Genomic DNA, 72,089 nt, shown 5'->3' on the forward strand with positions numbered 1-72,089 from the left:
GTTCGATTTGGGCGGCCGCCTTGGTTTCGGTGGATTCTAGTTCGGCGTGGGTTCGCCGGTTGTCAGTAACAGAGAGAGACGCGTGGGTCTGCAGGTGATTTCGCTGGTCAGTGGCAGGTAGTGCACTTGATTTGGGCTTTTTTTCAGTGGGTTTTTCTTGGTTTCAGAGGCGACGTCGAGTGTGGATCTCTCGATATCAATGGGTATCAAAATTACAGATTGGTGATTATTGTTGATTATCTATAATTGTTAATTTCTCATTGCTTGTAATAAAATTGATTCAAGTTGGTTCTCAAAGTGGATGTAGATCAAATTGGTCGAACCACTATATATCTTGGTTTTCATTCTTTATTGTTTTCGATTTATTCTACTATTGTTTGCGTTATGTTTGGCCATCTAAGTTAGGTTCAAAACTCTCACGAGTGGTATCAGAGATCCATTCAATCCAAGAGAGTGTGTGGTAGTGTGTTGACATATTCTTTGTTCAGGATAATTTTATTGGGATTAATTGTGATAGATTCGGTGTCTACACGGTTCGAAATTGTTAAATTTGATGGGAAAGGTGATTTTGAGTTATGGAGGAAAAAGATTAGAGCTATTTTGGTACAACAAAAGGTAGCCAAAATCTTAGATGAAAATGACCTTCCGCCAACAATTACAGAAGTTGAAAAAAGGGATATGCATGAGATGGCCTATTCGACGATAATTTTGTATCTGTCAGATGGAGTGCTTAGGCTAGTAGATGAGGCCACTACTACAACGGAGTTATGGAAGAAATTAGAAAGTCTTTATTTGACTAAGTCCTTGCCAAATAAATTATATCTAAAAGAGAAATTTTTTGGATATAAGATGGACTCTAGTAAAGGCTTAGAAGAGAACTTGGATGAATTCTAGAATATTATAGTTGATCTCAATAACATTGGTGAGAAGATGTCAGATGAAAACTAAACGGTTATTCTTCTGAATTCATTGCCTGAATTGTATGGAGAAGTTAAGGAAGCTATTAAATATGGACGGGATTCATTGTCCATGGATATAGTGTTGGATGCCTTGAGAACGAGAAACCTCGAGATTAAAAAGGAACGCAAGGATGGAAAGTTACTCATGGCCAGAGGCAGAAGTGAGAAAAAAGGACGGAAAAGGAAAAGAGATGAGATCCAGGTCAAAATCAAAGGGGAAAGTCAGAAAGTGTTTCCTTGCTCTTATTCAAAGGGCAATTCTTTCTAAAGTGTCCTTATTTATAACATAGGAAACACTTTTGCTTTTCCCCTTTGATTTCGACCGGGATCTCGACTCTTTTCCTTTTCCGTTCTTTTTCTCATTTCTGCCTCTGGCCATGAGTAACTCTCCATCCTTGCGTTCCTTTTTAATCTCGAGATTTCTCGTTCTCAAGGCATCCAACACTATATCCATGGACAATGAATCCCATCCATATTTAGTAGTTGCCTTAACTTCTCAATACGATTCTGGCAAAGAATTCAAAAGAATAACTGATTGATTTTCATCCAACATCTTCTCACCAATGTTATTGAGATCAACTATAATCTTCTGGAATTCATCTAGGTTCTCTTCTAAGCCTTTACTTGAGTCCATCTTATATCCAAAGAATTTTTCCTTTAGATATAATTTATTTGGCAAGGACTTAGTCAAATAAAGACTTTCCAATTTCTTCCACAACTCCACTATAGTAGTGGCCTCATCTACTAACCTAAGCACTCCATCTGACAGATATAGAATTATTGTTGAATAGGCCATCTCATCCATATCCCTTTTTTCAGCTTCTGTAATTATTGGTGGAAGGTTATCTTCGTCTAAGATTTTGGCTACCTTTTGTTGTACCATAATAGCTCTAATCCTTTTTCTCCATAACCCGAAATCACCTTTTCCATCAAATTTAACAACTTCGAACCGTGTAGAATCGAAGCCATCTATCAAATTAATTGCAACAAAAAATTCCTGAACAAAGAATATGCTAACACACACTATCACACAACCTCTTTAGATCAGCCCGTCTCTGATACCACTTGTGAGAGTTTCTGAACCTAACTTAGATGGCCAAACAGACGCAAACAATTAGCAGAAATAAATCGAAAGCAGTAAAGAACGCCAAGATATATAGTGGTTCAACCAGTTTGGTCTACATCCACTTTGAAAACCAGCTTGAATTAATTTATTAATGAGCAATAAAGAAATTTACAAATTACAGATAATCAACGAAATCACCAATCTGTAATTTCAATATCAACTGATACCGAGAGAGACCCGCACACAACGTCGCCTCTGAAAACTGAGAACAACCCGCTGCTAAACAGCCCAAAATAGTGTGCTACCCGCCTCATACCGACGAACCACCAAAACTAGATCTGCAAGCAAACCCACGAGCTAAAACGGAACTGACTGGCGCACCCATGCACTAAAACGGAGCTGACCAGCGCACCCACGCGCTAAACCGGATCTGACCGGCTGCTGCTCCCACCGTTCAGTCGAGCGGCTCTTCGACCGGTCGCACTTCCACGAAGCCGACACCCAAAAATCTTTTCGGACACCCATGCCACCGCCGCAGACGCTCGCCCACGTCAGTACTCGTCACCCACGGACAGCGGCAGACGACTTTCGACTCTCCCTTTTAGACGGCTACAGATCTGTCTTCAAGTCCAAGTCGGCCACCTCTCGCAATTTTCTCTTCAGCTAATAAGACAAAATGAAAAATGCCCTAATTTTGGAGAAGATAGGGATAATTACAAGTTTGCCACTATTCAATAATTACAAAATGCCATTGGGCCTTTAAATTTTCAAAAAACCCAATAAAAAACCACTTAAAAAACTTGTTATTTTCTACTCTTTGTTCATCCTTAAAAATAAACATTTTCTAACCCAGCTTGTAATTCAAAACAAATTATAACATGTGTTGTGTAGATAATGAATGGTGGTTAACTTTTAAAGGCTTATATATGCTCATAAAAATAAGAATAGAATTATTAGAGACTTATGGATGCGTTTCTCAACTACAAATTATAGAAAACAAAATACCAAAAACAAGAAATTAAAGGAAAAATATAAAGAAATTTATGAATAAAAAGGGAGAGAAGTTTCTAAAAAGTCCTTTAATCTCTTCAAAAATCCATGAAAAATCCAAAATCTATAACTAAACATGCAAACAGTGAAAATCAAATACCGAATTAGAGCGTTCTAACAATTCTTAATTGATCAAAACAATGAATGAATCCTTAAATGCTCAAATGAACAAAGGAATTGAACATGTAGAGATGACCATAACTCAAACTCTATCAATCAGTTTCCATTTACTATACACGAACTTCAATGTAATCAATATTCATAGATCCAAAACAGAGGCTCTAGAAAATAACAAATAAAAAGGAAAATGAAGTAAAAACAGTAGATTCACAATTCTCAATAGCAAACTTCCTAACACAATAGGATGACAACCTCTTCGACCCAAGGATTTTAAGCTCAGAATCACTTCCAATAACATAAATTTCAAGTTCAACATCACTTTCAATTTGTTAAGCAATTTAGGATAAAATAAAAAAACTTAAGAAAAATAGAGCACTTACCCAAAATCAAAATTAAGGCAAATAAACAGAATCAAAGGTGCTTAATGAAGATGTCCAAAAAGGTCAATGAAGGAAAAAAAAGAAAAGAAAAAAATCAAAATTATCAAAAAAAAAAAAAAAAAGAAAAGAAAAGAAAAGAAAAACAGAGCACTTACCCAAAAAAGCATGAAATCTAACAAGAGAGGCTACTGTGGCGCTCAACTGACGACCACACAACGACCCTACCTTGAAGATCGATGGGCGATGGCAATGTTCGCGCCGGCGAGAGGCGTTGAGATAGAGATAAGCAGAGAGAAATTACCCAAAACCCTAGCTGCATTCGAAGATAATTTCTAGATCTATGATGGATCTGGAATTTTTATAGGGTATCTTCGGACGCTCAAAACACTAGCGTCGTTAGTTATGCCTAACTCCCAATACTAGAAATTACTCATCGAGGGTTCATATAATCTCTCGACGCTGTAATATGTCAGCGTCGGGAGATATGTATCTTCAAACTCAATGTTTAGAGATAGGCTTCACTGTTGGGAGAGTCCTAAAACTCGCAATTCGTAATCATGGTAACATATTCTATTTATCAATAAAAATATTGTTGAAGGATTTATTCAATAAAAGTGTTATTGAAATTGAAATTGCATTATGTTATAAAATCCAATAAACGAATCCATGGCTATAGTATAAATACTGTAACTTTATGTAGAGACATAAAGGAGGAACAAGTTATAGTATATAGCTAAAAAGGTCTATAAGTGAAGGAACTCTTTGGGGAGAGAACCTTGAGTGGAAGCGGATCGACCAAATTCTATTTTCCATTGAATATAAATTTCACAGTAAACAAGAAACAAGATATGCATTTAATTATAAATTACAGTATACTAAAGAAAGGGTTTTAAAAACCTCACATTTGAAGACTTTTCTTCACGATTTCCCTCAAACAATTCACAAATTCCTTGAAGAATTTCTTCTTCAAGAATAACCTTGAACAAGAACGAAAACTACCACGAATGTTTCCTCGGTATTCACAGGGTGAGAACCCAAGAGTGGTAGGCTCTGGCTATGTTGGTTTTGAGGGAAAACTTAATGTAGAGGAGGAAAGAATGAGAACTCTCTAAAAAAACTCAAACACATATAACTCTTCTATCGTCTACACTATATCCAAATCATTCAACCAACCTTAGTAAGAAGAATAAGAAACTTTTTCTTTTCTACTTGCTAAAAATAACCACCTACCACTTACATGGGTGGAGAGAAAAGAAGGGGAAGGGAGTTGTAACTCCCTCCCTTATTATTAAAATAATAATTAATATAAATGTAAATATGATAACTAACTTATCATATTATATATCTATAATGAATTATATGTTATACCAAATATAACATATAACCTATAGTTTTAATATTGTATCACATACAATATAAACTATAGTTTCTTTTCTCTTTTATATGACATTTAATATAAATCATATTTATATTAAATTTAACAACTATGAATCCAATTCATAGAAAATATATTTGAATCCTATTCAAATATTTATTTCCACTCATTAAGCTATAATGTATCAAATACATTATAACAATTATATCACATATAATTGAATCAACTTATTATATCATATATAATTAAATCCCTCTATTAATTTGAACAATTCAAATTAATCCAAAAACCGACTCTCAATTAATCCTAAGGGGACCTCATGGACCTATAACTTGAAGTTTCAATAGTACATGAATAATTAACTAAGCTCTTTAAATACATTATTCACCATTCGTTAACTGTCAGGCACTCCACTAAAGACCAACAGCTACACTATTCGCACTACAGATAAATTTCTGTATCCATTGGATATAACCAATCAATATTAAAATGACCATTCACAAATTACTCGTAAGTAAGCTAGGCCAAATTACCGTTTTGCCCTATAGTTACATCTAACTCCTTAAGTTCCACTGATCCCTGTAATGAACAATAGATTATAGTCCAACTATGACTAAACCCCTTTCAGGCCAGGAGAGGGTGTGACGCCACATTGTTCAATACCCAAAATCAACTTTTAATGGAGCAATTTATCTACTTACCCTTACCTTGGACTCTACGAAGGATGAGATTGGGAAACTCGTCCTGGGGACACTATGGATGCAACCTACTTTGTATATTGATACAAACGACGTGATCCTGAAATTGTTCATATGGAGACATGCAAGTGGAGGTATCCTATGCAAAAGAGTTTTTGCATAAGACTGGACCATGAAATAGTCACTTTTCTTTATCACGACCATTTACTGTTAAAACTGATTATTTCAATTCGATGATCTAGGGTAACTCGATCCTATTCCTAAGCTAACTATGAACTCCTATTTATTCGGGATTATCCTTTGATCTGCATAGGTGAGAGTAGTTCAACAGCACTACTCAACAAGCCTGTCATTTTTGGGGTAAGACCGGATAGATAGCTGAGGACATAGTCCTTCAATATGAAATTCACTCCTACCCGTTTTAGGCCCCGCCCTCTCATGGCCAAGAGGGACATGGTTTATTAGTTGGACTATAAACCAATTGTTCAATAGAAGATCAGTGGGAGCTTAAGAAGCAAGATGTATTTACAAGGGTAAAACAGTAATTTTGACCTAGCTGTAAATACGAACGATCTGTGAATGATCGACTTTCTGGTTATGGTTGAATCGAGTGGACAAAAATATATCTACAGTGGGGATAATGCAACCATCGAGCTATAGTGGTATGTCTCGGTGATTTATGAATATTGATTGACTCGGGTTAAAGAGTTTAACCTATTAATCTCAAATCGTTGGAGCTCATGATTTGTAGGTTCATAAGATCCTTCTATTAGCTCGTAAAACATTAAATCTTATATTAGAAAATTGAGTGAATTTGAAGTGTTCAAATTCAAAATTAGGGTTTGGATTTTAATATGTTCAATTTCAATTTTAGGGTTTGGATATTATATTCAATATAATTAAGTTTAAATTTATCGAAATTGGAGGTGTTTTATTAATTTAATATTTGATATTAAATTATTAATTAATTTTGTTTAATTAATTAATTATTTATTTATTTAAATTAAATCAATTTCAATTTAGAAAATTTAACTTTAAAATTTTAATTAAGTTGAAAAAATTGAATTAAATTAAAATAATTGAAATTGAATTGAGTGGAAAAAAATCCTACATTGAGTCAAAAGTGGATTTTTCCACATTTTGATACCTTGCCCACTCACTTAGTGCTAGTTGAGGTGTCTATTAACTAAATGTATGAGTGCTTGCATGCTACATCTTGTTAAATACTTTATTATTCAGATTTTTGAAACGATGCAATCTAATTTTCTAAGATTTTCAAGCAGAAATTGTTTTTGCTTTCAAACTCTCCTAAACCCTTTCAATTCCTCTCAAATATGAGTTTCCACCACTCATTCCAAGGCTGAGAATAGTAGAGAGACTCTCTTGATAGTCTACTAAGGATTTAGAGTCCAATTTCGTTTAGAGAGAAAGGATCAAGAAGGAATCTACAAAGGTATACATACTCGAAACCCATTTTACTTGAAAAACTATTTTAAGCATGCTTTAAACTCAAATTAAGTGTAGTTAGAGTGCTTAATGATTTTGTTTGCTTCCGCATTTTTCATGTTTATCCTATCTTTCACATCATCATGCGACATTGAGTTTGAAGACGATACATATCTCCCAACACCATAAAACTAGCGTCGGGAGTTATGCATCTTCAAACTCTCAGACCCATCACGGAAGATGTGAAACGTGTCTTTCGACGACATAAAACTTGCATCGAAAGTTACGCATAACTTTCGACGCACTAATTAACCCGTCGGGAGGTAGGCCATATTTAACCAGAACTCTTGCCATTGGTTACACGTTGTCAAAAGTTACTTATAACTCCCATTATTTTACAGCATCTGGAGATAGTGTATCTCCCGACGGTGGTCTTTAATGTCAGAAAATCGTCTTTTTCTTGTAGTAACTCTTGTAACATTTACAAAGTGGGTCTTATCCGTAGCGTCGCTAGGATAAGGCACCCAACCTTATCCATATACTACATACCATTTAGATTATTAATTGAACCTGATCCACTTATATGTCTACCGTATACTGTTCAGGATACATAAAATAACCTTGTATCTTAGTTTATTGAATTGAGTTAATGCAATCTAAATGTCAAATAAAATAACTCCCCATTTTATTAAATAAATAATTCATCTATACAGTTTACAAACTATGAGAACCACGAGATTTAGGGCACTAACCCCAACACCAAGATGGTGAAGAGAGATGTGACATTGCATAGTTAATATACCTTAGTGCCGCAAATATGGGCAAGGTTAAGACTCAAGACTTTGCCTAAAGTAGATGCAAGTTGGCTAGAGTAATATATGAGGGAAAATACACGTGTAGGTGATGTACATGGCCAAATAAAGTTCAACTCTGCATGAGTAGGCATGTATATGGATTGGGTTAGGTTAGGTTGAGGGTATTTTTAGGACCAATCCGAAAATTTGGGTTGGTTGGGTTGGCAACCCAAATGACCCAAATAAAGTCTCCAACTCAATCCTTAAAATTCGGGTTAGGTAGGGTTGGGTTGGATTGTCGGGTTATAACTTATTTTTTTTAATTAAAAATATGTAAATTTATATATTGCACATGACTAATAACTAAAATCTCATAAAATTCAAATGTTAAATACCAAATATCTATGATATTTATTGCAAACTTTATACAAAGACAAATATCATAAAAAAAATTTAAAAATTTATTAAAAAATTCACAAATTAATCATTACAAAGTAATCAAATTTTAAAGATATATATATATATATATATAAAATTTAGGTCGACCCGACCTAACCCAACCTATATATATATATAGGTTGGGTTGGGTCGGGTGGACCTAAATTTTTTTTTTTTTAGTCAACCCACGACCCAATCCAACCTAACAAACATAGAAAAAGTTTACCCCAACTCAATCCAAGAACAAAACTAACCTAACCTAACCTAACCCTTATATTTTGGGTTTGGTAGTCCGAGTTGTTTAGATCCCCTATGCATGAGTTCAATTCGGTTGAGGATGAAAGAACCTTGCCTAAGGTCCAACAAAACTTCAAAGAGTCAAGCAAAAAGTAGATTGAAACTTGAGTTTTCCTTAAAGTTGACCATGATCGTGTGTAAATCATGGTGTCACACAATTGGAGAGTTATGCCCGTGACACCAAACGCCTCTAAATGGTTAAAATGTAATTTTTGTGTATCCCTATGAGAATTTATGGCTCCGCTTGTGGCTTACAAAACACTCATTTCTTACTAATTTATGGCAACATTATAGCTTTGACATCTCTCAAGATTTCTCTTTGATCTGGAAAATAATATTTTTTTTAATAATATTCTTCCCATCTCCTAGATGAGGAGGAGGTTAGATTGTAATTTTGTTGTTAGTTTTTTCTTAGGTTCCTTTACTTAAAAAACCAATTGATTAAAAAAGACAAATTTATATATCAAACTACAAAAGGAAATATAGCTAGAAAAAGGAATAATTTGTCCATTATGCATCTCTTCTCTTTAAGTAGAGATAAAAATACTTTTAAACCAATTGAAAAGTTTCACATGGGATAATCAACCATTGTTATTAACTAATTAAAAAGAAGAAGATAAAATAATACTAATGAAATCAAAGAACAAAAGGAACCAAAAGTACCAAGAAAGAAAGAAAGAAAAAAAAAAAAAAAGGTGTATGATTGTTTTAGTACTATTTGAGGGAAGAGAACAATCCTTTGGAAGTTGGTTTTGGAATAACCTCAAATTGTCTTGGTAATAATCATCAAATCAAATGGTACTTTCTGACCCATTTAAAAAGCCTTAATTGAGAAGATAATAAAAGGTGTTGTATTTGGGCAAATTCCATTAAATTCCTTGAGATGTCTCCTCTGCAAAACCAAAACGCTCCTACATTACAGTACACAACAAATGTGCTAAGCACGGTTCGATTTTAGTCCCGTTTACATGGGAAAATACCCTCCATGAGTACACAATGACTCTATAATATCGGTCGAAACTGTAATGTTGATTGAAAACGATATTATTATAGATTCGATTTTCTTTTTTTCACACATTTTTTCTCCGCCCGACATTGTACATGCATATTTTTTTTATTAATTGACATCAAAGGACTAATTTCCTCTAATGCACGTTGCCTACACTTGAACCCATTCCAATCAAAAGAGAAACGTTTGCACCTTCGATTCACTCAAACGAGCCATCCGATGAAAACATAGTCGTAAAAAAGATTATATATAATTAAAAGGTTAAAATATAATACACTCGAATCCTCAATTGAGATATATATATATATATATTCAAATCAATTAAAAAGTCTCACTTTAAATGATGAACAAGAAAAGAACATAATGAAAGAACACTAATAAATTCAAAGTACAAAAGGAATCAAAAGGAGTTCCAAGAAAGAAAGAAAGATAGAAAAAAATGGTGTGTGGTTTGATTAATTTAGTATTTGGGAAGAGAACATTCCTTAGGAAGTTGGTTTTGAAACCTCAAGTTGTCTTGGCAATAATCATAAATCAAATAATACTTTCTGACCCATTTGAAGAGCCTTCTTTGAGAAGGTGATAAAGTGTTGTATTTGGGTAAATGCCACCAATTGCTTGAGCTTTCTCCTCTACAAAACCTTGCATTTCCTCTCCAAATACAAGCATCAACCTTATAATCCCCAAAAGAAGCAACAAAAGGCCCTTTTGACCAATCAATTTTCTCTTTTCCACCCCTTGTTGCCCAGCTGTCACCATTCCATAGGCTCACTTTTAAGCTCATTGGTTGCCACCTAGGATATCCCACTCCTTTGTCTCCATGGTTTCTATATACTCTTATTGGCACCCAATCCACCATGAACCTACATCAAAAATTTAATTAAAATTAAAAATGATCAATAATGGTTTTATTAATGGTCATTTTAAAAGTTGTATATCTAGCCTTTTATGGAAAAAACATGGTTGAAAGGTCAATTCCTATATGTTGATGGGTCTTATAACAAAGAGACAAACATGATGCAAAAATCAAAATAGGATTTTCATCTTGCCATGTATTGACCCAAAAATTTTAATTTAATATCATATCATTCAATACTCTCCTTTACTTGTAGGCTTGAAATATGGAGACAACCCAACAAGTTGAAATCAATATTAATTTGGGAATAAATAATATTGCAAGGGTTTGAACATAGAACTTTTTGGACCACCTGCTTTGATATCATGTTAAATCACCAATTGATCTAAAAGTTTAAGCTAATGGGTGAAAGCAAATTTTTAAAAGGTAGATAATTGCAATAGGTAGCACTTTTAGAGTTAATAATTAAGTATATAGCAATATTTTTAAATAATTGTAAATATAACAAAATCTATTAATGGTAGATTCTATTGCTAATAGACTCCTATTAGCATCATGGTTTATCAATATAGACTTTAAAATTCTTTTACATGTTGTTATATTTACTAATATTTTGAGTTTGATTGCAATATTTGCAACGGTCCCATTTAATATCATATAGTCTGACCATAACTATAATATTGTGTCATACTTTCATGTTCAAAGCCATACCTTCATCTTATTTATGTATTTATGGGTTGTTGGCTAGAAGAAAATTTAAAAAACAAAATCCATAAGAAGTTGAGAAAAGTGATTTTCTTACACAATTTGGTAAATGTTCCACAGAATTGAATAGGTATGGAAGTCTTTTGTTGGATCAAACCACAACTTAATCCTTTCTTCCCTATCATCAAACCCATCAGCAAAAACATTTGTTTGAAGAATAATTGGCTGCCCTTCCACATTGCCAAGGAACTCGAAGTCGATTTCGTCGCGGTTCGGTTGATCCGACGTCAACTACACACAGTTCATCAATAATTAATGTTTCACATAAGAACATTGATGTATACTAGAAAGAAAAAAGAAACCATGTGACTAAATTAAAGACATGGAAATAAGATATCACCACTTACATAATAAGCCACAACTACACCAGCAGAATGGCCAGGAACTAGTTTGATTTTCATGTCCATTTGACCAAATAAGAACATCTCATTTGATGCAAAACCAGCTCCTATGGATGAGAGAAAAAGTATATGAATGAAGATCAATTCAATATACAATACAAAAATGGTGAAAAGACAAGAGAATATCTCATGGTATGTTTAAGGCCTAATTAATCATCATTTCCAATAATTTTGGTTGACAATATAGAAAAGGAATTTGAGACTCTCTCAATAAGCCTTTTTGTCTAAAAATTTAGAAAATTTATTCATATTGTGCACTTTCTTAAATGAAAATTACTAACCCATTTTTTGTCTAAGTCAAATAAAAATATTCACACTAATGATAAAGTCTCATTTTAAGATATAGGTGAAAAGGCTAAACTGAGATGGAATAAGTTGTAATATCTAACCGTATAATCGGAGGATAGAGATAGAGAGAGAGAAAAAAGTCGAACAAAATTTTCAAGTCATCGAGTTTCGTGAAAACCTGTACCTGAATCATTATCGAGCTTCAAGTTTCGTGTTCGTCCATCGACCGAAGTGTTTACGTGGGAAGGAGACCATGTGATGAAGAAATCTTTATTGTAGTTCCCAGTAGAAATGACAGAAGCAGATGAAAATTGAAGCAAATTTAAAATGAAAACTCCAAAAAAGACAATAGTTTTAAATACACACTCATTTATGGATTTATTTTCTCCTCTCATGATCATAATATTGGTTGTTGCTTCATAACAAATGTTGAAGGAGCTCTATTTATATATATAAGGGAAAAATTAGAAGAGAAAGGAAAGAAGTTTTTGTTAAGAAAGAATATCTTTAGAGGAAAGCAAAGAAAAATGCTGGTTGTTAGAATCCTTGTAAGATATTATTTTAATGAGTATATATTAGGTCAAAATCAAGAGAAATAAAATTAGGTTGTGTTAAAAAGAATAACTTGAATGTTCAATTTTCTTGGATTTTTTTCTTTTTCTTTCTTTCTTTTTGAAAATTTTAATTGATTCCTTCCCTCCTTTTGTTGTGTACAAGTATTATTGTCTATATATTGGGAAAATAACCTTAACTTAGAAGGACTTTATAAGTTATAACCATCTTGAAATTGTTTGAAATTTGTTTTTAATTTACCGCTACTAATTTTTGTTTTTAAAATAATAAGATTTGCTAGAATTAAAATGTTTGGTTAAAATTTTTATGTGAAGATACATCTTTCGTTATTGTTCTTACAATTTACTTAGTTGGTTTTGGTAAGCAAAGATTGAAATATTTGTTGATATATCCATAAGTCAGAGAATTCAACATCAATATTAAAGATTGATTGATATTTTCGATATACTTTATCAATATACACGTAAAATATAAAAAGAAAAAGCTCATCTATTAGTCCTAATATGAATAACATCAATATTGAATACTAATATAACAGGATTTATAACTTAGTTTGGTAGGAAGACTAACTTAATTGATTTGAATACTTTTTTTTTTTTTTTTGTATAAATATTGATTGTATCCACACATGCGCACACGTGCACGATCTCCATTCATGAGTCACGTGTAATTGTGATGTAATGTGTGTGGTTTTGCATATACATTTTTTTTTCTTTGAAAACCTATGAGCTTATAAATGGTTGTACGATAATTCTTGTTGACAAGAAAAATAATGGAGTGTTCGGACCTCTAATTTATCTTGAGAGGAGTTGACTACTATAGCCCACTGAATATTTGGGTCTCCTATTATAATGGTTAATTGAAAAGATTTCAATTATTATTGTTCGCATATAACCTAAAGAAATAGTTTTTTTAATAATAAGAATAATAATATAATAATAATAATATATTTTATTATTATTATCAATGTTGTTATTACTGAAAGATGCATGTAAAGGAGGTTTTGCGCACTTATGAACTCCCAAAATGGACTTTTTTTCAAAATCTACACAAGTAAGAAATATTTCTCCAAAATTTAAAAATTGTTATCATAAACAAAAGAAAGATCGACAAGAAATTTTGAAGGAGATAACACAACATATATTTGATATATTTATAACACAATATATTCAATAATATATTGAAAATTTCAAGAAATAAATCATGGTGTATTGACGTATATTTACATTTTTCAGTATATTCAACATATACAAGATCATGATGGAGAGATAATCGATTTTCAGTTAGGCATATAAAAAAAAAATAATGAAATTTTCTAAAATGAAGGAAACTTTAATTTGAAATATCGGTATTAAATGAATATCAACCAAAATTAATAAATAATAAACACAAAGTCAAGATTCAAATCAAATGATGCTAATAAGAAAATAATTAAATATTTCAAAAAATTTGAATAATGGTGCAAATGTTAAATTAGTCAAAAATTAAAGCTAAAAACTCATAAAGAAATAATTCAAAATTTAGGACATCTACAGAAAAATATGGTTTACAAAGGATTTTTTGTGTAAAAATTTATTATTATAACTCACACTTACCTACAGTAAAACTATTTGAACACTCTCATTTTCTTGCCGTGTTTATTATTTTGAAACTATCGTCTCTCCTTATTCGTAATCTAAACTAAGATAGTTTGTATCTCAAACACATACTATTATAACTCGACTAAAATATTCAACAACTCAAAAACAGAATATCATCACCCACAGACTATAATAATCACTAATTATAATAACTAACTCAACGTCCCAAATAGCTCCTTAAATGTATCTTGAATTGTATTCATCTTTATATAATGGGAAAAAAAAACATAACAAAAACAAAATAAGGTATATAGTAATTTAATTGCTTAACAAATACTCATTACTATACAAGTTAGATAGTTGAGTATCTTCAAAACCAAGCTTAACTTAATGATTTATCTAAAAACAAAACCTAAGCCAGATTTGAGTGTTTTGCTTTTGCTAATCTTTTTCCAAATTACACACAATTTTGGGTGCATTTGCTCTCTACTTTAACATTTTGATATACCAACAACCAAATAATTTAATCACTTTATAATAGACTTCTTAAAATAATGTTCAACAACCCATCCATATAATAGAAATAAATTGGACTCATAATTGAGTTTATTTAAAGAGTATATATTATAGGCAAGATTTAAAATGTCGATGTCAAGGAAACTGTCGAGGTTTGAATTTCATGAAAATTTCGATAGAAATATCGATAAAACGTTGATGTCAGTGAATATTTATGAAAAGTTTATAAAAAAAAGTTTAAAAAATAATACATTTATTATTTAATATTATATTTACATTAGTGACATTTATGGCTTGTTTTTATATTTTGTAGATTTTTCTATGATATAATATAAATGTCAATTCACCCATCATGGGATATTGAACCATGCATATGTGAAATATTGATAGAAATATTGCAATGTCGACGAAAAGTTAATGCCATGATCATATGGGAGATTTTTCTTAAATAAAAAACATAAATTGTGCTAAATAGACACAAAATTAAGGGATGTTTTTAAATATAGAAAAATGAACCAAGTCTTTTATAAATATAGTAAAATGTCACTATGTATCGTTTATAGACAGTGATATATGATAGTAGAGTCTATCACTATCTATCATAGATAGTTATATTTTGTTGTATTTGAAAATATTTTCAACAATTTTAGTATTTAAAATAATTATTCAAAGTTATGGTATATTTACAAATTTATCTATAATAGGTTTAAAAGATTTTTTAAATCAAAATGTTGTTGGGTGTTTATGAATAAGGACAAGATTTTCTAAATCAGACAGCAGAGAAAAATTTGGCGATGAATAAGAAGAAGAAGAAGAAGTTGAACCCCTATTTTGATGATGTTAAATAAAGAAAGAAATTAGGTATGATTTTTTTTTGCAGAGGGTAGACATTAAGGTGTTCATGGGTCAGATTGGGTTGAAAGACTTTTTAAACACAATCCAATTATTCGGGTTATAAATTTTTTCAACCCAAATAACCCAAAAATGAATCAAATCCAATCCAACCAAGAAATATTTAGATTGGATTGGTTCAGGTTAATCGGGTAATTTTTATTTAAAATTTTGTTCTAAAACGAAGCAAAACGTAAATAGGTAAAAATCTAATTTAATTTTCATATATTAAATTAAGATTAATAACTCAATTTCAATTTATATAGTGAAAATTTTCTTTTTATAGTGCAAAGAAACTAGTTGTTGAAGAATAAATTGTTCAAAAAATATTGGAATTAAATAAATTAAAATCAATATATCTATAAATAATTGTGTTATAAATAATAAAAAATATATTTTAAAGTTAATAATAAATTCGAGTTGGTTCGGGTTGGTTTGAGTTATATTAGGTGAACCCATGAACCAACCCAACCCATAACATTTTCATTTATTTGAACCCAACCCAACCCAAATCGTACGGATTGAATTGGATTGATCAATTTTTTCGGGCCATCAAATTTTTTGAACACTCTTAAAAGACATATATGTAAAATTAGAAACTATTGAATACTTGTGTAACATTAGGTCCAAACTTGACCCGCTTGTGGGCTAAAATAGAGTGGATCAAGTTCACTATAGTGGAACCAAGTGGGTTCATTAGCTTAACCCACCAGGTACTTGTCAAACACCATGTAAGCCCAATATAGACCCTTTCTTTTTTCTTTTTTTCTTTTTCTTGTTTTAACAAAGAGTAAAAATTCGAATATATGACATTTTAGATGGTTATATATGTCTTAACCAGTTGAGTTCCGTTCAATATAAAAGTAAATATCATAATGAATTTGCTCAAAATCTAGAACAGAAGATTCATATGGAGGTATAAAGTTGCATTTGGAATTCGTGTTTACAAGAGTAGAAAGTGATTTTTGGAAATTCTTAACCACCTTCTTTGTTTGTTAAATTAAATTATTAATTAATTTAAGAGAATCATTTTTAAATTCTAACTAACGTGTGAAAGCTAATAGTAGTAATTTTTTAAATACTGATTTTCTAAAAGTCTGCTAATTTCTTAACCATTTAAATAAATATATTATAAAAATACCTTCCATATTAATATATTTTCACATATATTTTCAACTTTTAATTTATTCAATTTTTTTGTAAAAATTCTTTTTCTTAAAATTTTATCAATAATTTAGATTAAAGTTGAAATTCAAATCATTTAAACTTTTTTTAAAAATAAATATTGTAATAAATTATAAATTAATTGTAAATGTGAAAATAATTGAAATAATAATTAATTTATTATTATATTAAATTACACAAATTTAGTATTAAGTTATCTAATACAGTAACTAGTTTTCTAATTTATAACTAAAATTTACCAAACACTACTTTACTTGTTTTCATAATTTATTTTTCAAAAGGAAAAGCTAATACTAATTATTTTAAAAGCTACAACACCTCAAACTAAACCTAAATTTTGTAAGTCTATTCGAAAAGAAAGTTCGTTTTTAAAAGAATTAGTCCAAAAGTTAGATGCACCAAAAAAAAAAAAAAAAAAAGAAAAGAAAAATATTCTTAGGGTCTTGTATTGACTTAAGAACAAATTGTTTTTAAAAAGCTAATTTTTATTTGAACACTTTTGACAAAAAGTGATGAAAATATCTATTTTGAATGGTTACACTCCAATCTTTTTTATAATAACTTTTTTTAAAATTAAATACTTGAAAATGTATTCCAAACTCAATTTTAGTGTGAGTAGATTTTTTTTAGTTCAAAAATTTGTAAGGAGGAGGAGGGAGATTTAAACTTTTAACCTCTAACTAAAAAGTATATGTTAATCAATTAAGTTAAATTTGACCGAAAGTCGAGTAAAAAAATTTAAACTTCAAATATATTGTTAACCTTAATTTACTCTTTGGGAGTCCAAATTAACACAAAGGATCTATCTTTCAAGTTTTAACTCTGATAATCTCCCATTGTTATCCATTAAAAGAGCTTCAAAGATTTAACTAATCTTTATCTCTCTTCCTATCAATTCAGCCCCATAAGTCACTAACATTGATTTAATCTCACAATTAAGAAATGGGAACCAGAAAATTAAAAATAAAATAAAATAAATTTCAACACCCACCAAACAAAAGCATTAACATGGGATACTTCTCATTAAACTTCACAAAGAAAAGAAGAATTAAAAGAACATTTCCTTTTTCAAGCTTCTTTTTTCTCACTGATGAACATCCAACAACTTCAATTTATGGCTGATGGGGCAATGGGTCACAGTTGTTTTACTTTTCAAGGTCAAGCAATTGCATTCCATCCTCACAAAATTTGATCTTTTTTTCTTCCTCAAATTTTTATGTTTTTTGTAATAAGAATAAACAATTTTTCAGTGAGTGGCAGAGTAGACAGTTTTTCCCCTTCTTTTTTCCTTCTAGCGACTTGTTCCTTCTTGGTATTGGATCCGATCTCTCTCCCACTACGCGAACTTTTATACTCTTTCGACCTCCCGCCATGGTTGAAACGATGAAGAAGCTTTGATTTCCTCAACACCCATCTCCTTGTTCTTCTTCTTCTTTCTCGCCATTGTTGGCCAGTTCTGGTTCATCTTCTTGCAGGTACCCTTTACTGTTCTTTTCATCTTTCCTACTGAACTGTTTAAGCCTTTGATGTTTTCAATTTGGTTTGTGAGCTTTGAGTTTTCGATTCTTCTTGGAACTGATTTCTTTTCAGATTTTCAGATTTTCTTTCTCTGTCTCATTTCTTGGTGGAAGGAGAAATTTGTGGGGCTGATTTTGTTGTTGCTCTGTTAGGGTTTATGTGGGAGTTATTGCGGTTTATATAGTGATATGGGTTTGCAAGAATGGGTTTTTTGGTAGGTGTTTTGTAGGTCTTTATTTGAACTTTAGGGTTGGTGTTGATTGTTGGAAATCTGCTGTTTGGTTGTTCCAAATTTGGGAGTTTCATCATCCATGTGATTTTGGAGTGTGTCTGGTTGGAGATTGATGTAGCACATATTATGGGTCTTAATAATTTGGTTTTGATTGTAACTTAAGTTTTCTTTAGAAATTGCATAGTGGTTTTAAGGGTTTTATTGGGAACTTTGCATCTTGTTATTGTTACTCTCCCATGTATTATGTAATAGGCTTAAAAAGCTTCATAACTGGCAAGTTGTGAACTCAGCTGTCTTTTTAACACTGTTTCTTCCTACTTGGATGTAAATGTCCAACAATTTTCTTGCTGGTTGGACTCCCATTTTTTGTGTTCAGATAGGTGTTTGTATATTATTCTTTCATTTTCTTAATGAAAGCGTGGTTTCTCACCAAAAGAAAAAGTTTTCTGCACACCTGAGAGGCAGCAAGGCTATGGTTTTCTTGGATGCCCCGGGGGATCCGAAATATTGCTTTTCCAGTTGAAGTAACGTCTTTGGTTTGGATGATTGTTTTATAGTTTTGACTGCGTTTGACTTAGCTATAAAGGGTGTAGAAAGTTTGATTGCCCCTCTATATATGCTATCATGTGAGTCTTTGCTCTTATTTGGGTTATTGAGAGGTCGTCCAAAAAGTAGAAAAGAGGCTGAAGTGTGTTGGTTGTCTCGTTTTGAAGGCGAGTTGAGGAGATGCAAGACACGTTTTTGTGGGAGAAAAAAGACTTTGCTATTACTTATTGAATGAAATGGCAGCTACTGATTACAGAACCTGAGTTGTCTATATTTACCTTTGATCAATCTATAAAATTGTTGAATCTTGCAGTCGGAATTTGTGGTTGGTTTGGATTGCTTTGTTTGTATAGGATGTGATCAAATAGTAGCATTTTTCAAACTTGGGTTAGAGATTATAGGTATACTTCCATTTTACCCCTGAATGCACCCAAGAATGAATTAAGTCAATGAAATCTCATTTCATTTAAGACAACTTTATGTATATCTCTTCTGCTTTATTTGTTTAGTTAAAGTGGATAATCTTCTACTTCAGTTGCCCACAGTTGCAGGGGCCAAATCAGAACCAGAATCCTTTGAATATATAATTAGCACAGCGCCATTGTTTTCTTTGTCAATTGTCACTTCTATTATTGGGTAATAGTCTGAGTGCAATTTGGACGATTGGAAATATGGAATGTGTAGTTTTTGAATTGTGGAAAGTTTATGCTGTAGATTTATTCAAAAAAGAATGTTTCTAAACTTTTGACATTTTGATTATTTTATAGGAAGAAGTAAAAATATAAGGGTTTCTACTGAGGAAATTCATCATGTTGAAGAAATCACCAAGTCGGAGCAGTAGGTCGAAAGGCATCAAGGTGAAGCATATTCTGCAGATTGTTCTGTTGGTTGGTGTTTGCTTTTGGTTAATTTATCAGGTAAAACGCTCCCATGATAAGAAGAAAGAATTCGACCAGAAAGATAATGAAATAACAATAAAAACTCAAGATGGAGGGGATCGTTTGAAACTTGGAAGAAAAGACCTTGACCCACAGGTTGAGGAAGTTCATCCAGGTGAGAAGCAAGAGGACGATGAGGAAGAAGAGACGGGGGGTGAGGAAGAAGAATCAAAGCATGAGGGAGAACAGGGACATGAAGAACAGAAGAACGAGGCAGTTGATGAGGAGGATGAAGGAACCAAGCATGAAGAGGAGACCGATGATGATGGGAGAGGAGGTGGCGATGAGGACATAGATGAGAATGATCAAGAGAAGGTGGATAATGAATCCGACCCTGAAGTTGAGAATGCGGATGATGAGAGATTGAAAGAAGACAGTGATGAGGACACAGGAGGAAATGAAGAGAGAGATAAGGAGGATCAAAGAGAAAATGAGAATTCTTCTGATGAGCAGGAGAATGACAGTGGTGACCGGAGCACTCACGAGGCACGTGAGGAGAACTATAAGGGGGATGATGCTTCTAGTGCAGTGGCCCATGATGACCACTCTGCTACCTCAGAGACAGAGGAAGTGAATTTAGAAAATTCAAATGAGAACTCGGAGCTGAATAGCAAAGAAAAGAACATTGAATCAAGTGACCTCGAAGAATTTAAAAGGATTCACAACAGTTCCCGGCTAACAGAGGAAGTAGATAAGATGGCTAACAATGAAACTTCATCCAATGAGAATTTCAGTGACGTAAAATTGAACGAAAACACTTCCCTCCTTACTGATGATTCAGTTCAAAATTCAACCCTGACTACTCAATTTGACGATCAACCTGAATCAAGCAATAATACATCCTCTGCAACTACCGAGACAAATAAGGTAGAGAATGTGGATTCTTCCGTGCAAAACGGAACAGAAATTGGTTTGAATCATGCTCAAAATGAAACCATAGACAATTTGACAGCCCAGAATGAAAGCATAGACAATTTGACTGCTCAGAATGAAACATCTCTTCAGTCGTTGATACTGACAAATTTGAATGACAAGGTTTTGGACAACAACAGCACTTCTCAGCCAAACTCTATCAGTAATGGTGAAAATTCAAATGTGGTTGAAGGCGAGACCTTAAATATCACTAGTAAGGCAGATCTTACTGTTTCAGATGACAAGACAACCGAACCAGAGAAAGATATCAAGACAATTGAACTGGAGAATGTTTTACCGACCTTGATTACCCAGGAGAACAGTGAAGCTACTAAGAACGACAAGTCAGGAGATAACGGTGAATCCAATGGTGATAGCTCTGACTCTACAAACCATATTGAGGACCCAGTTCAAGATGATCCAATTGATTCAAACGATTCCCATGTAATGGAACGGGTGGATCTGGATACGTTACCAGACATTAGAAATGAGGTTGACAACAGTGAAGAGACTGCAGAAGAATGAGGATTTGAATAATAGAGGTGGGTTCATGGAAGTGCTTTTAAGTTTTCTGATTTGTCTCTTTTTGATAAGCAGTTGGTTGCCCAAGATTATGCTGAGTGTTTGTCTTGTAATTGAGAATTTGATAATCTATACTCAAGAGGATCTTGCTATAGGAGGAAGCAAGTTTGTGCTAGTTAGTTAACTTTGTATAATCAATTTCAATTTTTCTTTGTTGAATGCTTGGTTCTTTGGATGTGATATCTGAACAAACTATATAGTGGCTTATTGACAATGCAGAAAGATGTTCTTTTCAAGTGGGTTTTTTTTTTTTTTTTGGGTAAAAAACTTCATTTTTATTGCTTTGGATTTTTGTTTTTCTTAATGGGACTTCTTACAAATAATGTAAAAGTAACCTAGTTTGAAAAGTGGGTCTGTTTGGATTGATTTAAGAAAAAATTATTTTTATTTAAATACTTTTGATAAAAAGAGATTAAAATATATTTGAAAAGTTATTTCAAGTGGTTACCAAAATTCCAATTTCTTTCGAAATGACATATTTTTTAAATTACACACTTAGAAATATATTCTATTTGAGTAAATGAAAGAATCATCTCTTAATAATCTAATTTTGGAGAAATTGCCTTTTAGAGATGATTTTGAGGTGGTCTCTCTGAGAGAGACTGTCAGAGAACTAAAAATGATTGATCCTACAATACTATTGAAAACTTTAGGCTAAATTGCAAAAGGTGGTTAACTTTTTTCTTTATTTCAAATATACTTCTATTCTTTCTAAAGTTGTAATTTTATCATTTACTTTTCATAAATTTATGAAAATTGAGATGGATATAGTAATGACTTGAAATGGTATGGTAATATTCAGCCTTCAAGTCATAATACAATACTTGTAATAACTAGTGTATTACTTCGTGCATTTGCACATGTATATTTTTAGGTATAACAATACATAAGGCTCTAATAAAGTTCCTATATTTCTTCAATTTTTTAATTATTTACAAGAATGTCTAAGTTGACTTAAAAGAAATATTTAAAAAAAAAAAAAAATAGAACCCAATTTCCATCGAGTCTCCACCATTCATTTAGTTATAAGTTTTTTTAAAAAAAAAATAGAAAAGAGAAATAAGTATTGAATGAGGTACTTTTTTAGGAAAAAAAAATATTAAACCCTAATTTTCGAAAATACCCACAACTTTTCATCTTCTTCAATTTCTCTCTCAAAACTCTGTCACTTATATGTTTTATGTCGAACATTGAGTCCATATGTGATTTATAGACTGGTAGATATTTTTGTTTATTTCTGACTACTTCGAATTTAAGATATATATTGTGATATAAATGAAATTTTTTATATATACTGTGATTTATGTTAAACGTTGAATTAATCTATTATTTATATACTGTAGTATAACTGATAAAGGAATTCGGTTAAATAATATATACTCATAATTTATATATTATACTGTTATAGAGATACTGTATATCTAAACTTTCAAATGATACACCTATTTATTTGAGTACATATCAAATATATTTACTAGTATATTTCATATATTGGTTAGATCATTTGAAAACATCTAATATAATATTCTAAGGTATATTAAAAATAACATGAATCCCCTAATAAACCCAGTTGCTTGATACGTGAAGTGCCTTTACTGAAAAATAAAATTATGCATTCTCTCTCCAATTGAACATGATAAGAAAATCTCAACTAATTAATATTATATAACGAACACATTTTTTTTCTCTACATTAACGGTGCTTCGTAAATATGAAAATATTTTTTTCAAGACATATTCTCTTTCCAACCACCCATTGCAGGGGTATTTTTGTCTAAAAATTTCATTAAATCTTATATATAAAAATACTAAAAAAATATAGACATTTATGAAAATAAATTTTGAAAATAGATTGAATCTCTAATAATCCCTATTTTTCAATTTAAAAATAACTTGATTGTTAAATGATTTAGACAAAATATTCTTGAGTACTAATATTTAAAATTGAATTAGGATTAAATTTAGTATCTTCTTATATCTTTTCAATTTAAAAATAACTTGATTGTTAAATGATTTAGACAAAATATTCTTGAGTACTAATATTTAAAATTGAATTAGGATTAAATTTAGTATCTTCTTATATCTTTTAGTTTATGTTATGGATCGAATGCTTTTATATTTATAAATTAAAGTTGATAGAATCCATTAATTTAGGATTATTGTTAATCTCAACATAACATTAGTTCGTGGGTTGGGTTAGATTAAGTTGAATGACTTTTTGTACCAAACCCAATTGTTCGGGTCGTTAATTTCTTCACCCAAATAACTTTTCTTAAAAGATGAACCCAACCCTTATCCAACATGAAATATTTGAGTTAGGTTGGTTGGGGTTGATCGGGTTATTTTTGTTCTAAAAGAAAGTAAGTTGTAAAAATTTGATTTAATTATTTTCATATATTAAATTAAGAATAACAACTCAATTTCAATTTATATAATAAATATTTTCTTTCCAAAGTGCTAAAAAGTTGTTTTTAAGAGTTGTTAGAGAATAAATTATCTAAAAAAATGATAAAACTTAAATAAATATATGTATATATGATTATATCATAAGTAAAAAAAATATACATTATAAAGTTAATAATAAGTTCGGGTTGGTTTGAGTCATTTTAGGTGAATCCATGAACCAATCCAATCCACAAAAATTTCATTTATTTGAACCCAACCCAACCCAAATGAGTTTGGGTCGGGTTGGGTTGATCGATTTTTTCAGGTCATCGGATTTTTTGAACACCTCTACATAACATAATGGATATTATACATTCTCATATCTGATGATTTGAACTCTTATAATTGTTTAACTAAAAAATGAATGATTTGATTAATAAAAATTAGTTTTGGATGTAAAATAAATAAATAAAAAAAAATAAAATATGGTTGGAATATCAAGTGTTTTTGAATTTAAGATTTTTAAAAATAGTGGTTTTATTACAATTTTATATATTTGTTGAGATTTGAAATCTAATAGAACTCTATAAATAGATTTAATTAAATAAGTTGTGTTGTAAATTTGAGGAGCACAACGATGCACAACGAAAATATGGATATGGGGAAAATATAATATAATTGTTGGGTTGTCTTAAAACTCGTAGTTTGTAAACAATAAACTTATTCTGTTAATCAATATAAATATTATTGAAGTTTGATTCAATAAAGTTGTTATTGAATATTTGAATTGCTCATTTTATTTAAGAAATAACATAAATCCAATAAATTAAGATCTATGGCTATTTGCTAGGTACCTTATTTTAGGGACACTATCGGATGCATTCCACTTTATAGATGTTACAATTGTTGTAAAGTACTCTAAACTAAGTGATCCTGATTCGTTCATGTGGAGACATGAGAGTGAGGGCGTCCTATGCAAGGAGTTTGTATAAGATCGAACCAAGAAATAAGTCACCCTTACTTTATAAGGTTATTTACTGTTTAAGACTGACTATTTCAAAGTGATGACCTAGATAACTTGACTTTAATCCTGAGCTATGAACTCTTGTTTATTCGGGATTATCCTTAGATTTACATAGGTGATGGTTGACTCAATAGTGCCGTCTCAATAAGCCTCCCATTTCAATGGTAAGATCGAGTAGATAACTGGGGACATAGGGTGTAAAATAGAATTCACTCCTACTCGCTTTTAGGGATAGTAGATGAGTTGTTTCCTTAAGGGCTAACTCCGAGTCTTGAACAAAGAGTCTCACCCTCTCATTGACCCAAGAGGGATTCGGTTTAGTGATAAAATCATAAACCAATTGTCCATTAGAGGATCAGTGAGACTTAAGGAACAAGATGTAATCTCAGGGTTAAAACAATTTTTTGACCCAATCGTTATTACGAACAACCTGTGAAGGGTTGACTTATTGATTATGTTTATATCGAGTGGACACAGTTATATCTAGAGTGAGGGGAGTGCAAGTACTGGGCTTTAGTGGAGTGACCTGGTAGTTAATGAATGTTGGTTAATTCAGGTTAAAGAGTTTAGCCGGTTAATCTCAAATCGTTGGAAGCCCATGATCTGTAGATTCATTAGGTCCCCTACTAGCTCACAAACAGATTAAACCTTAAAACAGGGTGATGAGTAAATTTGAACAATTTGAAGTGTTGAAATTATAATTAAGGAAATCTGTAATTATATACGATATAATTACACATTTAATTATCAATTAAATGAAATTGAAAAATTGAAAAATATTTAAATTTGTTTTAAATATTAACTACATGAATATGGATTCAACGTGAATACGGATATGGAGAAAATATAATACAATAATGATATATAATAAAAAAAATAGATATTAAAATAAATAAAACATAATAAATAAATAAAATAAAATAAAATAACAAAATATGAAATAAGGAATTTCTCTAGAATCTCAATTTTCTCCAATTTTCATGGATTTAGTCAATGTATGTGCATCAAATGTCACTATTTATAGGTAATTTGGCAAGTAAGAGGTGGATGTATAATATGAGACACATAGACAACACTTTGGAAAATGAAGGCATGACACATGGTCAATGGATACTAAACAACAGCATCTAATGGGTATCTATTATCATAATATTTATAATAGGTTGTAATTTTTTTTTCTAATTTCTATCTTTTTGGTTTTACTTATGCCTATGTAATTATTTAAAGTATTTTTCACATTCATCTTCTTTCAATTTTCCTTTCTGATTACTCAGGTTTAAACACTATTATTATTATTATTATTATTATTATTATTATAAAGTATTTTCAAAATCTAAATTATACTTTAGAACCATATAAAGAAACTTACAAAAAATTGTTAAAACTTTTCTTTTCTTAAAAAAGGACAAAAATGAATATGGGTCATCAAAAGAAGTAAAAAATACATTAAAGAGAAATATAATTTTAATTAAAAAACATAAAATTAGAATTCAAGAAAATGTTGTCAAATTGAAATTGAATTGACCAATTAAGGATAATGGTTTGGTTAGCAGTTCAATATATATACTATGATGACCAAATTGTTATAATTATTTAGGTTATATCATAACTTGTGTTAAATTTTAGGATTATGTCTAAGTCATTAATTTATGATTATGTTATATTTATAGCATCCATATAAAATAATGGTTCTATTTTAATATTAATTAGCCCATAAGAATTATGTTACATTATACTCTTACTCTATGTTTAATATCAATTCAAATTTCACAACATGCAATGAAATTGATAGATCAATTTCTCCCGTCCAATTTCCAATGAAATTTAACTTAGAAAAAGATTTTTCATTTCCTTAAATTGATGGATATATTTGGACCAAACTTAGATAATTGAGATTTTAGATTCAAAGATTGTACCAGCACAACAATAAAAATTGTACTAGGAGTGTACATGGGTTGGGTTGGATTGAGTTGTGGGTAATTTTTGGGCCAATTCGAAAATTCGAGTTGATCGAATTGGCTACCCGAATGACTATACACAACCCTTAAAACTCAGGATGGATTAGGTTGTGAGGGTTGGGTTGGGTTGGTTTAGATTGTGGGGTTGTACAATTTTTTCTTCTTGTTTTTTTTGTTAAATTTAAAAACATTATAACACCTATTATAAAAACATTTATCCAAAGATAATTTACTAATATAAAATAATCCTTAAATGTAAATCAAACTTAAAAAACATAAAGTACAACATATCTATATCCATGAATCCACATATTCATAAAGTACAACATTAATATAATACATAACAACAAAGTTCTTAAACATCTAAAATTACATAACAAGAGTCAACTATAAACCAAACTTCTAAAATTAAACATTTCCAGCATCCCAAGCATTCAAATTTGTCTAAAAAATTCAAAAAACATTTCAAGTAAGTAGTTTAAATAAAATAAATAAACAATAAAAGAAAATGAAAAGATCTATCATATAAGTATTCAACTTATCATAAAATTGTCAACCCATAGAGTTTCATGTTTGTGATGTGTAAGAGGACTTGACATTATCTATAAAAATATGATAAAAATACATAATATCATATAAAAATACAATTCTCAATAAATAAATAAATAAAAGTTAGAGTCACCACTTACCATTCTAAATTTTTTCACAAATGTCCATTTCTTCAAGCTCGGGAGGAAGATCCAATAAGGTTGTTTTGCCATGGATCCAATTTTGTGTACAAATCAAAGTTTTCACTATTTTAGGCAACAAAGAACTTTTAAAAAAATCAAGAATCCTCCCTCCTGTACTAAATGCTGATTCAAAATCCATAGTAGATATTGGAACGACAAAAACATCTTGAGCAATTTTTCATAAATCTCAATATTTAAAGCCATTTCTACTAGGTCAGAACATTAAAATGATCATTTATCTCCTCACAAGGATAAGATAAATATAGATCCGCATCATTCCTCAATTCTAAAGTACCTTTTCTTCTTCTCTTGTATCGTGATAACACTTTATCACTTGCATCAGTTTCCATCATAGTTCCCAAATTCAATAATCTTAAATTATCACTTGATTCGACTTATCCATAAACACAACTTTGAGTACTCAAATCATCATCAAAGCCATAAACTTTTGATTGTAAAAATTATACAAACGCATCAAATAAGCTTCGGTTCCATCAACAAGAGCTTTAGCCATAGCATCATCCAATTTTGTGAAGTGCACTTAGTACTATTCTCTTCTAACTTTGTGAAGTGATCCCATATAATGGAGGTTGTCTTCTTAGTAGCTCTAGTTCTCTTCTTATTAGGTAGTGGTGGTTTACTTGAACTCACAATTCTAGCTACGTTAGCAACGGAAGGAGCTGGGGCAGGACTAAGGCTCGGGCTAGGGCTAGAGCTAGTGCGAGGACTAGGACTAGTATGACTATGTTGTCCACTACTGCTCTCCATAATCTATAAATGTAGAAAAGCTAGAGTCAAAACAGAACAATCGCCCACATGACATAAAGGAATCAAAACATCAACCAACAATGTAACGACCCGACCCCCCTAGGATTCAAGCTAGGCCGTTACTAACGCATGCATGCATGTAAGTTAAAACGACATCCTTTTATAGTGAAATAAATGCTAAATAAATATGATAAATTCAAAGACCTCCATTAAAATCAAATATTAAAACCAAATGATAGGATACCCATAAATCATAAATGATAATAAATAAGTCTAAAACAAATTTTAATAGTAAGTTTCAAACATCAAAACTAAAAGTTGAAAAACATAAAAAAGAAATCTAAATATCATGAGCGGAAGCATAAAACTGGTCCCAGTGGCTCGATCATGGATTCCTCTTGCCATTCGTCAGTGCATCCTTGCCCTTACCTGAAATATAAACATGAGAAAGGGTGAGTATAAAATACTCAGTAAGTAACCCCACTACTGGGGTCAAGTTCGGCATCTATGTCCTCTAGATGCCTACCTTTGGTTGAACATATAAACTCCTCTAGTCCTCGTGGGACTCATACATGAATAACTGAATTTTATCCTAATGTAGTTAACTATACCCACTACCTCTAATATGTCCCGTAGGACCCACAACCTCTGGTGAACCCCGAAGGAGACACCACCTCTAGTGAATCCTAAAGGAAACATAATCTCTGGTGAATCTCGAAGGAAAGCACCATCTCTTGTGAATCCCCAAGGAAACACAACCTTTGGTGGATCCCGAAGGAGATACCACCTCTAGTGAATCCCGAAGGAAACACAACCTCTGGTGAATCCCAAAGGAATCCACCACCTTTAGTGAATCCCGAAGGACACACAACCTTTAGTAGGCATCTAACTAATCAGTAAGGACACTATCACGACCTCAACATCACAATTATCATAACATGGTTCTAATACATACATATACATCTCATCATCGTGGTTCTATAACGTGCATAACATCTCGTCATCCTAGTCCCATAACATATATATACATACATCTCAATATCCTCTAATCAAATACAATCTCATGGAATAAGATATCATCTCATGCTAGCATTCAAGTGTCTATATGCACATTTAATCTTTCAAATCCTCATACGACAACATACATCGATTACACTATCGGTCAGTCATACTATTTGTCTATCATGCTTTCATTCTGTCATAATATCAATTTGTCATGTTATCATTCTGTCATACTAGCACACATCTAATATCTGGCCCGTGGGTAGTTCCAGTAGTAAGATTACTTACCTCGGAGTTTGAGCTCAAACCAAACAAATTTATCCCCTTCCTTACTTAAAAAGAATCTTGAACCGAACCCTATAGTGAAAATCAAAATTAAAAACCAATCTTAAGAATATAACCCAAATAAAAAATTCACACCAATACATCCAAAACACTTACCCGAAGTGTTTGCTCAAGTCGAAATACAGTCGAGCTTCGGACACGAAATTCACTGTAGGTACATTTAAACACGAAATTCGGACACGATAGTATATTTTATTTTATTCTTTTTTTAATCCACATTATTTCTTTAAATTCCCTCCCTTTTATAATGGAATTAACTCCTACCATCAATTTCCAACATAAATTTCTAACTTTAATAATCAAATTCCAGCAATTACTCTTAAATGTCCAAAATTTTAAAAATGCCCTCAATTAAAAAAAATTACTAAAATTACATTACAACAAAATTTTGGGGTGTTACTGAAGGAAATCGGACATGAGGATTTTCATGAGCAGCAGAACGATCATTCCAAATTTCAATCGTATTTGAACAACAACAATTATAGTCAAGAAATGGAAACATACAAGTTATGCACAAAACGAAATTACAGCATGCTTTACTATACGATCAAGGGAAAGAACACGCATACCTTTGAAGACTCATCTTCAACACCCTTGATCACGAACGCTCAAACAACTAGCAAGACTGTCAACCCGAATGCTCGAACACACTGTACAATCAACGCGACCACGAACACAACATTTTCCAAGAACACGAACACAACGAACAGCCTCCACAAAACCTCGACTATGTCGAGTTGAGTATGACACCCCCACAATGGCTACCTTGGTATTCTCGATGTGAAAATCTAGAAGTGTGGACTCTGTGTGGACTTGGTTAGAGGACGAGACCGAAGGAGAATAATCATGTAAACGATTGAGCAAGTGGGAGATGTCAAGGTCTATCGTATAGACGATGCCCAATCGTTTAACAAACGTTATGCGATCATTTAGCAAAAACTGTACGATTGTTTAGCTTCGGCCAACTGAGTGACTGTTGTGTAGAGTCACTCCACGATCGTCTAGTCTCTCTTCAACTGTCGTTTAGTAAATCTCATTTACTTGACAGCATCTGTGTGAGATCTTTCCGAGAATAGAAATCACAATACAACTACTAAATTTAGGAAAACATTTTTCCTTTTATCTCACGGTTACCATGAAACTACCAATAACCTCCCATTCAATTGGTTATTAGAGAAAAAGAGATAATTATCCAATAATTAATATTATTATAAATATACATGATAACCAACTTACCATAGTATATTTATAACCTATAGTTTTAATATTTCATCTCATGAAACATATAAACTATAACTCTTTTTCTATTCCATGGCACTTAATGTAAATCTCATTTAAATTAATCCTCCACTTGATGTATCTCATACATTACACCGATCATATCATATATAATCGAATTACCTCTTGTCAATTTGAACATTTCAAATCAACACTAAAAACTTATCCTCAACTTGAATCCATTGAGCTACCAAGGGGATTTTATGGACCTGTAACTCGAAGCTCCAACGGTACGTGAATAACTGACTAAACTCTTTAGTCACGGGATCCACCATCCGTTAACTACCAGGCACTCCACTAAAGACCGACAGCTGAACTTTCCTTACTACAGATATATTATGTGTCCATCTTAACCAATCAACAGTACGATAACTCTTCACAGATCGCTTGTAAGTACAGCTCGACCAATAACCGTTATGCCCTTGTAGTTACATCTAACTCCTTAAGTACCACTGATCCTTCTAATGAATATAAGTTATAGTCCTACTATGACTGAGTCCTCTCTTCTAAATAGAAGCTATGGCCACTATGTTCAAGACTTAGAATCAGTCCTTAAAGGAGGAATCTATCTACTTACCCCTGCTTCGGGGAATGAGTGAATTTCATCTTGTGTAACTGAGTTCCCAACTCCCAAATTAGACAAGTCCCCGAAAAGGTAGGCATGTTGAGTTGACAATTGGCCACTCTCACCCATACTAATCAAAGAACCGCACTCAAAGGTAGAAGTTCCCAAAACACTCAGGATTGAGGTCATATCACCTATGGTCGTTTAGGTGAGATATAACTCTCCAGTGTCAACAAAGTTATATATAGAGACTAGTCATCTCGTGGTCCGGTCTTATACAAACTCTTTGTATAGGACACCCCCGCTCGCATATCTCCACATGAATGGTGAGAATCTACCATCTATACTAGTTCACAACACTTGCAAACCTCTACAAAGTGAGTCGTATCCATAGTGTCACAAGGATCAGGTATACCACCTTAATCCTTATACTACAGACCTATTTAGGTTATCACTTAAGGCATGATCTACTTGTATATCTCATATACATGCTTAAGTTTACATACAATAACCATTGAGCTTTGTTTATTGGATATGAGTGAATGCTAGAATGAAATAACTCTTATTTTATTCATAACAATGTCTATATATTACAAACAATGAGACTCCGAGATAATTAGGACACTAATCCCAACAGTTACAAATAATGAAAACATATAAAATGAAAAATCAACACAACATCAGTGATATATTTAATCAACAAAGCAAAAAACCCTTTATAACATATATTCAGTGCATATATTCAATCAACAAAGCAAAAAACCAAGACTAAAACCCTTTATAATTATTAGCTATATTTCTACAACCATACAAAGCAGAAAATCAACCAAGATCTTTAATAACATAAAATCATTATAAAACAGTGGCCAACACAAATACTAAAAAACTCCATAAATCCATTATAAAACAACCATAATAGAATTTACATTTTTACAAACCTCGAAATCGGTCACTGAAATTGGAAGTCTGAAATTTGAGAAACAAGAACTCGTGGAGATCTGAAATTTAAAAAAAAAATGTGAGAGAGGAAGGCAGAAAACATGTATTTTAGATCTGAAATTAAATTTAAATTAATTAAAAAAGAAAAATAGCATATGACGAATGTCGAACTTGAGCTAACGCAGGATGAACTTGAATGATGGATGAAGGCCAAAGTCCCAGACGAACGATAGACGAAGGCCAAATGATCGATGGAGCGAACGAACAACAGATGAAGGCTAGACGATCGGCGAAGCGGACGAATGACGAGGTTGAGACTGAGAGTAGGAAACGCGTCAAAGTGACAGAGAGAAGGCTAAGAGAGAGCGATGTTGAGTTTGAGAGAGAGTGAAGTTTCTTTGAGTTTTAAAACCCTAAAACTTAAGTTATATATAGTACATTGGTTTCTGGAGAGAAAGAAAAAAAAAAAAAAAAAGGAATAGTCCAATCCAACCCTTATAATTTGGGTGGAGTAGTTTAGGTTACTCGAATTGTCGAGTCATATAAACACCATTAAATTGTACAGATTTAATCTAGATGTATTAACCAATCTCCAAAACAAAGAACACATAGCCTGAACATCTTTTTCATGTTAGATCTCGATGTTATTACATAAAATGGGAAGGGTTTCATTTTATAAATGTTAATTAGCAAACTTCATTTCTCAATAATTAGAAAAAAGAAAGAAAAAAAAACATTTAAAAGAATGGGACTTGAAATGATGTTGAATTGGTTTTACATTAATGGGTAGTGTTTTCTATTTATACATTAAACGTTTCATCAATAAGAATGTATTTCAAACGTTAAACATTATACACACAGATAATTTTGAAGATAATTATTATAAAGTTTATATTTGAAACTTCTCGATTAATAAAGAAAAGTGTAACAACTTGATTATTGATTTTAAAAAATAACTGTCGTTAAATTTGAAAATTGTAACCACTTTTAAATAATAATAACTCAATTAGTGCATAACTTTAATGGTTCATAATACGTATTAATTTCAAGCCATTTTTTAAGCAACAATAATTGGAAGAAAAAAAAAAGTATTATAATATTATATTATTTTCATTATTATCTTGATAGTTGACATGGTGCCATCTCATTTATGAATTTTTTTTTCGTACAACTACCAACATTGGATTCTTAATTCTCCAATTCTTCGCATGGGTTTGCTCTAAATAATTACAAAAATACATATACATATATATATATATATATATATATATATTTTTTTTTAAAAAAAAGGTGACAAATAATATAATACGAAAAATAAGAAAATAATCGCTGCATCTATTGATCCATCCTCTGTACAAAAGTACAACTCAACTATTGAAAATATAAAAATGAATATATAAAATACAAAAGTGTCTGAAATCCCAAAACGACAAGCTCATTCACACAAAACGACAGTAAAACCTTTCATTGCCTCAGCTCCTTCCTTAGCTTCTGAGAGAACAGCCTGCAGGCGTCCATGCTCAGGTCCACCGCCGCCGCCAACGCCACGAACACCGCCGCGTCCTCCGTGCATGTCACGTGCTGCACCGCCACCTCCACCTCCGGCCTCCTACTCTTCTTCTTCATCCCTTCCACCATCGTCGACATCACAAATCCTTTGTACTGATACCCCGTCAAGTACCCGAAATCCCCGGATCCGGGTCGAGATCCCGATCCCGACCCGAGATCGAAACTTCCGTTAGGGCTAATCGCTGGCGATGCGCTGCCCGTCATGTCAATCGTGAACCTCCCGCCGCTGCCAGAGCTTATGGTGGAGTTTGCTAGCGTGGCGGCGGCGGAAGTCGCCGGGAGTAGCTCGAACCGGTATCCAATTGAATCGGAGCCGCCGCTCTCCCTCCATGCCTCGAGGCGGCCCCATGGGCGCCAGCTACCATCGACCGGGCGGAGAATCAGCCACGCGCCGGGATTTGAGCGGCTAACACGGTGAGATCCTGGCGATGGTACGAACGGTGTCACCATCGACGCGGCGGCGACCGGCGATCCGGAAAGGTCGTGGATCGTTATGGACCATCCTTTTCGTTCTTTTGCCGATTGGTCCCTTTCGGATCGGATCTTTGGTAACCAACTCTTCGACGTGCTACTTTGTTCGGTAATTGACGACCTACAAATTGAAATTTAGCAAATCGAGATTTAGTAACAGAAGAAACTAACGAATTGATTTTCTCTCTGTTCGTCTATTTTCTTCGCAATTTTCTTGCATTTTCTCGGGAAAAAGACAGAAGATCACGAAAGATTCATTAACATACCTTGAACGATCCCAATCTCGTTCGTTTCTGAAACCGAATTTGCAAGTAAAAACCGGCTGCTGTACACTTCCTTGCACCTGAAAAACCTGAGGACTACACTCCGGTTCACCGTCAAACCGGAACACGAATCTCGGGTCCGGCTCGGAACGAACCGTCAAGTGCAATTGAGCCGACGAGTATCCTTTTTTGCCCTCGCCTATTGCGGTCCAGCCGTTCTGAAACACGCACGGTTTAGTTTCTGACAAACTCGAACCGGTCACCGGCACAATGATTCGGCCGAGTAACTTAGCGGAGCTTCCGAAGACGTCGCCGCTGCAAGTAGCTGGACCAAGGCGACCGGTGTAGACTTCGATCTTCACTGACGGATCTTTCCGCTTCACAAGCTTTTCAATCTGAGATTTGTTGAGGCTGAAGCAGGCGGCGAGTGACGAGTGAGATTGAGAAGAAACAGAAGAAGAAGAAGAAGAAGAAGAAGAACCGACCGCGCCAGAAGCTTCGCCGTCGACGACGAGAGGAACGGTGACGAACTGCGTCGGGAAATCGTTGAGTTTGATTTTGCAAAAGCATGGAGAACTGGAAGGATAAACACCGGAGAAGGAGGGTTTGGCGGCGACTGGAAACTTGAGGGCTAGGTTTCCGACTAGAATCCGAAGGAAGGGACAGGGATCCATGAGGAAGACGAATTAGGCGGCGCCGGCGAAGTACGCCGGAGAATAGGAGAAGGAAGCGAGAAGAGAGAGAATTTTCCGGCGAAAAGTGAATGGGAAGAAGAGAAGAGAAGGATTGAAGATATTAAGAGAGTATTGAGGATGTGAAGATGAAACAGGCTGGAAGCCATAGCTGGCTGTTTTTGGATACAGCAGAGCTACTGTGAGGTCGGTCCCACAACCCCACTAATATTCCCTTTTTTAATTTTTTTTTCCAACATTATTTTTAATTATAGTATTTAAGGGAAAATATTAAATTGTATGATGTTAATATTCTCCATATTTCGAAAATGGGTCAAAATTAATTGGGGTTTTCCCTTTCTTTTAGCTCGAACATTTTAAGTTTAAAATTTTTATTATGATTTGAATTCATTTTAGTCCAATTATTGAGTTTTAATCTTTCTATTTTTAATAAATTTTAAATCTAATCTTTTAAAATTAATTTTTAATCAAATTGGTTAAATATTAAATGCTAATATAAACTACTAGATTCAAATTTGAGGTTTGAAAGTAAAAATAATTTAAAATTCAAAATGATATTTTAATCAAGAAGGCTCAATTTTTTATATATTTTTTTTTTTATATAATTCAATCTTCATATAGTGAAAATGTTTTATAGCTTGATATTAGTTGTCTATCTCTTAAGATGTTTTTTTTTTCCTTTTGGGTGAACACTGTCTCTTAAGAGGTGAAATATAAGATATCATGATTTTCTTTTTACAATAATAAAAAAATAATGTGAAAGAGATATAGCTTAAAGTTGAGCATCGACTAATCTTTCATCAACCACGTCGAAAAATGAGGGATTGAACCTCTGACCTCGGGAGAAAAAACACATACCAATTTAAATTACCAGAACTAAATTCCCTTTTACTATAATTTCTTTTGTGAGTTATAGCATTTTCAATATTTTTCATGTCATAATTTGTAATATAATTTTTTTTAAAAAAAAAAAAAATCTAGAATGCATGTATATGTACATACATACAAATACACAAACTAATTACCAAAAAATGCGGCGAATTGTGATATTTATAAGGGAAAACCTTTTTTCTGAAAAAAGGCGACCGTTAAAAAAAAATTATTTTTTTCATAAGAGGTCACGATAATTTTCTTTGCTAAGCGTTATAACCTTTTCTAAGTAACTTCCAACTTTTATTTTATAGTGGGAAATGAATGAAGCAGTATTTTTGTTAATTGAAAAAAAAATTTATTGATATATAAGTAACCAAAGCAAATAAAATAATAGGAGTGATGATCTCTAGAGGCAACTTTGCTAATAAAATGCCTAAATTTCCTCTTAAGGCAATATTTCTCTTCATAATCATATTAGCAATAACATGTGACAACTTGTTCTGAGCCACTTCTAAATGAAAAAGCTCTCAATTGTTCTCCATCATACACAATTTTTAAAATTTTTATTTCTTCCAAATTTCAATAATTGGCTCAATATAAATCGTTACTTTTGTCATGATAATTTTTTTTTCTAATAAAAAATATAAGTTTTTACCTTATATACAACCAAAAATTTGTTTCCCCAATTTGAACATACTTGTATTATTTAACATATTAGTCTCTTAATTTTCACTCTACGTATGTGACAAAGTTATATTTAAAAAAAGTTTTTAAAAACATATTAGAGATATCTTACACATATTAAACTGTCTCTAATCTTCAAGGTCTTTCTCAATTCCATCTTTAATCCTTAAAATTTTTAAATCTACTCTCAATAATGTTTTAAAGACTATACAATTTTGTTAAAATATTGCTAACATAAATCCAATTTGTCATTAAATTATTGTTTTGTTCATATGTGTAGAAATTTGGCATGCCTTTTTTTATGTGTTGCAATGAACACCGACGGATTTAGTATAATCCCGGGGGAGGGGGAGGAGTTTCCAATCCCCTCTCAACTTTATGCTCTTTATATATATATATATAGCTTCCAAACCCAAATTTAAGCCCCACTCCTTATATTTATTTTTTCAAATTTTCCTTCCTTACAGTCTTTCAATTATAAAACCTCCGTCAACAAAATTTTTGAATATGTCACTGACTGAGAAGAAAATAGATTTTTGTTCACTAATAAACTAATTTACAAACATGCAATTTAGTTTTGTAACAATTTGATGAGTAAAATGTTCGTGTATCTAAATATGTAAATAAAATTGTATATGAATCAAAATGAATAAAGGTGCACTTTTAGAACTTGAGGACCGAAATATTATTTTTAGAACTTGAGGAATGAAATTTGTTTCAAGAACGATACATCTAATTTAGCTGCCTTCAAGTGCACAATTGATATTCATCTTCTTGGTTGGGCAAGTTCTAATAGAAGTTTGGGTAGTGAGATTCCTTCTCAATCCTTGCCCTTAATGTGTCTCCCTCCCTCTACGTTGGTCCTCGTCCAACCTAGATTGCTAGAAGTTTAATGTTGATATGGCTTGGTCGAAGGAGCATGGCTATGGTGGTCTTGAGTAGATTATCCAAGATCATGATGGTGAAGATTCTATGTGGTTTTAATTTTACTAAGAAGAGGTGGGACATTAACTTACATGAAGCTAAAGCCATTTTGGAAGGTTTGATCATGGTCCAATTTGAGTGGGCTAGAAACAACTCGTCGATTGTGGTGGAGTCTAATGCATTAGAGGTGATTAACTTGTTGTGAAGGAAGGATATGTCTTTTGTTGAGTTGAGCTTCTGTATCGAGGATATTTTGTTTGTGGAAACTCTGTTAATGTTAATTCATTTCTTTTTTATCACATTCCTAGAGATGAAAACAAAGTTGCTCATGCTTTAGCAATTTGGACTTCCTCCCATGATGATTCTTTTACCTGAAAAGTTGTTTTGTCAATTATGGAGTAGTTAATTTGTAGTGTTATTTATAGCCTAAAAACAAAGACCAAAATGAATTAAAACCAAAATTTATTTTTATTTAAAATATTAAAAATAAATGACAGGACACGTGGCGGAAGGAGGAAGCAAGCTCACAGAAAGAAGAATTCAGGGGATTTGACCTGGCAGCTAAGGATGAATAAGTAAAATATATGGTGGGGATGGGAGATTCTAAAACAAAATGAATATTGAATATACAGATTACATAAATAATAAAAATAAGAAAGTGATAATAATAATAATAATAAATAGCTGGAAAAGCCCTAGCAAAAAGACTTCCCGCACGTACGCTGCCATCCGGCCACGTCATATCCGACCAAAGAAATGTTGTCGTTTTAGCTTTTGACACGTGTGGAAGGGGCCCACGATCTGTCAGTATCCAACGTGGCTGGGTCCCACTTCAGGGGGTGTGAGTGAGGGACTGGGATCTGATCTCTGACAACCCAATTCATGTCCGACATATCGGCTGGGGGAAGTGTGGTGTCGTTTTCTGAAGTCCGGAGTTGTGTTCGCCTGTGTTCCCTCCCGTTGATTACGTTCTTAAGGATCAGAACGACACCTTCAGAATTTTATCGTCTTACTTATTTTCCTTTTTTTTTTCTTTCTTTTCGCACTGTTTTTGCACAACTCTAGCTGTCAGATCAGCTTGAATATACAATGTTTTAAATATTTTTCTTTTTCCTTTTCCTTAATTACAATATTATAATACCAAATATATATATATATACATACTTAAATTTATAAATTTAACTGTTCATACAAGATTTTCAGATAAACGTATTTCGATCTCTAGTAATTAAATCCTCTTATTCTCTTTTAGTTGAATGCATACATTTGATGTATGGAAACAGAGCACATGGGTGCTCTTGAAGTTGGAGTCTTGGAAGAATGTTTGTATTCTAGACTTAAGTCTTCAAGTGTGATTTATTTTTTTCAGTCTTCAAATGTGATTTCCCCATATTTAATTAGACCAAAATTATTAATTTAATCCAACAGTCAAGACAAAAACATATGTCATCAACAACAATAACCCTGTACATAAATCTCGACTCTGCTTTCTCTTTTGGAATTACTCTGTATTTGTGGTTACGACGACAACAACATTCCCAAACAAGTCAAGGGAAAATCAGGAATTTCGAAATTTGCGGTCATGTGCATGTCACATGAGTTGCCATAATTCTTATTCCTGGACGATTTTGCTATTTTTCCGAATGAAACCAAAAAATTCGTCATCTACCCCAATTCCCGATATCTAGTTAGACCAAAATTATTAGTTTAATCCAACAATCAAGACAAAAACATATGTCATCATCGAGATTAACCAATATATGTCTTCAATTTTAAGTTGGGACACATGTCAACTTCTAATTAGTCTCAAATTCAACTATTTGTAATTTTGTCATTAATTTGGTAAATGACGTGACGATTTGTGGTTGGTTCAAAATTTATACTTTAATTTGGTATATCAGTTGTCTAATATACCAAACAAAGTATATAATTTATACATAATGGTATACCAAATTTATCATTCATAAACCATATTTACTAGTTAAGAAGTGCTTGGACTTAATTTCAATCTTATTGAAATGTTGATATACTATTAATACACTAATAATAATTTTTTATTATTTTTATGAGCATTAATATAATATTGATAAACTAATTATATTTTGAATGAATTTTGAATAGGTTCATAACTATAATTACTAGTGCACCAATAATATATATACTTGAAAATGAATTTTGAATGAGTATTGACATACTATTAATACACAAATACAATACTTCAAATGGATTTAGTTCATGAGTGATATATTGTTGATATAATAAAAATATACATGAAATAAATTTTTAATGACTACCGATATACTATTAACACATCTATTTTATAAATTAAGAAAAAAATTGAATGGGTGCTGATCTGGTACACCAAATACTTAGCATTGCATTTTCGTCTCATTATGACATACCATTAATATACTAATGATATTCTTGCAATTCATTTTGAATAAGTACTAATATACAATTGAAATATCAATGTTAAACTTTAAGTATCATTCTAAATGATATACTTCATATTTGGTATATTAACAATATTGTTGATTTTTTTCCCTTTATAAATCAAGTATATTAAAATTTAATATATAAAATATTGAATATTTGATGTACAATTAATATATCGTATTAAGTATAACTTATATATCATTAAAATCATTGCAAAAAATTGAAAATAAAATAGATTAACTAATATAATTTATATTTGGTATATCACTTACAAAATTAATGCGTTTAACATATACTATCGACATCAAAACTGAACTAATGGAATGAAAATAACTATATATCAACACAAAAATAAAAATAATATTTTCCATAATCGAAATGTAAGAGTATATCAGTATGCAGCGGAAGCAACAAGGATCAATAAGCATTCTAATTCATTAATTTTGGCTATAAATAAAGTATGCTCATACAATAATAAGATGGTTTCAAGTAATAACTTTGTAGAACCTCTTGAATCTCGAATTCAGCTGCAAATCTTCTAAAATTCTTGTTGTGAACCACCTCAAGGTCTTCCTTATTATTCTTTTGGAGCCTTAGATTGAGTCGTGAGACTCAAAATAAGCTTGAATGAAGGGAATTTGGAAAAGAAACTCACTGTAGAAGCTTGAAGAACATCTTCTTCAACCTCACTAGTTTTCAACAAAACTTCAGCAAGAGCAACAAATTTGCATTAACGGTTTCCACTTCAATCTTCTCTATTTATTATAGGACAATCATGCAATGGAAAAGGCTACATGAAGAGCACTCATGCTTGGAGATTTGAATCAAGAAATGGTGGACTTTTAATAAGCTACTTGGTGAAGGTAATGGAGTTTTCCAACTTTTCATTTTTCATTATTTTTCAAATTTTAAAATGATTTCTAAAATCAATTTTGATTTTCAAAAATTGAAAACTTTATTAATTTTACAAAATTAATTTCATAAATTCATTTTCTAATAAAATCAATAATAAATAATTAATTAAACAAGTTAATTAATTTTAATTAATTTAATATCAAATATTAAATTAATTTTGCACAAATTTCACCATCATGAATCTCTATTCATAAATTTAATATTTAAATCATATTTAAATATTAATTGATTCTCCAATTCCGTTTAATTTCAAAATTAAACGCGTAATTATATCTCATATAATTACTAATTCCCTTAATTCTAATTTGAACGTTTCAAATTAACTTATCACACTATTCTAAGACTAATCCATTTATGAGTTAGTAGGGGGACCTCGTGGACTTGCACATCATGGGCTCCAATGATCCAAGATTAATTGGCTAAACTCTTTACACCGAATTAACCCTCATTCGTTAACTAATAGGTCACTCTACTAAAGCCCATAGTTGCACTCCTCTCACTGTAGATATATTATGTTTACTTGATATAACCATAATTAGTAAGTTAACACTTCACATGTTGTTCATAATAACGGTTGGGTCAAATGTCTGTTTTTCTCCCGAGATTACCTCTTGTTCCTTAATTCCTACTGACCCTCTAATGAACAATTGATTTGTGATCTGATCAACAAACAAAGTCCCTCTCGAGCCAATGAGAGGGTGGGGCCCCTTTTCAAGACTCGGAGTCAGCACTTAAGGGAATAACCTCGCTACTATCCCTAAAAGTGGGTAGTATTGAGTTCCATCTTGCACCCTATGTCCCCAGCTATCTATTTGGTGTTACCCCTAAAAAAGAGGTTTATTGTGCCGACGCTGTTGAGCCAGCCCTCACCTATGCAAATCTAAGAATAATCCCGAATAAAGAGGAGTTCATAGTTAGCTCAGGATTAAGGTCAAGTTGCCTAGGTCATCGCTTTGAAATAGTCCGTCTTAAATAGTAAACAATTTATAAAGTAAGAGTGACTGATTTCGTATTCCAATCTTATACAAACCCATTGCACAGGACGCCCCCACTCCTCATGTCATAACATGTATAAATTAGAATTACATCGTTGTAGCACTTTACAACTCTTTGTAACAACTATAGAGTGGTCCGCATTCAATAGTGTTACCAGAACGGGCACTCAACCTCATTCATATAGTATAAATCATTTTTATTATTTACTCAAACCTGATCTACTTTTATGTCTCTACATAAAATTTAAGTACTCATATAATGGTCATGAATCTTTTAGTTTATTGAATTTATTTCTAAAATGAAATAAGCAATACATATTTTCAATAATAACTTATTGAATTTTCAGAATAAGTTTTATTGTTTACAAACCATGAGTTTTAGAACATAAAACCCAACAAACAAACAATGTTGACCATAACATAAAGTCATGATATATCATTTGTATAAATGATATTCTCTAAAAAAAAGTATATCAATTGATTGATATACCAAAATATAAAGTATATTAGATATACCTCCTGACACACAAATGAGGATAAAATTAGGGGTGTATATGGGTCAGGTTTGGTTGGATTGAGGGTGTTTTTTGGACCAACCAAAAAATTCGAGTTGGTTAGATTGACAACCAAAAGACCCAAGTAAAATCTCCAAACCAACCCTTAAAACTCGAGTTGGGTTGTCAGGTTATAACTTATTTTTTTCTTTTTATTTAAAAATATGTAAATTTATAAACAACAAATGACTAATAACTAAAATCTCATAAAATTCAATGCTAAATACCAAATATTTATGATATTTGTTGTAAACTTTAGACAAAGACAAATATGATAACAATTTTAAAAGAACAAAATATGAAAAATTCACATATTAATCAACATGAAGTAATCAAACTTTAAACAAAGAAAAATATATATACACACATGTATGTATATATGTATGTTTTTTTATTCATATATATAAAATTCGGGTTGGGTTGGGTCAATCCAATTTTTTTTAGTCAACCCACCACCCAATCCAACCCAACCAAAATAGAAAAAGTTTACCCAACTCAATCCAAGAATAAAACTAACCCAACCCAATCCTTACATTTTGGGTTGGGTAGTCCGAATTGTTCCGATTGTCGGGTTATTTGAACACCTCTAGGTAAAATCATAAATAAAAAATAGGAAATTAGGTTTAATTTTTTGCTACATTTGCAATTTTAGAAAACCATTGCTATATTTATAAATACCCTTATGTTTATTTTTGCTACTCATTACAAATTTCCTATTTTTTAAATGTGACTAGCTACTGATTTTGCCATGTGATATCAGACATATGTTTAAGAGTAATTCGATAACTAATTGATTTTTTTATTTTTGAAAAATAAGTATGTTCAGTATAAATTGACTTTTCTGTTTTTTCTTTTAGATTTTAAAAATGTTTATTAAAATGATAAGAATTTTTTTTAAAAAATTGTAAATAGTGCATTTTCGTCTTTCTTAAAACTTGATGGTAAAAACTATTCAGATTTCTTCCTTCTGCACTTGTCTATGTGAGTCTTCCGATTTTTGTGTTTGGGAAAGTGACGACGTTTTATATATACGTATCTATTGTCTTTTAAACTATAAAATCAATCAAATGAGTTTTTATAATATTTCGCTAATAATTATATTATGATATTTATTCATCAATTAAAATTAATTTCAACACATTCTATTATACCTAAATATTTTGTATAATAAAAAATTTGATTATAGAATGAAAAATTAGGATAAAAGATGTTGGCCAACACAAAACCATATATCTAGTGAGTTTATTAAATGAAAAATGTTATAGAGAGTTGAAAAGTCCATTTTAAAAATGCGTGCATTATTGGAGAAGATAGAATACATGGACAAAAAATTTTATACTCAAGCTATTTGTTGGGAGAGAAATTTCGGACCAATCACATATCATCATGTCATTTATTAAATTAATGACGAAATGCCAAAATCAACAAATTTGGGATCAGTTAAGAGTCGATGTGGGTCCCAAATTGGAATTGAAGATGGATACTGATGACGTCATGTGTTCCCGTCACAAACGTTGGGTTAAGTAAAATTAATTTTGTCCAATTTGACGTTATAATTTGAGCATTGGTCCAGTTACGCCAAAATATGGGCTTAATTTGGGCCTTAAATGCCAAAATGGGCCCAAATCCAATTAATTGGGCCCAAAGGTCAGATACGAGTCCAATTAATAGAGCCCAAAGGTCAAGCCCGAGTCTAATTAATAGGGCCCAAAGGTCAGGTCCAAGTCCAATTAATTGAGCCCAAAGACCAGGCCCAAGTCCATGAGACCCATCAGAGAGTTCTATAAATAGAAGAGCTCTTCTCGTTACAAGGGTCAACAATTCTACACTCCAGAGAGCTTAGAGGGAATCCTCTACAATAAGAAGACTCCTTGACTCTTGAAGCTGACCACAATTGAAGAAAGTCCTTTGAAGATACAAGCATTTTGACCACACTTGAAGAATGAAGTCATTTGGAGATACAAGTAGTCTGAAGACCGAAGTCCTTTGAAGATACAAGCGTTTTGAAGACTGGAGTCCTTTGAAGATACAAGCATTCTAAAGACTGAAGTCGCCTTGAAGATACAAGCATTTTGACCACACTTGATGACTGAAGTCCTTTGAAGATACAAGCATTCTTCCAAGACTCCGAGCTCAAGAACATCCACACACTCTACTTCTATACATCAAGCGTACGCATTCAACTGAGAGAGAATCAGAGGGTCAAGTACTAGAGATCGAACCACATCGCATCAAATCAACATCAACATCAACACCAACTCAAGTTCAACTCCATGAAAAAAGTTTCTCCGGAAGCCTCGTGCGAACATTAATCCTCCAGGAAGATCATTAAGCCTAAAGGTCAATCATCCGAGAAGATCAACAAACCTAAAAGCCGATCATCCAAGAAGATCATCAAGCCCAATCATCCAAGAAGATCATCAAGCCCAAAGGCCGATCATCCAAGAAGATTGAAAAGCTCAAAGGCCGTTCATCCAAGAAGATCAACAAGCCCAAAGGTCGATCATTCAAGAAGATCAACCAGCTTAAAGACTATAGTTTATTTTGAAAGCATCAAAATATTATGTATTAGAGATTGTACTCACTTTCCACAAAATTAATACAAATACAAAGTATAAGTTCCACGAAATAAATTTCTCTTGAAGTCTCATGCGAACAAATTGGTACGCCTAGTGGGACATCTCTACCTCTCATCTCTCTCTCATCATTCAAGTCAACAAATCTACAAATCTACAAATGGCACCAAAGAAAGCTGCATCCATAGCTACCATCGCAAACAACACTTACATAAGCTCTATCATCACAGAGAAAATCTGGGACCAGTTGATGGATTCTCTTAAAGGTGGGATCGTCATCAGAGAAAATCCTTTGTTCGACAACTATGCATCTGCTACTGATCTATCAGAGAAAGAATCACATTTTGATGTAGTGTCTATCATGATGACTAATACAATGACCGAGTCAACCATGGAAAAGATGGAGATAAAGATAAATCTCCTAATGAAAGCTGTAGAAGAGCAAGATCATGAAATCGCTGCTTTAAAAGATGAAATACAGGCTCGAGAAACTGCCGAGTCGAGTTAATCTCCAGCTACAAAAGCCAATGACAAAGGAAAGACTGTCTTGCAGGAAGACCAGCTGTAACAATCTACCTCTGTCGCCACCCTGTTAATTCAACAGTTGCAGGATATGATTACAAACTCTATAAGGGCTCAGTACGGTGGACCATCACAGTCCTTCTTTATATACTCCAAGTCGTACACTAAGAGAATCGATAACCTAAGAATGCCAGCTGGGTATCAACCTCCAAACTTCCAGCAGTTCGATGGAAAGAGCAATCCAAAACAACATGTGGCACACTTCATTAAAACCTGTGAAAATGCAAGAACCAGAGGAGACCAGCTAGTCAAGTAGTTTGTCCATATAATGAAAGGAAATGCTTTCGATTGGTATACTGATTTAGAGCCAGAAGTGATTGAAAGTTGGGAACAGCTAGAAAGGGAGTTCTTGAACCGCTTCTACAGTACAAGATGCACTGTTAGCATGATGGAACTAACGAACACCAAACAGCGGAAGGGAGAGACAATCTTTGATTACATCAATCAATGGACAGCTTTGAGTCTGGATTGCAAATATAGACTCACTGAATTATCTATAGTGGAGACGTGCATTCAAGGCATGCACTGAGAGCTTCTCTACATCCTATAAGGTATAAAACCTCGTACGTTTGAGGAGTTGAAAACATGTGCTCATGATATGGAGCTGAATATCGCCAACAGGGGAACTACAGATTTCCTAGTCCCTGAAGGGAGAAAATACAAGAATGAAGCCAAGGGTAATAAAAATATCATAGATAGTGCCACAAAAGAATCTATGGTTGTTTATGTGACCCCGCTGAAATTTTTCTCCAAAGAAAAACAAACAAAATTTGAAAGAAGGCACAATGAGGGTGAGAGACGTTGTCCAACTCTTAAACAAACAAAATTTGAAAGAAGGCACAATGAGGGTGAGAGATGTTGTCCAACTCTTAAAGAAAGATAGGAGAAGGTTTATCCATTTCCTGACTCTGATGTGGCAGATATGTTGAAGCAACTGCTAGAGAAGCAACTTATTTAGCTGTCCGAATGCAAGCGGCCGGAACAAATTGGAAAAGTAGATGATCCTAACTACTGCAAGTATCATCAGGTTGTTAGTCACCCAGTTGAAAGGTGCTTCGTGCTGAAGGAACGAATTCTAAAGTTGGCTTGTGAAAAGAAGATTGAGGTAGATTTGGATGAAGTAACTCAGACAAATCACGCTACAGTAGCGGTAACTTTAAATGTTCCAACCTGTTGTGTCCCATGCTCAAAGACAAAGCCTGATCCAGTCTAGAGCATTCGAGCCTATAGTTGTTTGGTTCCAACAAGAGATTCAAAAATCAAATTCCAAAAAGAAAGATGAGCTCGTTGAAGATGACAACCAAGGGTGGATAGTTGTGACTCGTCAAAAAGGAAGACAACCAAACTCCACCCAAAAAGAGTCGCGTTCCTATCGAAGCTATAGAAGAAGGAATAGACTCATAAAAAGAAAGGCAAAAACATGACATGGAAGCCTAAGCATGCTAAGAAAGAAGATAAGGATTTCCCTCAATTCCGACGACTGAAAATTTTGGCAGAATTTCTCCTAAGAAGCTTTCTCAATAATCATCTAGAGAAAGTATCAAAAGTTATTGCATGTCACACTGTCAACATAGTGGAAGTCAACAACAATCATATAATTGCTGAAGAAGTTAACGACTCAGAATAAATGAAGCAAAGAACTTTTGTCTTCGATTGTATTAAGCCTTCAAGTGCTCGATCTTCAGTCTTTCAAAGATTGAATATGGCCACAGTAGGAGAAGAAGACCAATGTCCAATATTACTTCTACTCGAAATTCAGCCTTCAAAAGGCTAAGTATATCCACATCAAAGAAAGATCGACCTTTAGCATCTGCTTTTGATCATCTCAAGACAACAAGCGAACAACATAAAGGAAGGATGAAAATCTTGAAAGCAACTTCATTCCATGATGAAAACAACGACTAAAAGATTCACAGTCGTGTCCCTTCACGCATGAAGAGGAAATTTTATGTTGACATAAGTACAGAAAGTTCCTTCATATTGAAGCCAAAACTCATCATATTGACGAATCCTACAAATGAAGATGATGATCAAAACCATGATGAAATAAGAGCGTTTGAAGTTTAAATGAAGAAGCTCCTCATCGTAAGAGCCTAAATTGCATGATGCTCTTGGGCTGCATGAGCTTAAAATGTGAACGCCCCCCTCAAAAAAAAAAAAATCTTTGTACGAACTACGTTACAACTTGATCCCTGTCATTATAAAGAATACGTAGGAAACTTAGAGAAATTTAAGTTCAGTCGCGCATAAAAAAAAAAAATCTTTTAGAACTACATTATGACTTGATCCCTATCAGTATGAAGGGTACATAGGTAGCTTGAAAGAAACTTCAAGTTCAGTCCAGTTAAAAAAAAACTTGAATACGCCATTTTTTATCCCTTTCTTTAGGGGTACGAAAGCAACTTAAAGAAATTTAAGTTTAGTTCATCAAAAAGGGTACCACAACTACCTATGTATGATACTACAAGATTGATGTTAATCATCCCTATTAAAGAATGACATTCCAGATTGAAGATGTTCATTCCCATTGGGAACAACACAACAAATTAAAGATGCTCATCTCTCATAAGGAGCTAGCACAGTAAATAAAAGACACACAATTGGAATACACTTAGCTTCATCTTCAAAATCAAACTTGGATGCTCTTCCATCTTTGAGTTCAGAGGCTTCGTCGATGCTCTTCAATCTTCAAATTTAAAAGCTTCATTGATGCTCCTCCATCTTCAAGTTTAGAGGTTTCATCGATGCTTTATCTTCATACTCAAGTATGGAGGCTTTGCAACGTCATCTTCATGCTCAAAGTTGCGAAGTCAAGCTCAATTGAAGATTCATCGATGCTTCCTCAAAATCAAGTGCAGAGGATTTGCTAATGCTTCAAGCTCAAATGCAGAGGATTCGCCGATTCTTTAAGCTCAAGTGTAGAGGATTGACCGATGCTTCATCAAACTTAAATGTAGAGGATTTGCCGATGCTTTGTCAAACCCAAATGCGAAGGTCTTGTCGATGTTTCTCTATCTTTAAGTTTAGAGGCTCCATCTGAAGAAACTCTTATACAAGAGTACCTATAAGTGGAAGCAGATCTTTCTAATTCATTGTGACAGAATTTCCACACATACATTCAAACATACAGATATGTGTTCACAAGGCTAAACTACTGGCATGCTTAAAGGATAAATAAATAAGAGACCGAGAGAATATACTAGTTGAAGACTTTTCTTCACTTGAAATCTTGCTCTTTCCACAAATGACCTATCATTCTCTCTAGAACAACAAGTAATTGAACAACAACACTCCGATCGTCTACACGAACAACTTTTCATGAACACAAGAAAATGGGGACGAAACCACCACTCGGAGCCTTCAGTATTCTCGGAGTGAGAATCCACAGGGTGGGCTTTATTCAAATTTGATAGAGGGGAGGAGGAAAATAGACCGTATACAGCAATCGAGCAAGTGGAAGAAAGACTCGTCTATCGTATAGACAAAATGCTTGATCGTTTAAGTGAAGTATACGAAAAGCTAAGCGATCATCTTTACGATCGTTTAGTAAAGCTCTGGCACTAAATAATCGTTTAATAAAAGATAAGCGATCGTATAGTAAGTAGTGCGTGCGGGTGTAAGCGATCTTTTAGTAAACAGCACTATTGTATATGCTCTAATTTACTAAGTGATGACTATCTTGAATCGCAATACACTGTGAGCTATTTAAGCGTCTCAAAACAATTCTCTATCTTACTCATCAGTTATGAAAACAGAAGAGACGCTGGCTAATTATCCCATAACTGTCCAATTAAAAATAATAAATATAATCACATTATATTCATAACCTATGGTTTAATATCATATATTAACCATAATATTTTTCCTCCACTAGATATAAATCATATTTATATCCAATTTCCTCCAAATTAATACATCTCATGCATAAAGTCAATTATATCATTTATAATTAACTAGTTCAATTATATCATATATAATCGAACTCCCTCTTGTCAATTTAAACATTTCAAATTGACCTAAAAACTGATTCTCAACTTGCATTCAAGTTACCAAGGGGACTTTATGGACCTATGGCTCGAAGCTCTAATGGTACGTGAATAACTAACTAAACTCTTTAGCCACGATATCCACCATCCGTTAACTGTCAGACATTCCACTAAAGATCGACAGTTAAACTCTTCTTACTACAGATATATTTCTATGTCCATCAGATATAACCAATCATTAATACGATGACCTTTCACAAATGCTTGTAAGCACAACTGGGTCAATTTTCCGTTTTCCCCTATAGTTACATCTTACTCCTTAAGTACCACTGATCCCTCTAATGAACAATATAACATAGTCCTACTATATGTGAACACTCTTAGACCATGAGAAGATGTGTGGTGCCACATTGTTCAAGCCCCGAGATCAACCCTTAAGGGAGCAATCTATCTACTTACCTCTACTTCGGGGAAGGAGTGAACTTCATTTGTGTAGCTGAGCTCCTAGCTCCCAAATTAGACGAATCTTTAAAGTGGTAGTTTGAGTCGGCGCTCTAGCCACTCGCACCCTAGCAAATCAAAGAATCACCCTCAATGGCAGAAATTCCCAACTCACTCAGGATTGAGGTCATGTTACATATGGTCATCCTAATGAAGTGAAGTCTCTGTCATGAACGAGGTTATATAATGAGATGTTAACACTTCGTGGTCAAGTCTTATACAAACTCTTTGTATAGGACGCCCCCGCTTGCACGTCCACATATGAATGATCAGGATTAGATCATCTGTAGCAAGTCACGACCCTTGTAACTATTCCACAAAGCAGGTCACATTCGTAGCGTTATCAAGATAAGGTTTCCTTCCTATATCCATATACTACAGACCATTTTGGTTTTCACTTTAGACATGATCCACTTGTATGTCATCACATACATGCTTAAGTTACATAATGATAACTAGAGATTTTAGTTTATTGATTTGTGGTAAAGCAAATAAAACATCCAATGTGCAAAGTCAAGAAGTGAAGTAAATATCATATATTATACATCACAAGTGTTCGTACAAACTGTTTACAAACTACAAGATACGAGACTTTAGGGCATCGACCCCAACAATCTCCCACTTGTCCTAAAGTGAAGTGGAGTGTACAAAAACAAGTACAAAACAATAAACTAGGGCATAAAAACCCAGTACAATAAAATCTCTCACTTGCCCTAGTTCAGCTGCGGGCGGTCCCGTAGACCCATGCTCTGAAGGTGACCCTCAAACACTGTAGTCGTGAGATTCTTCATAAATAGGTTAGCAACATTGTGCTCCGAGTCAATCTTCGTGACGATCACGTCTCCTAGATGCACTATCTCGCGGATCAGATGATACTTCCACTCTATGTGTTTGCCGCGCTTGTGACTTATGGTCTCCTTGGAGTTCGCCAAAGCACCACTATTGGGTGATGGGCCTAGACATATCTGAAATAACTTTCAGCTCTGTCAAGAACTTTCTGAGCCAGACGGCCTCCTGAGCAGCTTCACAAGCCGCTACGTACTCGGCCTCAATCGTAGATTCGGGGATGCACCCCTACTTAGTGCTCCGCTACACTACAGTTCCTCTGTAAGAGTAAAAACTGACCTTGAAGTGGACTTCCGAGAGTCCTTATCAATCTGAAAGTCAGAATTCGTGTATCCAGTAAGGATCAAATCCCTAGACCCATACATGAGCATGTAGTCCCTTATTCTCCGAAGATATTTGAGGATTTTTGCGGTCCAGTGACCCTAGCCTGGGTTAGATTGATATCTACTGACTATTCCTACAACATAGCAGATGTCTAGCCTAGTGCAGAGCATCACATACATCAAATTGCCAACGACAGATGCATATGGGACCCGTCACATCTCCTCAACCTCTTGAGGTGTCTTAGGACACATGTCCTTAAACAAAGTGACTCCATGTCTGAATGGCAGTAGGCCCCTTTTGAAGTCCTGCATCGAGTACTTAAGCAAGATCTTATCAATATACAATGTCTGAGACATCATTAACACTTTGTTCTTACGATCCCAAAAGATCTGTATACCCAGAACAAATTGAGCCTCTCCCAAATCTTTCATTTAGAATTGAGTTGCTAGCTAGTTCTGAACATAATCAGTAGAGCTACATCATTCCCAATGAATAGTATACCGTATATATATAACACTAAGAAAACTACTAAATTTTTGACGATCTTCTTGTAAACACAAGGTTTATCAATGTTTTGGTCAAAGCCATATGATTTGATCGCAATATCAAACCGAATATTCCAAGATCGAGATGCTTGTTTCAGCCTATAAATGGACCGATTCAGTTTGCGAACTTTTTTCTCTTGACCTTGTGCAATGAATCCTTCGGGTTGCACCATGTAAATAGTCTCCTCAAAATTACCATTAAAAAAAGCCGTCTTGACGTCCATTTTCCAGATCTCACAATTATAATAAGCGATAATGGATACGAGGATACAAATAAACTTTAACATGGTAATAGGTGAGAAAGTCTCCTCATAGTCGACTCCCTTCACCTGGTTATAAACCTTTACCACAAGTCGAGCCTTAAAGGTTTGCATCTTTTCATCAGTATCCCGTTTGCACTTGTTTATCCATTTACAACCTATAGGTATTACCCCATCAGGCTGACCTACAAAATCCCATACTGAGTTGAAATACATTGACTCCATCTCGATATTCATGGATTTGACCCATTCATCCCAGTCAACATCATCCATTGCCTTTTGATAAAACAACAGATCCTCAACGTTGCCATCTGCCACCATAGCTAGGATTTCTCTGAAACCCAGATAGCGATCAGGCAGGTTCGTAACCCTCTCACTACGTCGAGGTTCCCTCAACTCTTGAGGTGGAACCGACCTACCAGATGAACTATCATAAAAAACTCTTGCTGATGAAGCAGGTCCTTCAACAGTTTTTGTTGAAGTTTCAGTAGTTTCGTTGGAAAGCTCACGTAACATGACTTTACTACGTGGACTGTGCTCCCTGATATGATCCTCCTCTAGAAAAGTAGCATTCGTGGAAACAAACACTTTTTTTTTGGATGGATCATAAAAGTAACCCCTTTGTGTACCTTTGGGGTAGCCTACAAAGAGGCACAACCTCGACCATGATTCCAACATCTTGGGATTTGCCTCAAGCACATGTGCTGGGCAACCCCATATGCGGAAGTGACGTAAACTAGCTTTACGCTCGTTCCACAACTCTAGAGGTATTCTCGCAACACTCTTGGAAGGAGTGTACCGCAATCTCCAGTGCGAAACCCTAAACGAGACTGGTAAGGAAGCGTAACTCATCATCGAACGAACCATGTCCAACAAGGTTCTATTTCTCCTCTCTGCTACACCATTCTACTGAGGTGTACCCGGTGCTGAGAATTGGGAAATGATTCCATGTTTTAATAAATAGTCTTGAAACCATGGATCCAAAAACTCTCCACCTCGATCTGATCGAAGTGTTTTAATCCGTCTATCCAAAGCATTCTCAACTTCAGCCTTGAATACTTTGAACTTTTCAAAAGATTCAGACTTTTATTGCATCAGATAAACATACCCATATCTAGAGTAATCACAAGTAAAATTGATAAGTACTCATAGCCTTCTCGAGCTCGCACATTCATAGGACCGCAAAGGTTAGAATGTACTAATTGTAGAGGCTCTTTAACTCGATAACCTTTCCCAGTAAAAGATCTTTTAGTCATCTTACCCTCAAGGCAAGATTTGCACACTGGTAAAGAATTTTCTTCTAACTCGTTTAAAAGGCCATTCTTCACCAATCTCTCAATCATATTGAGATTGATGTGCCCTATTCGAAGATGCCAAAATTAAGCATTTTCTTATGGGGAAACTCTTTGACGTTTAGATTGAGTTATGACAGATTTAAACATCTCTATGTTATGGAGGGAACTTAAGGCTAACGGTCTTAGCACATACAAGTTATTTTCCAGTTTAGTTGTACAAATTTCAACACCATCCTTATGAATAAACTCTTTATTCACTTTAAAAGAAAGAGTGTATTTGCACTGCAACAAACACTTTACAAAAATAAGGTTCCTTTTTAGTTTAGGAACTACAAAGACATCTTTTAATACGAGAAACCTATTTTGTAAAGTTAACTGGATGCCTCCCACTACCACAACAGAGACGATGTTCCTGGTGCCTACTCGTAACATCATCTCACCAGCCTCCATCTGTCACTAGGATCTAATCCCCTGAAAAGAAGAACAAACATGATTAGTGGCACCCGAATCAATTATCCAGGCGGATTCATCATTCTCCACTAAACAAGTTTCTAACACAAATAAATCACATTTACCTTTATTTGCCTTGGCCTTAGCCTTGGTTGCCTTCTTTTCCTTCAGATAGCGAGAACAATTCCTCTTTTAGTGTCTGTCCTGGTTGCAGTAGAAACATGTTCCTTTTTCAAGCGGCGGTGGACGCTTCCTCTGGGTGATAGGTGGTGGGTTAGTAGGCGCTTTCTGTTTCCTTTCACTCGCCTTTACAGGACCCCTCCTATGACGATCAGCATGCACGAACGACGCTACAAGGTAGACCTTTTCGGGATCATCCCTAGGGTGACCGAATGGGGGAGTTGTAAGCCTTTGCAGGATCTCCCATGACGATCAGGATGCACAAACGATGCTACAAGGTAGACCTTTCCAGGATCATCCCTAAGGTGATCGAATGGGAGGGGGAGGTTTGTAAGCCTTTGCGGAGGCCCCCTATGACGATAAGGAAGCACGAGCACGAACAGAGATACAATAGATAGACCATGCCGGGGTCATCCCTATATGTACCAAAGAGTCGATCACGCACCCAGACATTTCTACAAAAAAAAAAAAATTGTTACAAAACAAAACTTGTGAAAAAGGAAACCCACCCTTTAAGATTACTTGACGGGTCGACGAGACTAAAAAAATAGTTTTTATGTTCCCTTGAGTTGCACTTTAACTCCTACAAAAAAATGATAAGAGGGCAAATTCGTAAAAAAAAGAGAAAGTGATGATAGTTGCAACTAAAGTTAAAAAAAAGGAAAGAAAGAAAGAAAAAATAGAGGCAAGAAAAAAATGAATAATAAAAAAGAAATGAAAAGAAAAAAAAGAAAAAAAGACAGAAAAAGGAAAAAAAAAAGGAGCTTGAAAATTTTAATTTGGTTTTGATTTTTTTTGAAAAGTTAGGTTTTTTTTTTTAAAAAATGAAAAGGTAGAAAAAAACAACAAAAAAGGAAAAAAGAAGAAAATAAACAAAAAGGAGAGAGGAAAAAGAAGGAGAAGAGGAGGGGTCAGAATGAGGAATGGAAAAGAAAAAGAAAAAAAAACAAACAAAGAAAAGAAAAAAAAAAGAAAAAAAAGGGGAAAAGTTTTACCAAAAGAAAAAAGAAAAAAATGGAAGAAACAGGAAGAATGTAGATTGATGGGATGAGAATGCTGGAGGCCCTGAGTCCTATTTATAGAGAGTCCACCGAATCCAGATTCAACACATCTTAGATTTAATTAAATCTAGATTTTATTTGTTTAAAAAAATTTATTTCAAGTCCCAAAACTTATCTTTGATTATTTTTCTCCTACCTTTCTTTGTCTAAAACGGTTGGTCATGTACCAAACATTTTTCATTAATTAAATTTCATCTCCAAATCAAATTTCAAAGTGGGGATGAACTTGAATTTTCAATTTTTTTTTAAAGTTTTCATCCCAAAATCAAATTAAATTGGGGTGAAACTTGAATTTTCATTTTTAATTCTAAATTTCTAAGTTTCTACTCCAAATCAAATTAAATTGGGGACAAAACTCAAAGGTATTTTTTTTTTATTTTTTTTTAAAATTTGGTCATATCCCAAATTTCTTTCTTAGAACCAAATTTTTAAGTTTTAACCTTCAAATCAAATTAAAGTGGGGATGAAACTTGAATTTTCATTTTTTTAAATTCAAAATTTTCAAGTTTTCATCCCCAAATCAAATTAAATTGGGGTGAAACTTGAATTTTCATTTTTAATTCAAAATTTTTGAATTTTATCTCCAAATCAAATTAAATTGGGGACAAAACTCAAAGTTTTTTTTTTTTGGTAAATTTGGTCATATCCCAAATTTCTTTCTTAGAACCAAATTCTTAAGTTTTAACCTCTAAATCAAATCAAATTAGGGATGAAACTTGAATTTCATTTTAAATTCAAAATTTTTAAGTTTCGTCATTAAATAAAATTAATTTGGGATAAAACCTGAATTTTCCTTTTTATAAATTTTTTTTTTTTGAGACTTCTTATGTTTTATCTCTCCAAATCAAATCACTTTGCGATAAAGATTGAGATTTTTCTTAAATTAAAATTTTGGTCGTCCTCTATTGCAAATTTTAGTTAAACTTGTCACTAAATTCACGGTTTAATTAAATTGAGAGCATCAAAGTCAAGATCGAATTACTTATATTTCGATGTCGGCTTTATCTTTTTCAAGATTCATCCACCTACATCTGTACACAAATCTCAAAAAGGGGCGTTTGTTGGAGTAGAAATATTAGACCAATCACGGATTGCCATGTCATTTAGTAAATTAACGACGAAATATCAAAATCAACAAATTTGGGACCAGTTAAGAGTCGACGTGGGTCCCAAATTGGAATTGAAGACAGATACTGATGACGTCATGTGTTCCCGTCACGAATGTTGGGTTGAGTAAAATTAATTTCGTCCAATTTGACGTTATAATTTGGGTGTTGGTCCAGTTATGTCCAAATATGGATTTAATTTGGGCCTAAAATGCCAGAATGAGCCTTTGGGCCCAAAGGTCAGACCCAAGTCCAATTAATTAGGCTCAAAGACTAGGTCCATGCCCATGAGACCCATCATAGAGCTCTATAAATAGAAGAGCTTCTCATTCCAAGGTCAATAATTCTACATTGGGAATTCTCTACAATCAGAAGCATTGACCCTTGGAATATAGTTTATTTTAAAAACATACAAAAATATTATGTATTAGAGATTGTATTCACTTTCTATAAAATTAATACAGATACAAAGTTCAAGTTTCACGAAATAAATTTCTCTTCAAATCTGATGCAAACACTATTTATGTTATTACTTTTCACATTATTATTAATCAAGTTGATGGATACATTTCAGAAAAAAGGAACTAATACTTTTATCTCTAAATTATAGAATAAAATAATTTTGAAATTATATTATATCATTGAAAATTAAGGGAAAGTAGGTGTAATGAAGAAAAAAGAAATAAAATTTTAGAAATATATAGAGACATGGCTATATTGGAAAAGTGGTAACATATCAAGAAGATTAATAATTAAGAATTAAAATGTGTTCTATAGTGGGAAGTGGGAGGGATAAGTAGAAAAGGTAAATGTTATTTATTTATTATTATTATTATTATTATTATGGGAGGAAATGACAAACCATTTCTAAACATTCAAGTTCGAAATATATACTCATGTTCACTTTTGCTTTAAAATTATTATTAAAATTCTAGAAGGATTGAAATTTCATCACAGTTTTATAAATGAAGAAATTGACTATCAATATTCTACCATTTTATATTTCTTAAATTTATCAGTAAATATGAACAAATTTAATTTTATAGGAAAAGGTAAAGACACGAAGAAGAAGAAGAAGAAGATCAACGTTAGGGTATATAAAAGGGCTATTATTACATTAGTTTAATTAGTATTTGAAAATTGGAATTAAAAATAACATACTTTAAATTGAAATGAGAAAGGTTAATTAGGGGTATTTTTAAAGTGATATTTTATATAAATATCAAAGGAAGGATAAATTAGGTATTAAGTAAAAAGTGAAGGATATTACTGTCAAATTACACAAAAATTTTTTAATTAAGAATATTGAAACATACATTTTAACTATTGAGCAAAATAATACTACTTATTAAAGAAGAAAAAGAAAAATGATAGATAAGAGTTTTACTACACACAATTTCTTTAAAGTAGACCTCCTTTTATATGACTAAATATTAAGCAAAATAATATTAATTATTAAATAGTAGAAAAGAAAAATAAGAATGAAAAAGGAATGATAAGTGTTTTATTGTACACAATTCTTTTTAAGAATGGGTTGAGTGAATTGAACTTCAAATCTTGAGATTAAAAGTATCAATACTATACCAATTGAGCTATGTTCGTGTTGGCTATTTATAAGTATTTTTTAATTAAATTTTATATGAATATTAAATTGAGGATAAAGTAGGTATTAAGTAAAAAATGAAGAATATTATTATCCAAACAAAAAAGTTTCTTCTAAATTCGTATTTTTATATATATTATAGATGTATATGTTTTTTTTATTAAATTTAAAAATAATTAATTTATATATAATTAACTAGTTAATTTTTTTTCACCATTAGACTGTACCTCAGTGGTAAGCACGGAGAAAGGCCTGGCTGACGCATTGATTTTTTTGTGTATGGCTATAAATTTTTTTCTAAAATCTCAGTAGATATATTTGTTTATTATTTTAATTTTCAACTTTTTTTTTTTAAAAAATCTACAATTTCCACTTTTTAGAGATAATTTTTCTTTAAAATATGCCTTCCATATATTTAGTCCTTGAATTTTAAAAATTGTGACTAATAAATTTTTTAATTTTTTTTAACTCTAATAAATCTCTTAAAAATGTGTGATCGATCTATAAAAAGATCTCAAAAATATTAAAAGTGTTTTAAAATTAATCATTTTATTAAACAATTCTTTTTTGTGTCAGCCTTACATTTTCAATTTTGTAGTTAATAGATATATTATAATTTGATGTGTAAGGTAATATTTAATGTAAGATACCTATTAGATGTAAAATTGATATTTTAATGATCTACTAGACACAAAAATCAGGAATTCACGAGTCTATTATATATTTTTTAAAGTTCAAGAATCATAAACACAAATCTAAAAGTTCATGGGTAAACTTCTAACTTTGTATAAAATTGTGCCTTCCCCCTCATCCCCTTCGTGAAGTTCTGGGTATGCCACTACTTCAAAACCTAGTGTTAACACTTATTTTTTTAAAAAAACTTTTTTTTTACTTTTCATTTTATTATAAATGTTTTCTACTTTTTTATTATATGAAATTGAATGCTAAAAAAAACAAGAAAATTTATTTTCACATAAATTTTCATCTTTCATACTATTGTCAAAATAATTTCATTTAATTTTTATAAAAAAATATAACTAAGAGTCATCAATTTTTTATTTTATTTTTTATTTTAAAAAAAAAACAGAAAACGAAAACAAAGAAGATGGGATATTACCGAGAACACACCCATAGGGGCCGTTTGGCCATGGGATTGGAATTGGGTGGGCTTGGCATTTTAAGCTAATCCCACGTTTGGTCTAAGGATAGATATTCCAGGTTTTCATTCAGAATTCCAATGGGATAATTTGGCAAGATTTCTCGTTTTCACGTGTCATGTGCCATGAAGGTATTCCTCCCATCTTTCTTCTTCTTCTTCCTCAGTGAAACCTAGATCTGTATTCCTCCTCTCTTTCTCTCATTTCCCATTGAAATCCTAACTCTCCCTTCCTTTTTGTTGCTTTGTGTCACAATCGCTCTTTCGGAAGCTTCTCTTAGCGATTGTGCGGCACTTGTTCCTGCTCACGAACAAGTCAGCCAACTTGAATACGGACTGCCGGTGGCACACCGAGTGCCTCTTGCAACCTCCACCCCCGTTTAGGAAAAACGGTTTTAGAAAACGGGTTTGGAGAAAAGGTTTTTGTAAGAAGTTTTTGTGAGTGTGAATAAAGAAAGAAAGATTGTAGTAGACTAGAAAGCAATAAGCAACAACAACAGCTTTATAGAGTACTACTCCGGGTATGAGAAAGTGATGGTTAGTCTTATCCCCATATAGTGCATTTTGAACAAAAAGCCAACTGGCGTCCTTGCATATGCAAAAGGGCGAGTGGTCACTTACAACGAAAATGTAAAGAAAGTAAGTTAACTAAGCTAATACAATACAAGATATGAAAGTATGCTAGAAGGGGGTTGGATTGGGCATGCGGCCATGGGCAACAGGCCCTGGACAAGCATGACCGTGACACTTTGCATGTCAATCGATGCTCCTCAGAGGTACGTATTCACTTCTTTCTGTATTTTGTTGGTCCTTCCTCTTCAAATCTACTTGCAATTCCTTCTCCGTTGACCCCAATTTTATCTCCCTCTTCTCTTTGTTTTTTCTTGAAATTTTTTTCACGACCGCTCTTTTTAGGCACAATTTGTTAACAAATTTTAATACATTTTGTTTACTTTTTTAAGCCACAATTTGATGTTTTATTGATGGTCTGTGGTGTTCATTGATTTGGTTTTTAGTATACCACAAACACTTTTTATTTAGATCTATCTTTTTTATTCCCACAGTCTCGATTCTTAGATTTATACTTTTTTTTGGATTTGTTCTTCTTTCTTCTAATCAATGTCTACAATATCTCTGATATCTCTTGATCTGTTTCATGAGTATCTCAATTTTAATTGAAACATGGGTTTGATTCACATTCCATGTTCTGAGAAATATTTACCATTCCAAAAGAGGAAAATCGGAGTCTTTATCTAAAGAAATGCCTTGAGAAAGGGCAGATGTATAGAACCTTTCAACGAGATAGTGCTTTTTCAACTCTCTCAAAATGGAATCTATTCCAAACATATATGCCATGGTTCCTTACTTCGACAGGGGACAAATATCTCAAGGATAAATCAAAATTTATCTCTCCTTATTTTGGTTGCTATAGATCTACTTTTTTTTTGTTTAGATTCACTCTCTTAGAAGTTCCCTTCTGGACCAGAATCCACCTCTTGCCGCCTCTTAGAAGAAAATTTATTGTGTTCCATAATTTTAGAGGCATGATAGGAGATTGATTTTGATGATTGGAGTGGGTGAGGTTCTTTGATCTACATTGCACAGGTTAGTTTCTAACTCAAGGTCGATGATGAATAATTTGTTGCAGGATTTCCTATTCAATGACTACAAATCCTACCGAAGGCATCTGTTATTTTAATTACATTATTTTTTTTCTTTGTTGGACTACACGTGGTTGATTCTTTTTGACTTGTTTTGACTCTTTGAGGCTGACTAGAATCCACCTCTTGTCGCCTCTTAGAAGAAAATTTATTATGGTTCCATAATTTTAGAGGCATGGTAGGAGGTTGGATTTCGATGATTAAAGTTTGGTGGGTGAGGTTCTTTCATCTACATTGCATAGGTTAATTTCTAACCCAAGGCCGATGATGAGTAATTTGTTGTAGGATTTCGTATTTAATGACTACAAATCCTACCGGAGGCTTCTATTATTTAATTACATGATTCGTTTGTTTCTTTGTTGGACTACATGTGGTTGATTCTTTTTGGATTGTTTTGATTCTGATTACTTTTAATAACATTTTTATATACAAAATTTTTTGGGCTTCATTTAAATGTATGTGGTGGGTTCTGATTTTTTTTTAGATTGTTTTAATTGTTATCAATGTGTTATTGAAGTATTCTTGGGCTTATTCCCCATTAGGAAGTTATGGAAGTTTGATGTTTGATTATGATTAATTTGATTTTTTTATTAACATTATTAACTTGTGATTCATGTTATATTAACAATAGAAACGATTTTTATTGTATTATTTATTATTAATTAATTTTAATATCTTTTTATTATTTTTTCAATTAACACTTACTTTTACATTCAACTATCATGAAATGAGCAAAGAGTCCATTGTATAGAAGGGAATGACTTTCAACAATATTTTCTACCTTATTTCCCTTACTCCATCTCATAGACTTTTTTATTTTACATTTTTTGTAGGCCTATTTTATCTTGCCTCACACGCTCAGTTAATAATAAACTCATCACTACGTAATGTGCTTTTTCATTCTCATATTTGTGCATGGACTTTTGTGTTATTAATTTCTTTGTTAGTACATTTATATTCTATATATTATGATTGTGTTGTCTTTGTCATATATATTATTTTAACTTTTGAGAATACTTTGTTTGGAATGAAATTTGTAATGTTAATTTTATATTTGAAGTTAATTTACATTGTTGACTTATTATAAGAAAAGCAAAAGGGTTATGTACATACTTTTTATAAGCAAAAATTTGTCTTGAAACATTTATATGACAGTAGCAGTGATATTGATTTGTTATAGAAAGCAAATGGGATGGGTATATTTTAAACTTTTTCTTAAAATATTTGCCTAAAAAATAACTATGATAATTGATGTGATATTGACTTCTTATACAAACAGCAACGTTGACTAATTATATAAAATTTGTACAAAGCTAAATTTTCGAAATGGTAACCTTTTAACTTGTTTTTAAAAGCAAAACTTAATCATAAAATTCTTTAATTTGTTATAAAATTAAAAATTTTAAATCAAAATAAACTAAATATGTTGTTAAAATTGACAAATAAGATAAATTAGAGATTAAAAAAGAAAATTAAACTTGTTGTGCAGGATCGTCCAAACAGAGTAAAAAAAAGCGGTCATATTCAAGGGATGTCATTGACACATTTCGCAAAGATATGCGAGAAACTTCAATGGAAATAAGGAAGATTTCTGCATGACCAAACGAAAGGATGGAAGCAGAATTATCCCTATGCAAACAATTATACACTGAACTATAGACTATTCTTGGAATGGACATACACGACTGTTTGATTGTAGTTGAGTGGAAGTATAAAAAAATGCATGCGTATCTTGGAAAGACAACTATAACCATGGCTCAGAGGAACTGTGCATGATTTTAATGCATGCGTATCTTGGAAAGGCAACTATAACCATGGCTCAGAGGAACTCTACATGATTTTCGCTTTTGTTTGGCCCTTCTGGTTATGCTTACTTTTGACACTTGTTAGACCTTTTTAATGTTACTTAACCTTAAATTTTGCAAGACTCTTTGACTACATGACTTGTTATATTTTATGGATGGTTTGTAATATTCTTAATTAGACCATTTTTGTTAACCCTAAACTTTTGGGACTCTTCATGTTAATGCAACTGTAATCAAAATTGTTATTGAATTTTAAAATTTCTCGTTTTTTAGATTATTAACATGACAATCAATAGAGCAAAGAAATTGAATTAGAGGTACAAAATATGTAAAGTTTGTACAATTCAAAATTTGATACATGATACAATTTAGGTTGTACGATTAAAAAAAAAAAAAAATTAAAAAAAAAGATTAGCTAAATCCAAGCATTTAAAACCAACACTCTAAACAAATGCTTCAAATATTCAGATTTCCAAATCTTGCACCCCAAACACAGGCATTAGTGATTCCCAGGCATCCGAACTCCTTCCAATAAGTCCCTTAGGGATCGTTCTGTTGGAGGGTTTTCTGCATAGAAATTGGATATGTATCAAATTTCCTTGTTTGTTTCACAGTTTTCAACTCGTTGTTTGAGAATAGCTTATTCCTAGACATCCTCATTTCCTACAGATAAGAGTTTTCTATTCCCTTTCAAAATTGTAGGTTTTCTCTTTTCCTCTCTCTATCTGGTTTTCATTTTACATATACACTATAAGAATTCTGGGCTTTATTGTCGGTTTAAAACTAACATTAAAAGGCCTTAATGTCGGTTGACAACCGATATTGAAGATTATGTTATAAAAGGTCTTTAATGTAAGTCCAACATTGTTCACCATCTTCAATATCGGTTTAAAACCGACATTAAAGACAACCGACATTAAAGATTTTTATAACAGGATCTTCAATGTCGGTTGTCAACCAACATTAAAGCCTTTTAATGTCAGTTTTAAATTGACATTAAAGCCCGAAATTATTGTCTATTTTTTTCAATTATTGTCCCTTTTTTTTTAAATGCCATTGTCCAATCCATTTTTAATGTAGATCAAAAATTTAAAAACAACATTATGTGTCTCATGTTGGGTCACAAAGTACAAGAATTGTTTTTATATACTAAGATCTCAACAAACACAAAAATTTAAATAAGCCTTGCTCACAAAGTATGAATAATAGTTAGCTCTCAAAGAGCATAACAAAATTTATACTTACAAAGCAATAGTTCTAACAAACTTGAATTTATAATATTTTCATAAGCTAAAAGAAAGAAGAAAAGGCTAAGAATCTCTTCAATCAAGCTCGTAACTCATTCCACTAAAAATTAATTGAATTGCGTGTAAGACAGTACTTTCCAAGTAAAGTTTGAGCTGCTACTCCTCTGCCATAGCTACCGGCTCCATTGCCAAAACCCGATCTTCCATCAGGACCCTGAGAAATTTTTAAGTATGACAACAATAAACAACACTGTTGAGAAAAATATAATAAATATCACGATTTGCAAGAGTCGAAAAAGAATAACTTCAAAATACAAATCCAGAGTTTCAAAATTTGTAAACAAACTTGCAACTTCATTTAAATCTTATAAAGAATCCAAACAATAAATTCAGCAAAGGAGTTCTTTTTTCATTTTAGATTTCTTAGGCAACTACACCAATCATATTAACTAAACAAGTTTAAGAGGAAAATAGATCATGCGCAAGTGTATGCCACGAAGAAAATCACTCAGACCAAGTTGCTTGTGGTTAATAAACGCAATACAATCTTATTTTGCTCGCTTCAAACTGGGTAAAGTGAATCCTTCCTTGGAGAATGGAAGGACTTCTTCCACCAGTTTTTATAGAAGTTTGAACTTGATCATTTTTCAACAATTTCTTATTTCCAGAAAAATACATCAACTAAGCAAGAGTGCCTACAATAAATGTGGAGATTTATCCCTAAACTAAATTCCAAGTAAGATCAAAGCAAACTAAAAAAAAAAAAAAAACAAAAAAAAAAGAAGAGAAAGAATGAAGGGGAGAATGCAATAAGATGGTCCAAGGGAAAATCAGAACTTCAAACTAAAATTCCAGTACCACAAAGATAACAAGACTTGAATAGCTTAAGTTCCTTTTCCATCCAAATTTAACATGTAGTTCTATGGAACAATAACAAGATCTAAGCATCCAACAATCAATCAATAGATCATGATTACACATAACTAGGTTAAGAAAATACCTCTCTCTTCTTGCATTTCTCATAAACATCAAAATGATGTTCTTGACATTTGCTCTTCTCCGAGCGATGTTCTTCAAGACCTACAGTATTTGGAAGAAGATATTTTCTCTAATATGAAATTAAATTTTGTTGCTTCTTCAAGTTCATAAATTGTTATGAAACAATAATAGAAACAATTGCATAACACTTCTATTTCTCAAAAATTACGAAATGACTTCACAAATCTCTACACTACCCTACGCGAAGAATGTCAGAAACCTCCCCCAAAATTATATATACACACAACATCACCAAACTATAAGTTATAAATTGAAATAGATCATGGAGGTGAGGGAGATGACATAATGGATAACCAAACTACCTTCTTTTGAATTCCAAGACCGGCCTACAAGGAGAGTTTTAATATACATCATGTTATGGTAGAGGAAGAGAATGAGAAAACACAAATATGAGGCAACTTCAATCAATATGAACTAAAGCTAAACTCGTAGGAGTATAACTAAGGAAGCAAGAGTTTTCTTGAAACAGGCACAATTCTCTTAAATTCTTATAATGCCAAAGCATTCTCCCTCTCAACAAACAAACAAACAAACAAAATAGAGACTTACAATGTCGAGCTCTTGATTATTCTCATTCCTCTACAGAACTCTTCCAATATATATATTCAAGAACCTACAAGAACAATAGATGAATGCTTTCTTGGTCATAAAGGAAAAATAGATAGAAAAACTATTATTATAGAAAGGTCTACAATAACATTATTTACATCCTCACGGTTACTAAAGCATATTTGACAAGAACAAGACTCAGGACAACCATCAGTGTAGCTAAAAAGAAATGAAAAGTAAAACAAAGAATCAAAATCAAGCCACTATTGAACATAACGGCTCACTATCTAATAATTTCATAATGGCAACATCTTCTTTAATAAATTCTAGTAAAAAAAGCCCAACATAACATGTTCGATGGTGGCTTAGATCATTCCTATTTCATTTTATGAAAGTGAGTAGTTTCTTTAACTCCAAGCATCACGCAAACAGAAAAGCAAGAATTTTGAAGAAATGAACCGCCAAACTCATGCTCTCATTGTACTATTTAATCATAACTCATTCCTATTTCATTTTATCACAAAAGAGGTACAACAAACGTCACGCATGGAAATAGAGGTGGAGAACAAAACCAAAAGCGAATAGGACAAGCCAAGAATAGAAAAGCATTTGAAAAATAAATGAACAAAGAAACAAAATTGTTGTTTATGATACAAATCAGCGGAAGAAGGCAAAGTTGGATGACCACCATGAATCCATAAACTTATAAACTCAAACAACTTAATGAAAATAAACAAACTTTATGAACCCAAGCAAGATTCTTACCTACTTAGCAGTTTTGAGAATACCACACATTTCTCTGATTGCTTTCTTTTAACTATGCCTGCAAATGTAATTCTATGATTGCAAATATGCCTCGCAACTTTCTCTCTTCTGTATAGGCTAGTCAAAGGGTCTTTCAATAGCACATTTCGTTTTCTGGATCTGTTTTCTACTTGTTTATATCAAGTAAATTGTTTCTTATAAATAAAAATACATAGACAGATACACCTTAATAACAGGAAGAACCTCAATTTCCCCAGAAACAAGTACATCGAAGTAAATGATTCTAATTAAACCAGTAACAGATTAATGTCTCAATATAAATATCAGGCAACAATAAAGAACATACCAAACCACGTAGAGAAAAAATCTGAACACAATCAATAGATGCTATTCCAACAATAAGCACATTCAGCATTGGAGCATAGCTTATCAAATGACTTTCACATCCAGAGTAATCTGTGGGAACTGGGAGGAGAAAGTAACCTAGTAATATAATGGACAGTATCTTCTGCATGGAAGTAGGTCATAATACCATTACTTCTTTAGAAAATATGTGAGACCAAAAAAAAAAAAAAAAAAAAAGGAAGAAGAAGAAGAAGAAGAAGAAGAAGAAGAAAAGAAAAAAAGAAAAAGAAAGAAAGAAAGAAACTTTTTAGTTTATGTCATATTATCTTTCAATGGTTACCTGAATATTCGAGCCTCGTATCAAGGAGGCCCCACAAAGAGTGGTTGCTGCAGATACCTTCTCTTCATCTAATCCTTTTACTGATATCTCCAATATTTTCTCCAGTTCTGCTAAGCTTCCATCAAACCCATGAGCTTAAAATTCAGACCTTTTGGTAAATTTACAAAACGAGAGCATCTGATATACCTCAATTCGAACACCTCAAATCAAGCCTAAAGTACAAATTAAGGAAAAATGAAGAGTTAAAAGCTCATTTACACCATCTAAATTTGGTTCCAAAGGCTCTAAATATAGCTATAACACTTAATACTCACCAAAATAGGCTTGGGTACATGCTGAAAGATGTTGGAAACGGCAGGACCCTCAGAACGATGAACAGTAAACCGTCAAGGCACAGCGGTCAAGCGAAGGGCTAAACCTGTAAAACAGAAACTCGTTATAGGCCGAGTTGCGGAGCTCGCTCTCTTTAAGACGTTTCGCGGCTTTGCCCAAGTGTGCAAGCAGGTCTGAAAAGTGCCACGTCGTCCCAGGATAAAACAACCAAATGAAACCCGATCGAAAATGCACTGTTACCGACCAGAACATACATCCTTTCTAAACTCACTGCTTGGAACGCTGAGATGAAGGAGGAGAGAAAAAATGAAGTGGGAAACGAAGAAATGAATTCTGTGTTACGAACTGCTGAAGGCCTCGCCTTTTATAGAGCAGTTTCAGTCTATACAACACCGTGCATAAGTAAAGGTGTCTTACGACTTGAACCTTTACATAGTGTAGATGATTCAGAATATATTAGAGTAACCCTTGGTTTTGAACTCTATCCTTAACAGCATCTCATACAGAGTGCTATTAGGGTGTAGTACGAAAGCCCGTGCTTTAAGGCCTAGCACGTGAATCCCGGTTTAGTAAATGCTCTAGAGAGTTTGCCTAAGAACTCCATAGGAAACGACCCTTACTTCCACATTCACACAGTTGAGTCTATCAAGAATACTCCTGTAGCTAGGTACCCCACTTGTCATCAAGTATAAATCTCATTAAGAACTGAGTTCAACCTTTCTTAAGCTTCAGGATATCATGCTCAGACTTTAAGTCATAGGAATGGAACTCTGCGTTGGTTTAGCATGATTCACTATATATCATTTGTGATCAGTTCTTACCCGTTGAACCTGTTTCTTGGGATCTTCAGTCTACAGGTTGGGTTTTCCTCACTGTGATTCATCTTTCGATAGGCATGAGTCCCATCTTTTCTGAGGTTCTAAAAACCTTTTCTCGGGCCAGTCCTTTCGTTAAAGGATCTGCCAATTTTTCATCAGTCTGTATGTGATCCACTCTAACTGCACCAGTAGTGAGAAACTTTCTAATGATACTATGTTTTCGACGTATTTGACGTCTCTTTCCGTTGTAGTAACGGTTATGAATTTTTGTGATTGCTGCAGTACTATCACAATGGATCAATATGGTTAGTACCGACTTTTCCCATAAGGGAATCTCTGATAGCAGACTTCTAAGCCAACCTGTTTCTTCACTAGTTGTCACTAGTGCTATCATTTCTGACTCCATCATAGATTGAGCTAAAATAGTCTGTTTCTTGGACTTCCAAGAGACAGCTATGCCAGCTATATTAAAGATATAGCCACTTGTAGCCTTTGAATCATCTGAAAGAGAGTTCCAATAAGCATCGCTGAACCCTTCCAGGACAGCGGGAAACTTTTGATAATTAATCCTAGGTTTTGGGTTTTCTTTAAGTATCTCATGACCCTTTCTATAGCATTCCAATGATCTTTACAAGGTCTGCTTGTAAACTTGCAAAGTAATCCTACAGCATAAGCTATGTCAGACCTAGTGCAATCAGCGACGTATCTAAGACTGCCCTATGATGCTTGCATACTCAGATTGATTAATACTGTCACCAGTGTTCTTGAACAACTTGACACTAGGGTCATAAGGAGTATAAACTGGTTTACACTCAAAGTAATTATATTTCTTTAGAATCTTTTCCATATAGTGAGATTGATCTAAAGAAATTCCCTTTTCAGACCTATTTATTTTTATGCCTAAGATTACATTAGCTTCTCCTAAGTCTTTCATGTCGAAGTTCGAACTCAATATTGATTTTACATCATTTATGACGTGCAAGTTCGACCCATAGATCAATAAATCATCTATATATAGACAAAAGATAGTGCATAGGTTATTATCAAACTTATAGTAGATGCATTTGTCACTTTCATTGACCTTGAAACCTTTAGATAGGATAAGGTTGTCAAATTTTTCATGCCATTGCTTAGGAGCTTGTTTTAGTCCATAGAGAGATTTGTCTAATTTACACACCTTATTTTCTTGACCATGGACAACAAAACCCTCAGGTTGTTCCATGTAAATCTCTTCTTCAAGTTCATCGTTTAGGAAAGCAGTTTTTACATCCATCTGATGTACTACGAGGTTATAAAGGGCAGCGAGAGAGAACAGGACACAAATAGAGGTAATTCTAGTGACAGGGGAGAAGGTGTCAAAGAAATCTACGTTTTTTCTTTGTCTAAAGCCCTTTGCTACTAACTTAGCTTTAAATTTATCGACAGTCCCATCAGGTCTAAGTTTCCTTCTCAAGATCCATTTGCACCCTATTGCCTTACATCCTGGGGGTAGATCTACTAAGTGACAAGTCCTATTTGACTCAAGTGAGTCCATCTCATCATTTAGGGTCTATTGAGGACTTCTCTTAGATTTTTAAGGTCTTCCTTCTACTTTGTAGGTTAGGAAGTCATTTCCGAAATCTTTGACGGTTCTAGCTCTTTTGCTTCTTCTAGGTTCTGGGTCAGTTTTCTCTCTAGGGTTAGGATTTCTAACTAGGGTTATACCACTTGATCCAAAGCCCCCACTATTCCTTGATTTAAAAGGAAACCTATCTTCAAAGAAGTCAGCATCATTTGACTCAATGACCACTTGGTTCACAAGATCATAGAACCTGTAGGCTTTGGTATTTAAGGCATAACCTATAAAGACACACTCGTGATCTCTACTAGCCAACTTTCTCCTTTTTAGGTCAAGAATCCTTACAAAGGCTAGACACCCCATGTTCTAAAGTAGGACAAGTTTGGTTTCTTATTCTTGAGAATTTCGTAAGGTGAAGTTTTATTTTTAGATTTCGGGATTCTATTTAGGACATAACACACGGTAAGGATGATTTCACCCCACCAACAAGACGCGACTCCTGAACTAAGTAACATTGCACTACTAGCTCAGCTAAAGTTCTATTTTTCCTTTCAGCTTTTTCGTTCATTTCAGGAGAATAAGGTACGGTCGTTTCCTGTATTATTCCATAAGAGTTAAAGAACTCATTAAAGCTGTCTGAGTCGTACTCGGTTCCCCTATCACTACGAAGTCTTTTAACCTTTCTATTAAACTGATTCTCTATTTCAGAAACAAAAAGTTTGAAGGCTTCAAAAGCATCACTTTTGTTTTTCAGCAAGTATACAAAAGTCAAATCAGAGCAGTCATCAATAAAAATAATGAAATATTTTTTACTGTTTCTAGTCAAGATGACATCAAATTCGCAAACATCAAAATGAATCAAATATAGAGGCTTAGAATTCCTTAGTACAAATTTATGTAGAGTTTTAGTAATTTTAGCTTGACTACAATACTCGCATTAATCAAAATCATTCGTGGATAACTTAGGTATCATTTCCAATCTAATCATGTTACTAATTAAATTCTTATTCACATGACAGAGCCTAACATGCCAAATATTCATAGAATACAACATATCACAGAAGATTTCATTTTATTAAAGTCTAAATTTAATTTGAACATTCCTTCAATTGCATACCCTTTCCCTACATATACATTATTTTTAGTAAGGGTATATAGGTCTGCCCTTATACTTTGAGTAAACCTGGCTTTGTTGAGATGATAGCTCGAAACCAAATTCTTTCTTATCTCCAGAGTGTGCAGAATGTCCTTCAACGTGAGGGTCTTCTAGAGGTAAACTTCAGTTTCACCTCGTCAGTTCCAACAACTTTCATGGAGTGGTGATCTCCCAACATAATGTTCTTATCCTTAGTTTCAGTATAAGTTTTAAATAGACTAAAGTCGTGACAGACATGGCACATAGCGCTAATGTCTATCCACCACCTTCATAACCACCGATCATATTTACTTCTATGATCATAGCGACTAACGATTCTTTTGTCAGGTTTGCCTGACCAATAGGACGACACCTGTTCCTACAGTTCCTAGCCATGTGTCCAGGTTTATTACAATTAAAGCAGAAGAATTGTACCATTTCTCTTGAAAAGGGCTTCTGTATTTTTTGTTAGTTCTGGTTGTTGGAGCCACGATTTTGACCTTTCCTCTTTGTCCCCTTAGATTTTTGGTCAGGTTTTACTACGACAGAGGCGGGTTTCCCAGGTACTGCATTCACCTCCTCCCTCTGGTCTTACTTCTGAGCTTACTCCTCGATCCTTAGTCGGGTTATAAGACTCTCCAAGGAGAACTCCTTGGTCTTATGCCTCAAAGTGTTCTTAAAGTCCTTCCACAAAGGGGGTAGTTTATTAATAATAACAACAACTTGGAATTGTTCGTCTAGAGGCATACCTTTAGTAATTATCTTGTGGGCTATCTTCTAGAGTTCATGGGATTGGGCCTCCACGGATTTATCTTCCGTCATCTAGAATTTGAGATAACGGCTAACCACATATTTCTTCGACCCGGCCTCCTCGGTGTCATACTTCTTTTGGCATCCCAGACCTCCTTCGCTGTCTTCATTGTACTGTAGTAGTCATACAGATCATCAGTCAAATCATTTAAAATGAAATTCTTACAAAGAAAGTTTTTCTCCTCCCAGTCAGCAGCTTCTTTTATCTGTTGTTCAGTTGATTCTTCTAAAGGGACAATCGACTTAGCACTGGTATAAGCTTCGACAACTTTCTTGACGGTCAGGAAGAACAGCATCTTTCGCTTCTACCGCTTGAAGTTCGCTCCTTCGAATCAGAATGGACGGTTGAGGTCAGATATCATAACGTCATTGTTGCTACTAAGGGCCATTAATGATTTGGCGCAACGC

At 33.1% G+C, this 72,089-nt stretch overlaps 3 protein-coding genes and 1 long non-coding RNA gene across 4 annotated transcripts; 1 reads left to right on the forward strand and 3 right to left on the reverse strand.

Annotated features, from left to right (window-relative positions):
- Nucleotides 1-9,903: 9,903 nt before the first annotated feature.
- Nucleotides 9,904-12,376, reverse strand: XTH10 (xyloglucan endotransglucosylase/hydrolase 10). The gene is made up of 4 exons (XM_039049474.2): nt 12,127-12,376; nt 11,601-11,701; nt 11,291-11,484; nt 9,904-10,495 (listed from the first exon to the last, which is right to left on the reverse strand). The coding sequence occupies exons 1-4, from the start codon at nt 12,341-12,343 to the stop codon at nt 10,093-10,095; spliced, it is 915 nt and encodes a 304-aa protein (XP_038905402.1). The 5' UTR covers nt 12,344-12,376; the 3' UTR covers nt 9,904-10,092.
- A 5,303-nt stretch (nt 12,377-17,679) lies between these two features.
- On the forward strand, nt 17,680-21,651 carry LOC120091057 (uncharacterized). The gene is made up of 2 exons (XM_039048864.2): nt 17,680-18,162; nt 19,751-21,651. Exon 2 carries the CDS (start codon nt 19,793-19,795, stop codon nt 21,356-21,358), a length of 1,566 nt encoding a protein of 521 aa, XP_038904792.1. The 5' UTR covers nt 17,680-18,162; nt 19,751-19,792; the 3' UTR covers nt 21,359-21,651.
- Nucleotides 21,652-33,724: 12,073 nt separating this feature from the next.
- Nucleotides 33,725-35,539, reverse strand: LOC120092083 (uncharacterized). The gene is made up of 2 exons (XM_039050284.2): nt 34,716-35,539; nt 33,725-34,570 (listed from the first exon to the last, which is right to left on the reverse strand). Exons 1-2 carry the CDS (start codon nt 35,384-35,386, stop codon nt 33,874-33,876), a joined length of 1,368 nt encoding a protein of 455 aa, XP_038906212.1. The 5' UTR covers nt 35,387-35,539; the 3' UTR covers nt 33,725-33,873.
- Nucleotides 35,540-53,935: 18,396 nt separating this feature from the next.
- Nucleotides 53,936-55,379, reverse strand: LOC150032621 (uncharacterized). Its single transcript, XR_016524853.1, has 2 exons — nt 54,276-55,379; nt 53,936-54,171 (listed from the first exon to the last, which is right to left on the reverse strand). It is a non-coding gene; the product is annotated as an uncharacterized LOC150032621 (long non-coding RNA).
- Between the last annotated feature and the right edge of the window lie 16,710 nt (nt 55,380-72,089).

This window comes from Benincasa hispida, chromosome 11, assembly GCF_027475165.1.
Source record: "Benincasa hispida cultivar pf3 chromosome 11, pf3_genome.v1.1, whole genome shotgun sequence".
Taxonomy (NCBI): Eukaryota; Viridiplantae; Streptophyta; class Magnoliopsida; order Cucurbitales; family Cucurbitaceae; genus Benincasa; species Benincasa hispida.

Bases quoted from the DNA above. Each gene is read 5' to 3' on its own strand.
- XTH10 (XM_039049474.2), bottom strand. From the start codon at position 12,343: ATGATCATGAGAGGAGAAAATAAATCCATAAATGAGTGTGTATTTAAA. The intron at 11,702-12,126 runs GTACAGGTTTTC...TCTCATCCATAG, and splicing joins GAAGCTCGATAATGATTCAG to GAGCTGGTTTTGCATCAAAT. The intron at 11,485-11,600 runs GTAAGTGGTGAT...AACTGTGTGTAG, and splicing joins GTGTAGTTGTGGCTTATTAT to TTGACGTCGGATCAACCGAA.
- LOC120091057 (XM_039048864.2), top strand. From the start codon at position 19,793: ATGTTGAAGAAATCACCAAGTCGGAGCAGTAGGTCGAAAGGCATCAAG.
- LOC120092083 (XM_039050284.2), bottom strand. From the start codon at position 35,386: ATGGATCCCTGTCCCTTCCTTCGGATTCTAGTCGGAAACCTAGCCCTC. The intron at 34,571-34,715 runs GTATGTTAATGA...TTCAATTTGTAG, and splicing joins CGAGATTGGGATCGTTCAAG to GTCGTCAATTACCGAACAAA.